Source organism: Adiantum capillus-veneris, chromosome 4 (assembly GCF_014529385.1).
Source record: "Adiantum capillus-veneris isolate H3 chromosome 4, ASM1452938v2, whole genome shotgun sequence".
NCBI classification, from domain to species: domain Eukaryota; kingdom Viridiplantae; phylum Streptophyta; class Polypodiopsida; order Polypodiales; family Pteridaceae; genus Adiantum; species Adiantum capillus-veneris.
The window spans coordinates 138,098,067-138,170,155 of record NC_140934.1 but is presented as its reverse complement, the minus strand read 5'-3'; the positions used below and the strand labels follow the sequence as shown (position 1 = coordinate 138,170,155).

General features: G+C 44.4%; 2 protein-coding genes across 3 annotated transcripts; both read right to left on the bottom strand.

Annotated features, from left to right (window-relative positions):
• Nucleotides 1-12,218: 12,218 nt before the first annotated feature.
• On the bottom strand, nt 12,219-59,596 carry LOC147460044 (uncharacterized). Of its 2 annotated transcripts, XM_086511203.1 has the most exons (5): nt 58,095-59,596; nt 19,536-19,650; nt 18,897-18,949; nt 14,003-14,689; nt 12,219-13,069 (listed from the first exon to the last, which is right to left on the bottom strand). In XM_086511203.1, the coding sequence occupies exons 1-5, from the start codon at nt 59,472-59,474 to the stop codon at nt 12,587-12,589; spliced, it is 2,718 nt and encodes a 905-aa protein (XP_086367329.1). In that variant the 5' UTR covers nt 59,475-59,596; the 3' UTR covers nt 12,219-12,586. The 2 variants fall into 2 exon arrangements, with proteins under 2 accessions (XP_086367329.1, XP_086367330.1); XM_086511204.1 differs by lacking the exons at nt 18,897-18,949; nt 19,536-19,650 and having other exon boundaries at nt 58,095-59,595.
• Nucleotides 19,657-21,389, bottom strand: LOC147460045 (uncharacterized; the record flags this gene model as incomplete). The annotated part of the gene is made up of 1 exon (XM_086510030.1): nt 19,657-21,389. A coding segment is annotated over exon 1 (417 nt), but the record flags the coding sequence as incomplete, so codon positions are not given.
• Nucleotides 59,597-72,089: the final 12,493 nt, after the last annotated feature.

Genomic DNA, 72,089 nt, shown 5'->3' with positions numbered 1-72,089 from the left:
CTTCGCTCAGTCACTAGCAAAGCATGTATGTCTGACTCTGTCACCTCTCTGTGTGACTGCTCAAGTCGTGCCCCAACTGTGTGCACAACGAGCTCACTACTCTGCACTCCATGCAAAGTACCCTGCAACCCATGAGCAAAAGAGACTCGCCTGCTCTCTCGCTCTCTACTTGGCTGCATGATCACAGAGACAACACCGTCTCTCACATGATCCACATGCAATGGGTAACCTGTACCACTCATGGCACCTCTCGCAATCACTAGCGAACCCAAATGCATCACAAAATCTCGCTCTCGTAGCGAAATCTGACATCCACAATCTCTAAGCTGACCAATCGAGATCAAACTCACTGTCAAATCTCGTACATAGCGCACATGTCGTAACAAGTAAGATGCACCACTCGGTAATGACAGTCTCACATCTCTTGCACCTGCTATCGCATGCACCGATCTATCGGTCAAACGTACACTGCCAAGCATCCCGCTAGAATAGCTACAAAACCATGCACGATGCGGCGTGACATGAAACATAGCATCTGCGTCTAGCAACCACTGCGAGGGGAGTGCACTATCCACATGTATAGCATTTCGTGCATAGCTCGAGATAAAAGTGACATCCCCGTCACTAGTATACTCCGACACTACATGTGCCTCAACTGTCAAAGCAACTGAGTCCATGGCATCACTACATACATCTCTCAGACTGCCATGTCTCCTACGATGTCGCATACGACGAAAACAGCGCCGTCTAACGTGTCCAAAATGACCACAATACCAACATGTCACCTGTCGGCGTGCTCGTGAATGTACATGTCTCACACGAGTCCATGATGACTCAGATCTATCATACATTTCATGTAATCTGCGCCAAAGTGCTCTCGAAGTAGTCTCATACATAACAAGAGCATATACAGATTCCGCAAGGTGCAAAGAGAGTGTAGATAGTGCCATCTCCTCTAGCTCCTCCCACTGATCGTTAGACATGTTTGAAGGTCTACCTACATCACCACTCAATGGTCGATGCAACCCTCGCTGTGTCAATGCATCAAGCATACACTCTCTCCATGCCGCAAAGTCTGACCCATCAAACACGCGCATCTGTGAGAGGTCACAATCTGATCGATCACCTGTCTTTGCCATGAGAACAATGTAGCAAACTGGAAAGCAAAACCACCTCACCAACAACACCTGGAAACTGTCTACCAATATGGCCAGAAACACAATGTAAAACCTATGAGACACACTCCAAATAGAGCTCCCACAATGTCAATACAAGTCAGCCCTAAACTGGTTCGAATCGCATCAACAAAAGTCTGCAAATATGGCTGTAAAATCTGATGCAAAGTTGCACCAATAACCGTGCAAAGCCTTACACAAAATCACAAGTCAATATGACTCAATCGCGCATAAATATCTGACAAAATTTTGGCAGAGTCTCCTTTGTAATTGGAGCAAAATCTCAACAGTAATTCTCAAAGAGACAATAATATATGCCACAATGGCCAATCCGGGAATAAACTCGACCGGAATCACCTCACAAAGTCATACATATGAGCATACCCGCTCTTGCCGGAGTACCACTCAACGGCACCTCAAATGACATACATGTGAGTGATGATTGCTGCCAAAATACCTTTCAATCGATGACCAAATGTCTGCCAGATAACTATAGCAACATTTCGCAAAACCTTGCAAGATCTGTCGCTATGCGCAATACGAAATACGGCACACAAGGGCATACACAAGTGACTCCAAACTCCAACCAAATGATGACTGAAAATCACCTGTCAAAGTGGGAGTAAACTTAACCACTAAACTGTCAAAGAGCAACCTACGGATATGTAGAAGCTATGGCGAGAACCTGGATAAAATCCAACAGAGTTTCTTCTATAAATTGAGCCAAATCTCAAATAATCTCAGCCATAAACAAATACACAAATCCATATATGGCATACATAAACTGCCAAGACCATGGCAACATAGCTCACTCTCGCATGAGTGGCTCTCTGGACAAATGCATATCCAAAAACCTGTGTACACCTATGAATTTGTTGGTTGCTACAGAAAATACTCCGTGTGTGTGAGATATACCAAAAACAGTGTTTTTGGGACCCGAAAGTGCACAAATAAACCTGCTGCTGTACCTACTGTAATTCAAAGCATAATTTCAGCAAATAGACATCACCATCGCGTCCGAAGCGTGCCAAAACCCTGACCTAGACTCCTGGATCATGTAGATTTGACTCTGTATAACGGAGCTACGCAAAAAACTGCGTTTTAGAGCCCGAAAATGGCAAAAACGAGTTGCACACAGTCTTGAACCTGCTCCTGCTCCACTCTGCGTGATGCAATGTCCTCTCAATGCAAGCTCCAACGCAAGAGCTCTGCCACAACAGCATCCAAGCACTCGAATGTCAAGCTCTCCTCCGCCGAGCACTTCTCTAACGAGCTCCACTGAGCTCAAAAGCTCCTCTCACCAAGGAAGCCGCAACCACCTCCTCGACCAAGCTTGACCACACCAAGCTCCTAAGCTCCAAAGACAATGCTCCTCAAGCTAAAATCGCTCTCCGTGAAACTCCGCGATCGAACTCCACCGTCGAGAGCGAGCGAGCTATCGCCTCGAAGCTCTCAAAGCCGTCGTGCTCTCCGCGGTCACCATAGCTCTGATACCAATTGAAGGGGATCGGGGAGCACCACAGATGGAGAGTGAGAGAGAGAGAAGGAGACACACACACGATGTGGGTGGGGAGACTCCAAAGAGTGAGCAGCCCCCTATACACTTATGCTATGTATAAGGTATACAAGTCAGTGGGCGCCCAGACTCTGGGCGGCCGGGCAAGGCACAGACACCTATACCCCAACACGGAACGTTGTCTTCACTATATCTATATCTTCATTTACTATCCTTATTTGATGCTAGCCACTTTTAAGGTCAATCCTACTGAAGTAGGTCGAACCTTGTAGCTTATCAAACAGATCTTCTACCTGCAATACGGGAAATCTGATTTTGATATTAATATGGTTTAACGTTCGATAGTCCACACACATGCGATATGTACCATCTTTCATTTTCACTAAAAGGATTGTAGAGAAAAAGGGAGAGGAGCTAGGCCTCACCATCCCTTTGTCTACTAATTCTTGTACTTGCGTCATGATCTCCTCTTGTTGAGCTTGGGAAACTTGATAAGGAGGCTTGTTAGGCGGTGAGCTTCCTGGTAGGAGCTCAATTTCATGGTCATCATCCCCTTGTTTTGGAGGTAAGTCCAAAGGGATATCATCGATCAAAACATCTTGGAATCCATTTAGAAAATTAGACAAGTTTAACTCTTCTTGATTCCTACCATATTCATTTGATAAAACATTAGGACTTTTTATGAATTGCTTGACAAAAATCATGTATGCAGAAACTGACTTTTTCATTGATTTGTCAAAAGCAGGATAATTTACAAGGGGTATGGTACAACCAGGTTCATTGGAATCTTACATGTTATTTTCTCTATACTTGAAGTACAACCTTCTTTTAGGGAACTTTACATTAACAACCATACGATCAAACCATGGTGCCCCTAGGATGACATCTTCATGCTTGAGAGGAGAGAAGAAAAAAAATCTTCTTTGTCAACATAGCCTTGGACCTAAAGCCTCAATTTCCCAATCAACGGGACTTCTTGTCCCTTGAAGGTTCCATCGGCTACTATAATATCTCCCATCTCATGAGCTTGAATGCCTAATTTGGTTGCCCACTCCGTGGATAGAAAATTGTGAATAGATCTAGGGTCAAACAAGATGAATGCATCATGCTCCCTTACCTTCCCCAAAGCATCGCATAGAGGTGATCCTTCGCAATGAGCATCCTCTTTTGGAGCTTCAATTGTTGAAGATCTAGGCGTCTCATGCGAGCATTTCTTTTGGGGCAAGAACGATAGCCATGTCCTTGATCCCCGCACTTGAAGCATTTGTGGTCCTTACGAAAAGCTTCTAGCTCTTCAGGAGAGAGTTTATTTTTACCTTTGTAAACTCCCTTCTCCTTGGACCGATTGTTGTTGTTGTTGTTGGAATTCCCTTGCGAAGAATTTTGGACATTGTTTTTCCCCTTTGCATCATTTTTGTCTATGCTTTCCATAGGCTTGGCATTCCTTTTAGCCCCTTGTTGGAAATTGATGCACGAAGCAACCATAGTGTGGTGGATTACTTCGGTGATAGAACCAGGCCGTTGAGAGTTCACATACTCGGCTATTTCTTCAGGTAATCCCGCACAAAATTGTTGCTTTTTCTCGATGAAGTCTATCTTTTGAAAGATGGTAGCCTTGAGATATAAATCCCAAAACTTGTCCTCATATTTGTGGGATAGACTCGTTGGAAAACAGCTTCAAACTCTGTCATTCGGTAAGCACTTTGTCCTTTGCATTGCTTGCAAGGAATTTCTTCATGATGGAACTTGTAGAGTTTTCCATGTCTTTGGGGCTTCGTCGTTGTCACAAAGGCTAGCCCACCATTGAGATGAACAGATTTCTGAAAGTGCATAGCTACATGACATAGCTTGGAGGACTCTATGAAGCCCTCGTCTCCAAAGGCCACATCAAATTGCTGGATGAAGGCCAATACTTTGTCAGTGGTACCAAAGATACCATCATAGGTGAGAAAAGAGATATTCTTTCCTCCCTCTTTGAATTTCTTGAGCTTTTGGGACCTTCTCCATGCAGGGTAGGATTTGCAATGTCCTCTCCTCTTGTATTCTCTACGAGAATAGTTGTAGCTTTCGTCAGAAGAGGAGAAAGGTGAAGAAGAAGGAGAAGAGGATGACCTCTTTCTTGCCTTTTCTTCCTTTTTTTTCTCTCTTCCCTTTTGGAGTGAAGAGGAGAAGGACTATGGGTTGACCATTTCCTCTTGGGAGGAGTTGGCGACCGTCTAGACCGCCGTCTTCGTGGAGCCACATCTTCATAGGAACTTAGGGATTCTCTTCTTTCTCGTTCTTTGGATTCCTTCTCTCTTATAGGAGAGAGTCTTGTTTTGGGAGTCTCATCAAGAGGCCTCATAATCTCTCTCTCCTCTTGGAGAGGAAGGAAATCCAATAAGCACGAAGTTGTTGAGTAACTTGGGCTTGCAAAGCAAGGTTGCCCATAGCTTGTTGCAACCTAGTAACAAGATAATTAACAAACATGGAGGCATCATCATTAGCACCTTCATGTGCAAAATCAAAGGTATCAATGTTCATTCTACTCTCTTGATTATGTCAGCCATGCTAATTAAACTTATGTATAGATTACTGGTACCCTCAAAAACCATATTCGCTACTCTTCTTTACCTTTGAAAACTAGTTCTCAAGCAGCCATACGTATGGTTTAGAGTCTGTTGATTGCAAAGACTAGTGGAGAGGGCCTAACATTTCTCGATTGATTATGGTTTCTGTTGAGCTTGCAAGTAGCTCAATAATGGTTAAAAGCCAAAGGCAAGCCCCGAGATGTTACCATATACATGTGGTAGTGATGTGTGTGAACACACTAGGACCGCTGGGGCATTTTTTGCCTCTTTAGGAGGTTTTTTTCCCCGAGCATTGTATATACGCCCATCACTCTAGGGCTATCTATCTTTTCCATTGTACACTAAGAAACACACTCTCTATTGTGTGCCTTGAGCTTCCTTCGTCTTCTCCAAGTTGTGTGCGTTTCTCTGCAACCCTAATTCCAACAATTGGTATCAGAGCAGGTTGCATCCTCCCTTGCTTAGTCGCCAGCTGCTCCGATACACGTCTGCTCACTTTCTCCGATTTCAGTGAGCTTTGACGAGCGTTCGCAGGTCGTCAGCTCAGATTTTTTATTTGGGCTCATTTCGGGCTCCGTTTCCACTACAGGTAGTACTGCATAGGCTATTTTGTCATCTCGTGCAGAATTTCTGTTAGTGTCGTTTTCTGCATAACAGGTGCCTTATAGTCTTCTACGGTTTGTGTTATATAGCACGTGTTGTTCCCGCTCCGTTTTTCCTATTTTCGAGCAGTTTTCAGATCAGGTGCAGCATTTACCATGGCTGACAACAACACAGATGTGTTCAAGATGTTTGCTGCTGAGGACAGGTTGGATGGGGACAATGACCCTATGTGGGCTTATATGATGCAACATGTGCTTGTGTCAAAGGGCGTCTAGAATATTGTGCAGGGCATTGATGTACGTCCTAGTTCTGAGGATATAGGCGATGTTGAGGATGTTGTAGGTCTTGCTGCAAGGATTGCTGTTGTTAGAGTTGTTTTGCCTACAGCAGAACAAGCTCATTGGTATGTAAAGAATGCACAGGCTCATGCATTGATTGCGTTGTCTGTGAAGCGCACCATTGTTTCTCACATCCGTTCAGCAAAATCTGCAAAACAGGCTTGGGATATATTGGATGGTCTTTATGCAAGCCGCAATGAGGCTAAAGTTGCTTTGATGCGTAAAGAGCTGGAGTCGAAGATTATGCATGAGGAAGATGGTATGGACACTTTCCTTGCTAGTGTCAAGGATATCAATGAGCAAATTATTTCTGCAAGTGAAGTCATTTCAGACAGTTCCCTTGTGCAGACTGTTCTTGATGCCTTACCAGATTCCTACCAGACTTTTGCTAGTACTTGGAGACTGATGACCCAAGGAAATCCTGAAGTTTTCAAGTTTGATGCATTACGCACATTGCTGTTGCAAGAGGCACTTTCCAAAAAAAACAGGACTAGACAGCGTGCAGTTGGACAACCTTTTATTGCTTCTCAAAGAAAGGGTGGTAACAGCAATGCAGCCACTTCTTATGTTTCTGCTACGAGTGGCAAACTTATGTTCCCAATGCTTCTGCTGGCAGCACTTTGTCTGGCAATTCTGGTGATAAGGGCAAAAACAAGATGCGTTGCCATTATTGTAAAGCTAATGATCACTTGATCAATTCGTGTCCTAAGTTGAAGGCCAAAGAGGCTAAGAAGAAAGAGGGTGGTTCCACTGCAAATGTTGGTTCCACTACAAATGCAGCCATTGTTGAGTCTTCTGTGAAAGGAGACTGTGTTGCTGATGTTGATGCAGAATGGTCTTTTAGCGCAGAGTGCACTTACAATCCTGCTCTCCATGATGCATGCTTGTCAGTTGCTGCAGATTCACATGTGTGGTATTTCGACAGTGATGCTACAAAGCACATTACCTCACATCGTGAGTTGTTTACCTCTCTCGAGTCTGTCCCTCATGGGAATTCAGCCACTTGTGCCAACAATGCCTCTTATCCGGTTCATGGAGTTGGAAAGATTGTGCTTACTACTACTGATGGCAGTTCTTTCACACTTGTTGATGCACTTTATGTACCTGGGATCAAGAAGAATCTCTTATTTATATCCGCACTTGCTAGACTTGGACTTGTAGTCAAACTTGTGGATGACAGATGTACAGTTCATGATCTCAATTTTGGTGATGAAATTGTTGCATATGGCCTTTTGTGCCGTGGGCTGTATAAGCTCACTTTGTATGACAAGTGTGGACAAAATTTTGCAAATGTTGTTGCAGATTCAAGGGCTATTTCAGATGCAAACCTTTGGCATGCACGTTTTGGTCATCTGAATTTTGTCACTTTGCTGCGTTTGCAGAAATCTGATATGGTTGCTTCTTTGCCGCCTCTGGAAGCACCTGTGAAACATGTTTGTGAAAGCTGTATTTTGGGTAAGATGCAGCGTTCTAAGTTTCCAAAGGATGGTTCAGGTCGGACCACATGCAGGTTGCAACTTGTGCATAGTGATGTTTGTGGGCCCATGCAAACTCCGTCCTTGGGCAATTACCTGTACTTCGTGACTTTCATTGATGATTACTCCAGGCATGCATGGGTATTTCCGCTTAAGCGAAGTCCGAAGTTTTTATGTGCTTCAAACAATTTCTGGCTATGGCTGAAAATGTCTAGAAATGTACTATGGGCACCCTTCGTTCCGATCGAGGGGGGGAGAATATGTCTCATAAATTTAATGCATTTCTGGCTAGTCGTGGGATAAAACACCAATGTACAGTGCCTTATACACCTCAACAAAATGGTGTTGCTGAGAGGAAAAACAGGTCACTTACGGAAATGGCACGATGTATGGTCAAAGGTCAAGCTTTGCCGCATTCTTTTTGGCTTGAGGCCATCATGTGTGTCACTTATGTACTTAACAGGTGTCCTACAAAATCTTTGCAGTCTATTACTCCATATGAAGCATGGCATAATAGAAAGCCTTCTATTGAGCACGTGCGTGTTTTTGGCTATTTGCCATATGCTTGGTGCCACAAACACAACGCAGAAAATTGGATGATAAGGCTGTCAAATGTTTTTTTTTTTTGTTATAGTGCTGAAAGCAAAGGTTACAGGCTGTATCATCCGCAAACAAAACGTATTCTGGTTTCACGGGATGTAGTGTTTGTGGAAGATTCTGTTTAGCCCTTGCTGTCATGTACTAGAGAGAGAGTAATGTAAGCTCACAGAACATTTATGACACTTTGTTGCCTCTTTTCAGTGGTGGAAATATGAATGTAATTTCCAATGAGGCAAATGTACAGCCTATGGGGGTTTCTGAAAATGTTACAGATCAGCCTCTTACTGATGCAGATGTACTTGATGAGGAAAGGGCTGAAAATGAGCAGGCAAGAGGTATGCCAAAATGGTTGGTGCACACTTTTCGTGACCGTAAATTGGATGCACCTTTGTCTAGTCATACTCATTCAGGCTCTCGCCATGCATCTTATGCATCAGATTGTTACGCTTTGGCTGTGTCTAGTTTACATGATGTTGAGGAGCCTCTGTCTTTTGATGAAGCACAGAATTCAGAAAATTGGATGGCTGCCATGCAATCAAAATATGATGCACTTATGGAAAATGACACATGGACTTTGTGTGATTTGCCTCCTGGCAAAAAGGCCATTAGTACGACGTGGGTTTACAAGTTGAAACGCAAGCCGAATGGTGAGATCGATCGCCATAAGGCTCGACTTGTTGCAAAGGGTTATGCAGAGCAAAAAGGCATAGATTATGAAGAGACTTTTGCTCCCATTTGTCGTATGACTACTGTGCGTTTCCTATGTGCATTGGCAGCTCATTTTGGTTGGGATGTACATCAATCAGACATTGTTACTGCTTTCTTGAATGGTGACATATTTGAGAAAGTTTATCTAACGCAGCCTCGCGGTTTTGTCATAAAAGGACAAGAGGACAAAGTGTGCAAATGTAAAAAGGCTTTGTATGGGTTGAAGCAATCTCCTCGTGCTTGGTATAAGAAAGCTGACACTCATTTGGTTAAACAAGGCTTTCGTAACAGTCCAACAGAAAGCACATTGTATGTAAAGCGTGAGGGTGATGTACTTCTCATTGTGGTTCTTTATGTTGATGATTTGCTGATCTCACTGGACCAAATGAGAGACATATTGCTGAATTTAAGGCTGATTTGAATGCTACTTTCAAGATGAAAGATTTGGGGTTGTTGCATCATTACTTGGGTATACAGTTTAAGCAGTGTGATGGTGGTATTGCCTTGTGTAAGAAAAGTTACATAGAGACATTGCTATGTAAGTTTGGACTTGAGGATTGCAAACCTATTGCCACTCCCATGGAAACAGGTTTGAAGTTGAGTCTACATGATGCTGGCGATCCTGCTGATGTCACTCTTTACCAAACTGTTGTTGGGTGCCTCATTTATGTATGCAACACGAGGCCAGATATTCAGTTTGCAGTCTCACAGGTCAGCAGATTTATGCATAGCCCAGGGTTTAAGCATTGGTAGGCTATCAAGAGTATTTTTCGCTACCTTAGTGGCACTTGTTTTATCCCAAGTGGGAATCATTGCCGCCAGACTTACATGCTTTTTCGGACTCAGATTAGGATGGTTGTTTTGACACGCGAGTGTCCACCACTGGTTTTTGTTTCATGCTTGGCAGTTCATGTATATCATGGTTGAGGAAGGAGCAACCTACTGTGGCCACTTCGAGTTGTGAGGCTGAGTACAGGGCACTCTTCACAGCTACGGTTGAGTGTGTATGGCTCAGACGCCTTATGGATGATTTGGGCGTTGGACAGGACACTACCAACACTATCTACACTGACAGTCAGAGCGCATTGGCAGTTGCGAGGAACCTAGTTTTTCATGCTCGCACAAAGCGCATTAAGGTGCATTACCACTATGTCAGGGAGAGGCTCTCAGCAGGAGAGATCAGCTTGGCTTATGTGCCAACATAGGACAACTTGCAGATCTTTTCACAAAGGCATTGTCTCGTGAGAAGCTTGAAGCTTTCCGCAAAGCTTTGAGCTTACTCCCCTTTGTGGACTAATCATGTCCTGAGGGCATGGCACTTCCCTTTACGCATGTGCCAGCTCTCGTTCACCGCATCACTCCAGGGGGGATTTGTTACTATATACATGTGGTAGTGATGTGTGTGAACACACTAGGACCGCCGGGGAATTTTTTTTCCTCTTTAGGAGGTTTTCTCCCCCGAGCATTTTATATACGTCCATCACTCTAGGGCTATCTGTCTTTTCCATTGCACACTAAGAAACACACTTTCTATTGTGTGCCTTGAGCTTCCTTCGTCTTCTCCAAGTTGTGTGCGTTTCTCTGCAACCCTAATTCCAAGTTACCATATACATGTGGTAGTGATGTGTGTGAACACACTAGGACCGTCGGGGCATTTTTCCCCTCTTTAGGAGGTTTTTTCCCCCGAGCATTGTATATACGCCCATCGCTCTAGGGCTATCTATCTTTTCCATTGCACACTAAGAAACACACTCTCTATTGTGTGCCTTGAGCTTCCTTCGTCTTCTCCAAGTTGTGTACGCTTCTCTGCAACCCTAATTCCAACACGAGAGACTCCATTATTAAGACTATAGTTTCCAATGGTGTACCTCGAACTAAGTCCTTCTCAACCAAGATAAAAGATCTATGTCCGACTTACCCTATTGCAATGAACAGGTCCAACCTTTCATGGACAACTTAAGGACCTCTCTTCTTAAGCAAGAAAAAAGAAACCAATAGCTTTGATAGCAATGTAATGAAAATGGCCTATGAACTTTGAGAATAGTGGAATTAAGAGAATTAGAGTGAGCATTTTCATAAGACTACTTTGAGACATAGAGGGTGAACTTAATTAGCAGTAGCAACATAACCATTAGACTTAATTAACTTGGCATAACAATACTTTTGCAAGAGAGAAAATTAGAGAACATGACAACAGTTGAGGACCAAATTTATGTGGAGGTGGTTCCCCCTCCAATAGGCGCAATGAAGATGGAAAGCTTAATGCATCACGAGCATCCCCGGCCTCAGTCCCAAGGCCTCAAACACCTTCGAAGGTTGGCTACATACAATCTCCAAAGTTACAATTCATGTATGAAAACCAAGTAGAATTGGGATCGAAATAGTTAAACAATGCATTCCTTAGTTAGGGTAGAAAATGTCAAATGGAGGAGGCTAATGCGAGCCATCTCTGGATTCTAATACATACATATCCACCATGTTGCATCTATTCTCTCAGACACACACCCACCTTTTGTATGTGCGTCTCTCAAGCTCTTGATACCCACCTTTTACAGCTCTAGTGTTGCTTCTGCTTGGTTAGTATTTATCCAAACCTTGTATTAGATTCATCGTGATGTAACTCTTTGGTCTCATAGGTCATTTTGGCCATCAGAACATGTTAAAATAACATTTCAATTCATCATCTCCATCTCTCTCTCTCTCTCTCTCTCTCTCTCTCTCTCACACACACACACACACACACACACACATACGAGAAAAGAACACTAAAATTTGAGTTAAGAACATGGTGACCTATGTTTGAGCACATTAGAAGAAACAAGTACAAGGTTTGTCAACGATGAAATAAACTCCAACAAAAATTCATTTTCCTTTTTCCGTGTTTGGTGGTACAAAAAAAGACCATTTTTGTTTCTACATGGTTGGTGCTTCCACTATTTGTTATTTTGAATTTTGTAGGGAATTCGTTAAAATTTGACAACGTAAAAGATATTCTCCTCCTTTTACTTTTAGTAGACAAATGTTCCTATTCCTAAGTAGCAAAATCTTCTGAAGTCTTGGAATACTTATTTTCTTTAAGTAAAGCCAAAAAGATTTCTTTCAGATCAACCATTGGCATCCATGATGAAGTGAAAACCTTCTTTTTTTTTTGGGCAAGAGAAGTACAGCTTGGTATTACATAATCAAAATTACAGGTCCGAAGGCATTACATCAGACCATAGCAGGAGTACATGAAGTGGAAATCTATTTGCCATTAGCACAAAAGATTACAGAGAAAAAACACTGAAGATCTTGTTACACCTGCAGCTGAAGTGATGCAGCAAGCTTGCAAAATGCCTGCACATCGTATTTCTTGCTTCATATTATTGACTGGCTCTTACAGAAAATGGAATTCAACATCATACAGAGCTTGTTTGGACCCCTACTAATTACCATGAATCTCATAGCTCCAATTTCAAGTCAAGGTGGAATACATGCATCTTGAGACAAATATATAACAAGGCCTTTGGGATAGTACAAGGAGGACGCATTGAGCAAGTGGGGGGCTTTTAAATCTCTGAACTCAGCTTTGCTCCGGCCCGTAATAGCACGCTGTAGTTACTCAATACTGTACATCAAAACCAAACTCATTCTGAATATCATCAGCTTCCTTGTCTGCAGCTGCAGCCTCCACATCCAAGCTCTTTGCTTCCTCGAAATCCTCTAATTCAGATGCTGCATCTCTTTCATCTCTCGTTGCAGCAGCAAGCAACCTTAACCTCTCATATCTAGCCTTCGCCGCCGTCTTCTCTTTCGTTCGTAACTGGCTCTCCAAATCTGTTAAGTCTTTTGTACGAATCTCCAGCTCCTGCTCTAGCACTTGAAGGTCTTTTGTGACCCTTCTGGATTCAGCAACTTTCCTTTCCTTATTAGAAAGTAATGCCTTGGCTTCCGCTGCTAACCGCCCTGCTTCCTTGAAATTTCGAGATCCAGCTGCCAGCTTTTTCTCAGCCTCTACTTCAGGCAGACGCTTCTCAATTGAGCTGATCTGCTGGGTGGCGGAAAGTGACTCTTGCTGCAGCTTCACCTTTTCGGAAGCAAGTTCCTGATAAAAATGAGTCAGCACAAAGAAAGCATATGAGACACTATACAGCAGCATACTCATGTTCACAGTACAAGCTACACATGAAAGGAGACCCCGCACACTGAACATAGAGCCTACACCCTTTTCAATAGGGATGTGATCACCATACACACCACTCCTAGAGCATTAGGATGTGAGCAGGGTAAAAATAACACCCTTTCAAGAATTTTCAAGCGTAGATGGGTTGACAAATATATCTTACCATAGACCTATGTGTATAGAATTTGGGGCGAATCTTGTGAAAATCTGCCAAAAATGGCACTTAATTGAAAAATTTGAATACTTCGGTTAATCTTTTGACAAAAGATTTTTGTAAAATTGCCAAAAGATCCAAAAACCCTTGAAAAGTAGCCATTGGGCTATAAATAGCACCTAATGTTTCCCTTAGCACCATACACACCACTCCAGTCTGTAACTACTTTCTACTTACTCTACTCTAGAAAAATTCATCCATAAGCTAGATTCCTATAGATAAAGGTCTAATGAGGCTATAGGAAAGTATAAAGAATAGGATGAAAGGAATGAAAATGAAAACGCGGCTCATAGACACCTTTTGAAGCTAATGTATTACTTTTGATCTTCCAATTGTCTCGCTTTTTCATCTACCTTCTTATAAAGTTCTTTCAACCTTCAATTCAAACTTCATCCAATTTGAACTGATTTTTTCATTTTAGATGAATTCCTACACTCCCAATTCTACAAATGCCCAGGCCTCCCTCCCTCCCTCTCTACGACATGTCCCTAGTTGGAAGGAATTGTGTGTCTCTTTTCTGTTCTCCTTGCTCTCTCCCTGCTCTTATGCTTGTTGAAAGCAAGGAAAAATCTACCCATCAAAGCATAAAGTCTTTTCTCGCCAATTCATTCCTTGGCACTTCCAAAAATATCACAAGTTACCTGAAGTGATGTTCTCAACGAGGAGGTTTGATCTCGAAAACAGTTGGCATCTTCTACGTGTTGCTTTTCTTGAGTTGCTAAACTCAGCCTCTTTTCTTTGGAGCTAAGGGCAACCTTAGCTGCAGCCTTCCTCACTAAAATAGCATCTTGTAGCTTCTCTGCTTCTGCCTTGACAATACTTGAGAGCTCCAAAAGCTTCTGTGCTGCTTCTTGGGCACATATCCCTTCAGCTTCCACCTGTTTTCTCCTCTCATCAAGACTCTTGGACTCTCTGTCTAGATGGTCCAAATCAGATGCGAGTTCATAAAGAACTGCTTCCATCTTGACCTTTTCTTGTTCAAGCCCTGTAACACTGTTGTTAATTTTCTTCTCAAGGTCTCCTATCTTCTTGTCATGTTCTGCTATTTGAGTCTCTTTAAGCCGAACTGCTGCAAGTAGGGCATCAAGCTCTTGCAACAGCACATGCCGCTCCTCCTCAAGCCTCTGTTTCTCCTTGGACTCCCCGTGTACTGAGCTTTTGATTCTACAACTTAGTTCCATCTTTGCATCTTCAACCTTCTGTATTTCCAGCATCAGTTTTTCCTTCTCCACCTTTATATTAACTTCATTCGCCAGCAATTCTTCAGTCCTAATTTTCACGACATCTTCAGAATCTTTTCTCCTGTCTTTTGCTGTGTCAGCTGCGTCCTGGCATAAACAGATAAAGAACAGCATGTGAGACATGAAAGATGCATGCAAAAATTCAAAAAATGCCGGAAAAAAATTTGACGCAAAACATGTAAGGAAATGAAAGGTTGAATAACAGAAGTCTGAATCCTAGAAACAGCTGTGACAATTACAAACATAATGGTCTTTATGTATTTCCTTTTCTATTGACGCTCTGTTCATCCCTTGTTTACTTTTCTATTGATGCCCTGGAAGATAGTATTGCATGAATGATAGAAGGAAAATTAATTCACACTCAGGAGATCATCAAACTTCTTGTAGCTCAACTCTAAACTATTATACCTGCCTTGTTTTAGCTAGCTGGCACAATTGAGTTTCTCACCCTCTCCTTAGTATGCTGATTTGATCTATCAAACATGATTTTCTCCCTTAGTCAATTTTCCCATTCTAGCTCTGTAGTGCCGGTGAGCAGGCTCCATTGATGTGATGTGATAGCTTTTGGAATGAGAATGCCCACAATGCTCTCTCATCTTACTTCTCATTGTATGATATCCATTCTACTTTTTATTTATGAAAGTATTATTGCTTATGTTACAGAATGATTAAGAGGCTAAATCTGTTGGTCCTAAGCTTTTCACTTTAGAGCCTACAAATAAGGCTTTAACCCTTTGCACATTAGCTTGGTCATAGGGTGAGGGGCTGTTACAAGCTTGGACACTCCAAGCGAGAAATCAATAGCAACACACGAACAAAATCTGCAAAATAACTGAACTTGACTTAGAGGGCGAGAGAAGAGGAGATTCGACACGGTACAGCGGAGTTTGACTTTTACCGTGACCTGTTGTCAGCAGAGCCTCAGTCAGAGTATTCGGATGCATGCAAAGAGCAAGTTTGGACACAAATGCCTTGTCTTGTGACTGAGGAGATGCGCCAGAGGCTTGAGCAACCTCTTCAGCTAGAGAAGCTCCACGCGGCCCTCAGAGCACTTCCCCGTGGTAGCTGTCCAGTGACGATGGTTTGACTTCCACCTTTTTCTTAGAGTATTGGGACTTTCTTGGCTTAGATCTCTGCAGCGCTTTTTAGTACATTCTACACACAGGAGAGATGCCTGACAGCATGAGTGAGGGCTTGATCTACCTCATTCCCAAGGAGGGTGGCTCCTTGGATGATATTCGGCAGTGGCAGCCCATCACCATCCTCAACTCAGCCTACAAAATTCTTGTCAAGGCTCTGAGTTTGAGCATTCAACCACTTCTAAAGAGCATTATACATGGGACCCAGACAGGTTTTGTCAAGGAACGCAATATCCTTGACAACACCTTTACTTTCTAGGAGGCATCTGCCCTCGCGCACCTCTGTAGTGAGGATCTGGTGATACTTCTTCTCGATTTTGAGAAGGCCTACGATAGAGTTGACTAGGGGCACTCTTTGCAAGATGAGCTTCTCAGATGCTTGTATCAGAGGTGTGTCAGCTCTTTACAGACGTGCACACACTCGGTTGCTTTTGGCAGGTGGTAGAGGAGATCGTTTCATGCTCACACGTTCGGTCACACAGGGCTGCCCTCTTGCCCCCTTCATCTTTCTGTTCTATTCTGAGACGATGAGCAGATTTTTGGTTTCACAGCAAATTGGTTTACAGTGGCTTAGCGCTCCCTATTTGGGGCGACGAGCTACTGGATGCTGAGTTTGCAGACGAGTCAGCTTTGTACTAGGAGGGCCAGGAGGCCAACCTGTTGGGTTCAAGCCCAATCAACCATGGAGACACTCCCTTATAGCATGCAGAGGAAAGTCCAATCTATATGTGGAGTGTGCATGGAAGGTCTCTTTTATATATTGTAAGGTTTTTTTTTTGTTAATACAATCAATAGCAAAGCATGCTTTTTATTGTATCGGTTCTTTTCTGCTCTCTCTCTCTCTCGTTCTGCTCGCCATTTTGTCGACAGGTTCCTTTGTGATTGTGACATTTTGGTTACCTTTGGAATTAGTTTTTAGCACAGTTCCATGAACCATCAATGATGCAGATTCGTATTAACAAATCCCTGTGTAGAGGAGGTATATGCAATCCGAGCTGCCTCAATGGGGCCACCTGCTACAACGTGAGATTCCCTTCAACGTGAATGCTTGATCTCCCTTTCTCTGACAGCATGCCCACCACCTGAGCTCTATACCTCTTGGCCTTTGATACTCTTCTTTCGGTGACTGCCCCCTGCGTACTACCCAATTATAATTGAAGAGACCAACCCCAACCCTCCCCTATCTCCTTGGAGTAGCGCTCGCTGATCCTCTTATTCATGGAGCATGGCCAACCGTCACGCTAATGGCCTGATAGTGCTTTCAACTTCTTGCTCTCAGCTTGTGAACTGCGGCTCTCCTGTGGCCTTGATCTGAGAGCTATGCTTTTCTTAACTCCTCCCCCGTTCCCTTTGCACCGACGGCCCGTGATGAGCTTTCCTTCTCTGAGCCCATCTCCAATGCTGTCCGGCCTCTGTTGTTGCCGGTCACCCCTCTCTAACTCTTGTGCTAGTAGAGCTCCTAAGCTCTCCACCCCTGCAGTGCTATATTGTGGAAGGCATCAGCCTCCTGATCTTGCTAGGCATAGCCCGCCCTCAAACCAAGCTCTCTCATAACCCAGCTTCTTTGAGCCTCCTTGCGACACAGTGAGCTTGCCCTTTTGTATGTGCAGCTGAGTTCCACTGGATTGAGGCTTGCCCCCTTCTCAAACAGCGATGGTCCTTCTCCTAGCTTCTCTGAGTACACCCTCTTCTCCTGCACCGAGTCTCCTTGACGTAGCCTGTCCACCCTTTTTGCTTCCCGAGTGGCCTCGAGAGCGCTCTCTCTACCTGCTCACACTATGGCGGCTCCCCCTTCCTGCAAGCTTCTGCAGTGTCCCCCCTTCTGCAACTGGGTGTGGCTCCCTTCCTCTGCTCTCCACTCGACTCGCCCTTTGTAGTCCAGCGGCTTCTGCAACCTGTCTCTTTCTAGGTTGCTTCTTGGCGAGCCCTGGCTGCGCCCCTTTTATGTGCTTTCCGGACTTGGCTTAGAGAACCCTCTCTCTACTTTTGTATCAGTTTGGTCTCATAGGTCATCCTGGCCTTTTGAAGACGTTAATATAACATTTCATTTCATTTCTACCTCCTCGCCCACGCTCTGTACGTTCCCCCCTTCTCCAAGGCGGCTCTTCACGTGCAGGCCCATGCTCCCTATCATTGCAGACAGACCTTTTCGTTTTGATCCATAATCACTTTTAAAAAAATCAGTCAAGGGTGGGCTCTCACTAACCTCCCCCTTTCGAGGTCTCGAGCTTCAAGGCCTTTCCCTCTTCACCACTACAGAGCATCCGACCTTAGCCATGGCAACTGCAACCTCATGACATCACAATAGCTTTGCAGGCGCACCATCATGGGTGGAACTCGGCGCCAATGTGACAGGTTGAAACCAAAGATGTCCAAATTATACGGTGCACTAGAAGAGATGCCATTATAATTGACTATCCTTGCAAGTTGTGCACACAGGAAGAAACTTACATGAAGCCATCTCGTTTGATCACAATTACTCACAAGATGCTAGGATTGAACCATAGCCAAGAGCACACATTAAAAATTGGCATTGCCCAGCACTGCGCAAGCAACCGTAGCACACTCAAAAGTGGAGAAAGCGAGCGCACCAGATATACATGAGCCGGCAAACTTCAAACCAAAAAACTCCTATCATAGTTTGCCAATCCCCCTAGCCTGCTGGAGCATTCATGCTCAGCAGCAACACTAATAGATGCTCACTCCACCTGGATCCCACACAAAAAAACTTGGCCTTCCATGCATTAAATAAGTAACCAAACCTCCACCTCGCTCCCAAGAAAAATTCAAAAGCTTGCCATGCATGAACATCACACCAAAAAACATATCATAAACTCTGTCATCCTCATGCATATGAATCATAAGACTTCCCTCCTCGTAATCTCTTGCACAGAAACCTGTAGTTGGACAAGCATAAGTCACATTGCATTCCAAGGCCTGGGAAGCACTTGTAGCAATATCATGAGAAAACGTTGTGGCCTTCAAGAGGCATTGAAAAGCATACATGCCTGCAAAGAGGCATACAAATCCCTTAAACACATTCACAGCAGCTGCACAAGTATTACCATTCTTCAGAGCATCTATGACCGTCTCAACAGGCACTTTTTCATCAAGCAAACGATCAAAAAACTCATAAGTAACATCTTCCAACATACCAGTACCAAAGGCAAAAGAAAGGGATACATCAACACCTGCTTCTGATAAGAGGCTGTCAAAAAAACCAATATCATCAATTACATCATCACACAAACTGTCCATCTGCACCACTTCTTCACACATACTCTGATCATCACAAAAACTCATAACCTCTTCAAATGAAGCATCCTCACTCTTCTCTGCTACTGGTTGCACACACTCTTCACAAGAGACAAGTCCTTGCTCTTCCTCTCCTATGCTTACATCTTCACTCCCCCTAGGGGATTCCAAAGTCTACTTTTCTCTCTCGCCATTTTCAAATCCCACCAGCCATCTTTCTTTTAGTGACCTGATTTCCCTTATGAATGGAGCCAAGTCAAACACCATTGAGTTATTGCAGGAAGACTCTTCATCAACAGATGCATCATCGAGCGAGGCATTATCACATAAATCATCTTCACACAAAAAGCTAGCTGTATAAGACTCAAATTCGCTACAATATCCATCTTCAAAAACCTCATCATCATAACGCATAGACTTTGTGATAGATGAATTTTCCACTATGTCAACCACCGGCCTCTCCATAAGGGGCAAGCGATACAGATCCGACTCCCAAGTGTCTCCCTCAAACAAACTCCACAACATATGCCAAAACTCACCTTGTAGTGATTCAAAAGTAGTAACAAGGGAGTCCTCTATTGAATCTTGAAGCTTTGGCAACCTCCAATAGCGCATTAGCAACGAGACCTTCAAGGATGACCAGTTGTGACACCACTAATCCGGAAGCATATGCAAAAACACAAAAGCATCATGAGACAAGCCTTGTGAAGCATATGCAGCTTTCGCTACATCCTTGTCAATTGCAAGTTGCATCATCTCATACTCAACTTGTGTTATCCAAGACAGTATGCATTCACTTGCAGTGCCACAAAAATATACATGACCTCTTGCTGGCAGCTTTGAACATGCATAATATTTCAACAAAGCATACTTCATGAGTTTCCAACTATATTGCACCTGCTCAGGGAGACATTCATAAAACTGCCAAGCATCCTCGTACAACCTCTCATACATGAAATCAGCCCTCTCTACATCATCAAAGATATCAAGCTCTAAAAGCAACATATCTGCTTCAACAACCCATGTCTGTACATCCTCGTCCCTCCTTCCCCAGAAGCATACATCCATTGCTGCCATGTTTACAGAAGCTTGTGATGCCTGTGTCGAATTCTCTAAACCAAAACACTTGCTCCTGTTTACTGAAGGTACTCGACGACACGCTCCTCAATGGCGGCCACCAAAACGATGACAGGAAAGAAAGTAGAGCAAGATACTGCCTCTCAATTAGCTCACCCACATCGTTAAGCATACAAGTAGATAGTAGAGCTCAAGCCTTTCTATCACTCTAAGGCCTTTGTCGGCATCACCTGGCCGTAAGTGGAAGCATTGGAGACTAGCTCTCTGAGATGTTTACTTCATGAACCATCAATGATGCAGATTCGTATTAATAATTCCTTGTGTAGAGGAGGTATATGCAATCCGAGCTGCCTCAATGGGGCCACCTGCTACAGCATGAGATCCCCTTCAACGTGAATGCTTGATCTCCCTTTCTCTGACATCACGCCCACCACCTGAGCTCTATATCTCTTGGCCTTTGACACTCTTCTTTCGGTGACTGCCCCCTGCGCACTACCCAATTATAATTGAAGAAACCAACCCCAACCCTCCCCTATCTCCTTGGAGTAGCGCTCTCTGATCCTCTTATTCATGGAGCAAGGCCAACCGTCATGCTAATGGCCTGATAGTGCTTTCAACTTCTTGCTCTCAGCTTGTGAACTGCGGCTCTCCTGTGGCCTTGATCTGAGAGCTATGCTTTTCTTAACTCCTCCCCCGTTCCCTTTGCACCGACGGCCCGTGATGAGCTTTCCTTCTCTGAGCCCATCTCCAATGCTGTCCAGCCTCTGTTGTTGCCGGTCACCCCTCTCTAACTCTTGTGCTAGTAGAGCTCCTAAGCTCTCCACCCCTGCAACGCTATATTGTGGAAGGCATCGGCCTCCTGATCTTGGTAGGCATAGCCCGCCCTCAAACCAAGCTCTCTCATAACCCAGCTTATTTGAACCTCCTTGCGACACAGTGAGCTTGCCCTTTTGTATGTGCAGTTGAGTTCCACTGGATTGAGGCTTGCCCCCTTCTCAAACAGCGATGGTCCTTCTGCCCCCTTCTCAAACAGCGAAGGTCCTTCTCCTAGCTTCTCTGAGTACACCCTCTTCTCCTACACCGAGTCTCCTTGACGTAGCCTGTCCACCCTTTTTGCTTCCGAGTGGCCTCGAGAGCTCTCTCTCCACCTGCTCACGCTATGGCAGCTCCCCCTTCCTGCAAGCTTCTGCAGCGTCCCCCCTTCTGCAACTGGGTGTGGCTCCCTTCCTCTGCTCTCCACTCGACTCCCCCTTTGTAGTCCAGCAGCTTCTGCAACCTGTCCCTTTCTAGGTTGCTTCTTGGCGAGCCCTGGCTGCGCCCCTTTATGTGCTTTCCGGACCTGGCTTAGAGAACCCTCTCTCTACCTGGTGGAAATAAAGGCCTAAAGTCAAGGGCTCGCTACTGCTGCTCGCCCCCCCCTTGCTGCGCCATCGCTACCCTCCCCCCCCCCCCCCCCCCCCCCCCCCCCCCCCCCCCTGCCCCTACACTGTCCCCCCACCCCCTTCAGCCCCTGCGCGTTGCCCCTCAGCCCACCCGCTGCCCCCCCCATGTGCGCGCTGCCCCAAAGGCTGCCCGCAGCCCGCTGCCCTCCTCTCGCTTTGCCTTCCCCCTCCTTCCCCCCGCTCGCTGCTGCTTGTGCACCCGCACATTGCACGGCTGCCCTCTTCATCCTCGCCGTCCCCCCATCCCCCCCCCCTCCCCCCCCCCTATCCTCTTCGCTCCCGAAGGCCCTCTGCACCTGACTCAGCAGCACTTTCTCTTCGGAAAAAGTGCCTGGCTGACTTGTTTGCAGGTTTTTTCTTCACCGCCCGCTTCTTTGACTCAGCAGTAGACACAGATGGAGGCTCCAGCTTCACCACAGAGGGACTCGCCTGAAGCCCCCTCGCCCGACCCTGCTGAGCCCACCATTCGACTTGCTCTTTCGCCGACAGAGCAAGCGAGCCTTGTCGCAGAGGTAGAACGCTTGCAGGCGACTTCTGTCATCTGCAAGGTTCTCGGCACTCGTCCTAGCAGAGGAGAGCTGCGAGACCTTCTCCAAGCCCGCCTCCTCGCAGAGGTGGGCAAGATCTTGGATGTCCGGATTCTCGGACGGGGGTACTAAAAGATTGAGTTCGAGACTTCCGAGATGGCCTCCAAGGTCATAGCTATGAGTCCATTGGCCATCCGAGCATCACGCGCCCACTTTCGACAGTGGCGACATGGTTTTGACCCGACTTCGGATGTGCTAGTAGAGGAGGCGGACATCCCCATCTCAATCTGCTTTCCGGGTTTACGGAGGGAGTACCTTCCACTTCTCTCCAGGATTGGCTCCGCCATCGGGACTGTCCTGGAGACACCTCGTACGGCAGCATCAGTAGCTGCCAAGGCGGCTGGCATCCCTTCAGTTCGAGTTTTGGTCAGAGATACTCACACACTCCCGAAGGTCATCCTTCTGCCTCGGGTGAGTGGGGGTTGGTTTAGACAGAGTGTGGAGTACTCCGGTCTCCCGAACCAGTGCTTCATTTGCAGACAGATGGGCCACCTAGCGAAGGCCTATCCACGGAGGAGACCACGACCCGCACCTTAGCCTCAGCCTCAGCCCCAGCCTGCCAAGGCTGGGCCGCAGCCACAGCCAACGACACAGCGCACAGATTCAGCGCCACCCTCCGAGCCTGGGGCTCCAACAGGGGAGGGGTGGCAGCAGGCCCGTGGCCGTCGACGCCAGGGGCCACAGCGACAGCCTGGCACTCAGAGTGGCCCTCAGGTGCCTACTCAGCAGCAGTGGGTTCCCACGGGGAACCACTTTGGTCCTCTTGAGCAGGAGGAGCCCCCTACGCCAGCCTCCACCTCCGCTTCACCCTCGCCAGCCGCTTCGCCTTCCGATCTCCCCTCCTCCTCCTCATCCCCTCCCCCGCCCTCTGCTCCCATCTACTCCCCACCTCGCCCCCCCCATGTCTTTGTCGCCCCACCCCGTTTCTCTTCTCCCCCACCCCCCCCCCCCCCCCCCCCCCCCCCACAGCCCCTTCTCCCCCTCCTCCTGCTTCAATACCACAGTCGGCTCAAGAGACTGGTCCCTCGCCGGCGGCTAGGAGATCTCTTGGCAGCGCCTTTGCCACGAGTCGCCTAGCGAGAGAGGGTCAGCCCTTCATGCGGCCCCCTCTGCAGATTCAGACATCTTCTCTTGCAGCTATCCCTCGTGGTTTGACGAGCATTGACCTCCGACGCCGCTGGGATTTCTTCGATTACGGGTTCACTCGCTTTCTCGGCGATTCCGCAGCAGACCACGAGGCAGCCTGCTTCAGAGTCCACGCTTTGTTCCTCGCCGCTAGGGGGACAAAGGCCTTGGACTCAGCAGTTGGTTTCTCCTTCCCCCTCTGTGGTAGGACTGAGACAGAGTGGTCCCTCGACTCAGTGGTGGGATGGTTGCATACACAGGTTCTTGAGTTCTCTCACCACATGGGAGAACTTGGCGTTACAGACTTGTTGCAGACTTTGTGGCCACTGGCCAAGTTTGTGGTGACACCCCCAGACTCAGCAGGATGTAGACACATTGTGGTGTACTTTTTTGCTGATACGCAGTGTTTGCCTTGCTATGTATACATCCATGAGGACTCCTGGACAGAGGAGGTTGCTTTACGCATGGCTCGCTCTGCTTGGGCTTGGACCAGGCACTCACTGCAGTCTCGCCTATCTAGAGGACACTCGAATGCGGATTACTCCCCATCCAAGCCAGCCTCGAAGATAGCTCGTCTTGCTGCTACGGCAGCATCTGTTCTCTCTCGCTCCCCATGAAGATCGTCTCGTGGAACGTGCAGGGACTAGGTGGGCCCCAGTTTCAGCGACAGCGGGGCCGATTGCGTCAGGAGCTTCAGCGTTGCCTTGTGGGAGGAGAGATTGATCTCCTTATGCTTCAGGAGCACCATTTGTCTGAGAGCCGCATTCGGCGATGTGGTCAGATTTTGCGTGGATGCTATGATATCTTTTGGTCAGCATGATATCTTTTGGTCAGCTGCTTTTGGACCTGGAGGCATCCAGGGAGGGGTATGTATGACTATTGCGGACTCATTGCAGCAGGCCATTGTGGGCAGAGGGATTATTGTGCCTGGCAGGGCTCAATGGATTACTATGCAGGTTCAGGGTGGCCATGTGGGTTTCCTAAACATCTATGCGCCCAATGTGGCGAGTGCTCGTGCAGAGTTTTGGTCACAGATTGTTGAGTCTTTGCCACAGGCTGACCAGTGGTGTGTAGGAGGGGACTTCAACATGTTGGAGGACCCTTCTGACAGGATCGGAGGCAGCCATGCTACTGTGCATGGAGTCGAGTTAGCAGCTTGGGAGAGGTTGTGTATGACTTTGAAGGTCTCGGATACATGGCAGCATTCTGGCTTTGTGAGGCCTCCAGAGAGTCTTGCCTTCTCTAGATCGGACCGCAGAGTGGGAGGAGTGAATCTATCGCGCATAGATCGCTTCTACACTAGTGACCGCTTCAGTGACTTGGGGGGATCAGTGGGCATCCTGGTAGGGACATCCTTCTCGGACCATGCACCAGTGATCCTCACAGTGGCAGACAGGCAGAGCAGTGGGAGCACGATGCTTCGCATCCCAGAGCGGGTCTTGTTGGACTCAGCACTCAGAGAGAGGGTCGAGGCTCTATGGACAGAGGGCATGGACAGTCAGGCTCCACCTGCAGACAGAGTGGCCTCAAGCCTAGCTCGGCTTAGCCACTTCTTTCTCCAGGAGTCTCTGGCTCGACGGGCTACAGCGAGAGAGGAGGAGCAGCGTCTCAAACGAGGCATTGCTTCACTACAGAGGATGCAGGAGCAGCATCCAGACGGTCCATGGTTGGAGGAGCAGTTACAGCAGGCTCAACAGGAGCTTGCTTGCACAGAGGAGAGGCGCCATGAGTTTGCCTTTCACCGACAGGCATCTCAGTGGACTCAGGTGGGTGACAGAGTGACAGGTGCTTTTTTTGAGACAGTGGGACCTCGGCACTCGCATGCCAAGGTCAATCAGTTGAGGAGACCAGATGGGTCAGTTGTTTGTGAGCCAGAGGATATGCGTGCAGTTGCTACTGACTTTTACCATGAGCTACTGTCGGCTGAGCCCGAGTCAGAGAGACAGGATGCATGCAGGGAGCAGGTTTGGGCACAGATGCCTTGTCTTGTGACTGAGGAGATGCGCCAGAGGCTAGAGATACCTCTTCAGCTTGAGGAGCTGCACACGGCTCTTAGGGCCCTCCCTCGTGGTAGCTGTCCAGGTGAGGATGGGCTGACTCCCAGCTTCTTCTTAGAGTACTAGGACCTGCTTGGCCCAGATCTTTGTAGTGCCTTTCAGTACATTTTGCACACAGGAGTGATGCCGGATAGCATGAGTGAGGGCCTGATTTACCTCATTCCAAAGGAGGGTGGCTCCTTGGATGAGATTCGACAGGGGCGCCCCATCACCATTCTCAACTCAGCCTACAAAATTCTTGCCAAGGCTCTGAGTTTGAGGATTCAGCCACTTTTGGAGAGCCTTATACATGGGACTCAAACAGGTTTTGTCAAGGAACGCAGTATCCTTGACAACATCTTCACCTTTTGGGAGGCTTCTACCCTTGCACAGCTCCATGGGGAGGACCTTGTGATTCTTCTTCTCGATTTTGAGAAGGCATACGACAGAGTTGACTGGGACTTTCTAGAGGGCACGCTACGCAGGATGGGCTTCTCAGATGCTTGGATCAGAGGGGTGTCAGCTTTGTACAGACAGGCTCACAGTCAGGTGCTGTTGGCAGGAGGTAGAGGTGAGCGCTTCATGCTCACACATTCGGTCAGACAGGGCTAATCCTCTTGCCCCTTTTCTCTTTCTGTTCTATGCGGAGGCGATGAGCAGATTTTTGGTGTCACAGCAGGTTGGTTTGAGAGGCTTAGCACTCCCTATACGGGGAGATGAGCTTCTGGACGCTGAGTTTGCCGACGACTCAGCCTTGTACTTACAGGGCTAGGAGGCCAATCTACACAGATGTGAGCAGGCTTTGGAGACCTTCTGCTGTGCATCGAGCGCATTGATCAACTGGAGAAAGACAGTGGCTTTCTCGGTTGGCAGTGCTCCTGTGCCAGATTGGATGCCAGGAGAGGGTTTCAGGTGGATTCCTCCAGGGACTGCAGTTCGATACTTGGGTTGTCAGGTTGGTCTGGACTTGTCCCCCGAGCAGCAGATTGCTCCTCTTCTCCTGTCCATCAGGAGAAAGCTGTTACATTGGAGCTCAGCACGACTTTCGCTGGTTGGTAGAGTAGTAGTTGCCAACCAGGTGTTGTTGGCGACTATGTGGTACATCACTTCTTGCTGGATCTTCTCGAGTTCTTGTATCAGCCAGGTAGAGAGGCTGATCAGGAACTTCCTTTGGTCAGGTCGCGATACTCAGATTGCCCGAGCCAAGGTGGCTTGGTCGGTCGTTACACTTCCTTGTTCTCAGGGAGGGCTTGGGATCATTGATCCTGCACAGCAGAGCAGAGCCCTTCTTGGGAAGTTTGTCGTCAGAGGACTTCTTCCAAGCGAAGAGCCCTGGAAGGAATTCTTGTTGCAGAGGCTTCGTGCCAGGGTGCCTCAGTCAGGAGGTCCTTGGCAACCTTTGACCAGATGGATCTTTTCAGAGTTGCGTCGAGTTGGTTTGAGCAGGAGACTGGAGGACAGATTCGCTGTGAGTTTGCTTCGATCTTGGGAGCTCTTACGGCGTGGCCTAGAGCAGAGACAGCCGACGTGCACGGAGGAGCGCCTACGGCAGCCCCTCGTCCGGAACCCCATGGTTAGCACTCAGAGAGGCCACTTGGTTGGGAGTCGGCCTCATGTTTCTTGGGGTACCATGGCGGCAGGTCCAGCACGTTCTCTAGGTGACTGGCTAGAGTTCACAGGTTTGTCAGAGGAGGTGCAGGCTGTCCACCTGCAGGGCATGAGAGGGGTGCAGAGCATGTGTCAGGCAATCTCAGAGTCAGTTCCAGCTGAGTGGCTCACGCCTCTCGAGCCAGTAGCACCCCAGTGGATGGGAGCCTTCACACGACTAGAGGTTCTCATTTCAGTCAAGGCTTGCTCAGAGACTGTCCCAGCCCTGTTCTTTGAGCTTCAGGGTAGGGGACGATTACAGCGAGTTGCAGTAGAGGCCCCGCAGGTAGCAGAGTGCTGTTTCCAGAGGATCCAAGTTGTGGGCATCTGTGGGAGGACTTGCGTCATAGACCCTGACCCAGCAACTCTTGAGACTGGACACTGGAGGCTATGGGCTTGGGAGTGTTGTCCACTGACACAAGTACAGTGGGATCCTGGTGAGTGGCTATGGAGGGACCCCTTCTCTTCTACCGACCGCCCAGGAGTCCCCTTCTTTCAGTACACTGTTCAGCTTGGACGTCATATACTTGCAACACAGAGAGAGGCCCACCCCGCTGCAGCACGTCATTGGCAGGAGGAGGGCCTCACAGTCGAGTTCTTGGCAGCTTTTTGGCAGAGGCTGTGGGACTCCAGACAGCCGAGGCGAGTCACCTTGTTCCAGTGGCTGGTTGCACACAGAGCCACAGCAGTAGGGAGCTGGCTGGTGCATAGTGGTCTCTCGGCCGCATGTGCAGCCTGTGACAAGTTGGTGGAGAGTCAACGTCACTGTCTTTGGGACTGTCCCTCAGCCCAGCAGGTGTGGCTACGTGTTCTTCGGCTGATGCCTGCCCTCTCCACGGCTCGACAGTACACTTGGGGGGCAGCGGCTTGGTCCACCCTCACGGGCCCAGCACTTCAGTTTGAGCTATCTTCCACCAGCAGGATGATAGTGATTAAGGGGGGGCGACCTACACTCCAGCCTGCTACAGAGATTACTCCACAGGAGTGGTGCAGTGAGAGAGAGGAGTGTTGGGAGCTCATCAGCGGCCTAGCTCTCTTGTTCATCTGGCGGGCCCGCTGTTTCCGCATCTTTGAGGCTCGTTCTGTGCCACCAGCAGAGACTGTTCGTGACTTTTGGCTAGAGCTGATCCATACTCTCAGAGGACAGCTTGAGGGACTACAGGGCAGCTCCGACCACATGCAAGAGCGCCGCGAGGCTTTTCTTCGACTTTGGCACCCTGGGCCTTTCTACACCATAGTCCAGGGGGTGCTCAGATGGCACTACTGTCCACCTGTTTGGCTCTTCCCTCCTCCCATCTCTTGATTTAGCCTCATTGTATATATGCTGTTTTTTCATTGGGAGAGTCTCCCCATCATGCTTGTTGTAGCCCTCTCTCGCAGAGGTGGATGTAGCCCTATGGGCAGTTTTCATTAACTAACAGAAGGATCTTTTTCTCGAAAAAAAAAAAAACCCTCTCTCTACCTCCTCGCCCACGCTCTATATGTTCCCCCCTTCTCCAAGGCGGCTCTTCACGTGCAGGCCCATGCTCCCTATCATTGCAGACAGACCTTTTCGTTTTGATCCATAATCACTCTAAAAAAATTCAGTCAAGGGTGGGTTCTCACTAACCTCCTCCTTTCGAGGTCTCGAGCTTTAAGGCCTTTCCCTCTTCACCACTACAGAGCATCCGACCTTAGCCATGGCAACTGCAACCGCATGGCATCACACTAGCTTCAATTTGCAGGCGCACCATCATGGGTGGAGCCCGGCGCCGATGCGACAAGTCAAAACCAAAGATGTCCAAAATCATACGGTGCACTAGAAGAGACGGCATTATAATTGGCTGAAGCCATCTCGTTTGATCACAAATACTCAGAAGATGCTAGCACCGAACCATAGCCAAGAGCACACATTAAAAATTGGCATTGCCCAGCACTGTGCAAGCAACCGTGGCACACTCAAAAGTGGCGAAAGCGAGCGCACTATATATACATGAGCCGGCAAACTTCAAACCAAAAAACTCCTATCATCGGGAAACCCTTATCAACCGACGAAGCCGGCACATCCGCTGCAGTTACAAGAGCACTATCTACCGAGCAACAACGCAAGGACGAGCAAGCATTAGGTATTATTCTGACATCTCTTGAAGACGATTTTATTCATTACTTGGATGATGTGCAATCTTCTAGTACTGCCTGGATACAGCTAGAGAAGGTTTTTGGTGCTAAAGCTGTGGGGGAAGCAGGAAAGAGAGCCCACTTGCTGTTCTATGCAATGAGAGTGAAGGAGAAGGGGAGAGAGGCGCTGAAGAAGCACACGCAGAGAAGAACGTGAGAGAGAGAGAGCTCGTAGAGAGATTTGGGAAAAGTCACGCTATTTCTTTTTGGGCTTGACCTTTGAGTATATGAGTAAGTGACTAGGGGGCCATTCACACTTGGGCCCCCTCACTTATAAGTCTTTTAACTTATAAGTTAGTAAGAACAAGGCACTTAGGCCTTTATTCCCTAACAACCTCCCACCTAAAGGCAATGTACCTTGGGAGATCAAAGAATCAGCTAACTATGATACAACAGCTGATCATGCACTTACTCATCCAACACCCATCATCTGACGGCAATATGCAAACCGCTCTGCTGGAAGACTCTTGGTCAAAAGATCTGCAGGATTGTCATCTGTGTGCACCTTGACAAGTGTAATGCTCTTGTCATCAAGCACACTCCTGATGAAATGATACTTCACCTCTATGTGCTTTGTCTTGGCATGAAAAACAGGATTCCTTGCAAGCATAATAGCACTCTGACTATCACAGTGTAGCACAGGAACCGGTGACTTAATGCCAAGCTCTTCTACCAAACGCATGAGCCACAAAGCTTCTTTGCATGCCTCAGTGGCAGCCACATACTCAGCTTCAGTGGTAGACAAAGCAACACATTTTTGCAGTCTAGAAATCCAAGAACCTGCACCTCCTGTGAATGTAAACACATATCCAGAGGTAGACTTCCTGCAATCTGGATGTCCAGCAAAATCTGCATCTGTAAAGCCATGCACAGATGTCTCACTCTTCCCAAAACAAATGCACAAGTCTTTAGTGCCTTTCAAGTATCTCAAGATACACTTGACTGCTTCCCAATGCTTTTTGCCAGGATTGCTCATGTACCTGCTTACCACTCCCACCGCAAATGCAATGTCCGGACGTGTAGCAACCATAGCATACATCAAACTGCCAACGGCTGATGCATAAGGAATCTTGGCCATTTCAGCCCGCATATCATCTGTGTTTGGGCAGTCATGTGCAGTCAGTTTTACATATGGAGGCAGCGGAGTACCAAGTGCCTTTCCCCCATCCATATGAAAACGATGTAGCACCTTATTAACATAATCTCGTTGAGATAGATACAGACGCCTGTTAGTTCTATCTCGAGAGATACGCATGCCCAAAATATGATTAGCATCACCAAGATCCTTCATGTCAAAGCGATTCTTTAAGCTTTGCTGTAATGCATACAACTCCGTGACATTTTTACCCGCAATAAGCATGTCATCAACATACAAAATCAGCAATAGAAGAGATCCATCACTTGCCGTTTTGATATACAAACAGTGATCAGAATTACTTCTTTTGTATCCTTGAGACCTCATGAATGTATCAAACTTGTGATACCATGCACGGGGAGACTGTTTCAAACCATACAAGCTCTTCAAGAGTCTACATACTTTCTTCTCTTGCCCCTTTGACACAAAACCTTCTGGCTGCATCATATAGATCATCTCAAGCAAATCGCCATGCAAAAACGCTGTTTTGACATCCATTTGCTTTAACTCCATATCTTCAGAAGCAACCAGGCCTAAAACAAGACGTAATGTGGCAAGCTTTACAACAGGAGAAAAAATCTCATCAAAATCCACACCATGCTTTTGCTTGTACCCTTTAGCAACCAAACGTGCCTTGTACTTAGAAGAAGCATCAGATGTGACCTTGGTCTTGTAAACCCATTTACATGGCAGAGCCTTATGCCCTTTAGGCAAATCAACCAAGTCCCATGTATGGTTTTTCTCCAAAGACTGCATTTCCGAAACCATTGCTTTGAACCATTTCTTACTGTCTTCCCGTTGCATAGCCTCTTTATAGCAAGACGGCTCACCACAATCAGTAAGCATGACATAGTCCAAAGACGGTTCATATCTATCGGGGGGCCTTGTCACCCGAGTAGACCTACGCACCCAATGATCCATAACAGGTGGATTTTCAGCCTGTAAACCATCAAAAACAGCAGGCTGTTCAGCCGGTTGCATTTCAACAACGGGCGGTCTAGGAGCATCAACCTGTTCCCCTACCTGTGGTGCATCAATGGCAACTTATTGGGGCTGATTTTCAGCAGCTAATGGCTGATTTTCAGCACCATTTTCAGCATGTAAAGGCTGCTGAACATTGGGCCTTCTTGGCTGTCCATATGTAACATCTTCACGAAAAACAACCCGGCGCACTTCCTCGACCTTTGTGGGCTGTTTGTGCATGCAATTCTCATTGAAGATGACATCATTGCTGCGTATGATTTTCCGTAATGCGGGATCCCATAATCTGTACCCCATTTCACCATCCTCACCATATCCTAGGAAAATGCATTTATGAGACTTTGGTTCTAGTTTGGTGCGCAGTTCACTCCGGATGTGGACATAGGCCTCACAACCAAACACTCTTAAATGTGCATATGAGGGTGGCTTGCCAGACCACACCTCCTCAGGCACCTTTCCACCCAAAGCCTTGCTAGGTGAGCGATTAATCAAGTGAATAGCTGTTTGCACAGCTTCTGCCCAAAAACCATGAGGTAATGCAGCATGTGACAGCATACTCCGAACTTTCTCTTGAATAGTCCGGTTCAATCTCTCTGCAACTCCATTCTGAGAGGGATTAAAAGGAGCCGTGAGCTCTCTTTTAATACCTTTAGTAGCACAAAAGTCAATAAATGCTTTTGATACATACTCCCCCCCATTGTCTGAGCGCAAAGACCGAAGCTTCTTGTCAGTTTGATTCTCAACAAACGCAAGAAACTTCTTGAAAGTATCCAAAACATCGCTTTTAGCACGTATTGGATACACCCACACCTTACGTGTAGCATCATCGATAAACGAGACAAAATATTTCTTTCTCCCTAAGGACAACTGTGGCATTTCACATACATCGGAATGCACTAAGTCTAACCTGTCAGACTTCAAAGAAAGAGACCTTTTGTGCGGTGTTTGACTGTGCTTTCCATAAATACAGTGCTCACAATGAGAAAAATCAGCATATCTCAAACACGGCAAATAACCACAACGAGACAGAGTTTCCATTCCTCTTTTACTCATGTGTCCCAACCGGCCATGCCACAAAGAAACACTTGGCTGCTCGGTTACGGCGACAACATGGTCACGCACACTAGATACATGCAAAGGATACAAAGTGTCCGATTTACAACCCTTGGCTATCACCAAAAGTGGTGTGATAGCCTGCATCATCTAGCTGCCCTGTACTAATCAAACTCTTCTTGAGTTGTGGCACATGGCGCACTTTGTGCAAAACAAAAGTCATACCATCAGCAAAGGAAAACTGGACACTGCCAATACCTGCAATGTCACATGCATAGTTATCTCCCAAATAAACAGTGCCCTGCACCTCACCTGAGTACTGTGTAAACCAATCCCTATGAGGTGTTACATGAAAGGAGGCACCTGAATCAAGAATCCAAGCATGCATGTCCACATCAGAACCCATAGCAAGGGTATGTGCATCCACAGAAGAGGCATTGAGTACATCAGTGCTGCTGTCACTGTCACAACTACTAGCAACATTGATTTCCTCAATCAACACAGTGCTCTTCTTAGCATTTCCCTTGTCCTTTGCATCAGTTTCAGCACCCTTGTTCTTCTCTTTCTTCCACTCATAGCATTCCCGTTTATAATGCCCTTTCTTTCCACAATGATGACACACAACATCTTTCCTACGAGATTTGCTGCATGCCCTGTCCTTACTGTCAGATTTCTCTCTCTGTTGAGACCTGCCTCTCAAGTGCAATGCATTAGAAGACCCACCTGTGGTGTTCTTCCTGTTCATCTCTTCCATCAAGAGAGAACTCTCTACATCTGCATACTTAAGTGACGCACTTGAGTTACTAAGAGCTGTCCGGAATACATCCCAACTCTCGGGCAATGTGCATAGCAGAAAAGTAGCTTTGAACTCCTCATCAATCGTGAATTTCAGCTCTGTCAGTTGGCTGAAAATAGAATTGAATTCATTGAGGTGCACTAACATGTGCGTGCCCTCCTTCATGCGGAGATCCATAAGCTTCTTAAGCCAATACACTTTACTGGCAGCACTCTGCTGTGCATACAACTCGTCTAAACGCTTCCACATGCCCCATGCTGTCTGTTCATTCTCTACATTGAAGAGTAAATTGTCAGACACCGAAAGCATGATCGTGGAGCGAGCCAACTCGTCCACTTCTTCCCATTCTTCAACCTCCATATCAACCGGTTTCACTCCCTGTAACTTAATAGGTTTCGCCTGTTTCTTTTGCAACATCACATTATAACATTGCTTCTTCCATATAGCAAAGTTATGGGCACCTTCAAGCTTGCGAATGTGCAACAAATTGCCACTTTCACTGCTAGAAGCCATTCTGAGTGATTGCAAACACTGAAACCCTGTTTTGCCGACCTAAACACGCCCAAATGTGCGCAATCGGGCAAAAAACAGCTTGCTGTTACAGAAAAACAGCGAGCAAATTTCACGCGAAATCACCCCAAAACGGCGTACATTCACTGCCAAACCCTTACCAAAGGTTTCCACAAGGTGTATAAATCATTTGCTTGCTGAAATTCCCTGTTTTAGGGCAAAAATCAGACCTGTAAACACCTGTTTTGCTGAATTTTCAGAACCTCGTTGGTGGAAACACCTGTAAGATTGACCTGTGAGACTTGCCCTAATGAAATTGCATCAAATTGACCCCGAAATTGGTCAATTTCAGCAGAAATAGGCTGCTGTTCGCCAGTTTTTGAAACCCTAATTTTGGGGAAACTGTCACCGGAGGTCGATTCTACACGGTGAGAGGATCCCTTCGCGACAGAGTTGATCGAAAACGGTTGAATATTCTTCCCGCAGCGAGCAAGAACAGAATTCTGATCTGTGTTGCGAAAATGGCTCTCTTGGAAACCCTAAAGCTTTGATACCAGGTGTGGGGGAAGCAGGAAAGAGAGCCCACTTGCTGTTCTATGCAATGAGAGTGAAGGAGAAGGGGAGAGAGGCGCTGAAGAAGCACACGCAGAGAAGAACGTGAGAGAGAGAGAGCTCGTAGAGAGATTTGGGAAAAGTCACGCTATTTCTTTTTGGGCTTGACCTTTGAGTATATGAGTAAGTGACTAGGGGGCCATTCACACTTGGGCCCCCTCACTTATAAGTCTTTTAACTTATAAGTTAGTAAGAACAAGGCACTTAGGCCTTTATTCCCTAACAAAAGCTAAGTATTCAATGATGAGTCTAAAGATAGAGTTGTACTCTCTTGCTATGCGTGCTGATGAAAACATTACATCTTTAGTTAACTGACTGAAGAGTATTAGAACTATGTCGAAGCCCCAGTGCCAAAAGAAGATCTCATAGCTGTTTTGTTAAAAAGTTTGCCTGATAAATTCTAACCGATTGTTATTGTTTTAAAAGAGAGATCCGTTGACCTCCTTGGATGGTATCATCTATTCATTGCAGGAAGAAGAAAGAAGGGTATCTTGTACCAATTTTCCCATTATTCCTAGTGCATATACAGTATCCCCCATCAGCTCTTCTGATACTCCCAGTGCCTATGCAGTCACTAATTGTGCTTCTACCTCAGCTTCAACTCGACCATCCATTGGTGCCAAATCTTGTGCCATTTGTGGGCGCAACAATCACAAGACAAAGGACTGTTTCAAGCAGAATCCTTGAGTTCACTATGGTAAAACAAATCATCCTTCAAATAGATGCTTTCAAAAGGATAAAAATCAAATTCATGTGATTGAGGGAGACACCAAATCTCAAACATTTTCTGTTGACAATGATGTTATTTAGATCAACTCTTTTCATGTTTTTCCTAGTCAAAATAAACTGTGTGAGCTACAGACACTGCCACACATGAGTGGTAAGACCTCCCAAACTATCAGTTTTTGTTCAAGTCTTGTTTTGTTCTGCTTCTCATGAGGTTATTGGGTACACCTTAAACCCAAGGTTTCGCAATGAACCAAAAACTCCATTTATTGGTAGCTAATTTTTAACCTACACCCTATCTGTTCAAGGGGGGGTTCATTGTTGGGTTCAAACCCAATCGACCGTGGAAACACTCCCTTATAGCATGCAGAGGAAAGTCCAGTCTATATATGGAGTTTGCATGGAAAGTCTCTTTTATATATTGTAAGGTTTTTTTTTAGTTAATACAATCAATAGCAAAGCATGCTTTAACACAACCTATACAGGTGTGAGCAGGCTCTTGAGACCTTTTGTTGTGCATCACAGGCGCATTGATCAACTCGAGAAAGACAATGGCTTTCTCGGTTGGCAGTGCTCCTATGCATGATTGGCTACCAGGTGAGGGTTTCAGATGGATCCCCCCAGGGACTGCAGTTCCTGTCAGGTTGGCTTGGACTTGTCTCCTGAGCAGCAGATTGCTGCCCTCCTCCTGTTCATCAGGAGGAAGCTGTTACATTGGAGCTCAACACGACTTTCTCTAGCAGGCAGAGTTGTAGTGGCCAACAAGGTGTTGTTGGCTACTATGCGGTACATTACATCTTGTAGGATCTTTTCGAGTTCCTTCATCAGCCAGGTAGAGAGGCTAATCAAGAATTTCCTTTGGTCAGGACGCAACACTCAGATAGCCCGGGCCAAAGTGGCCTGGCAGGTCATCACTCTACCTTGTTCTCAGGGGGGGTTTGGGATCATAGACCCAGCACGGCAAAGCAGAGCCCTTCTTGGGAAGTTTGTTGTCAGAGGACTGCTTCCAAGGGAGGAGCCCTGAAACGATTTTTTGCTTCAACGGCTTATTAGAGTGTAAGGTGCGACGGAAATGAAAGTTGAACTTTGCTCAAGATGAGTGCTCCGAACTGTGCTCAAGGTTCCTTTTTACTTAGGGAAGGGAGAGCCTTCTGTTCTTTAATGAGAGAGTGCAATGGGCACAAACAAAGTGAATTTTCGGGCTGAAACTGTGAACTTTGCGGAATCTGACCGTGCAGCGAGAATCTGTTGCGGGAAGGTGAGATTTGCGAGGTTCGGGGGTTCTACTGCGGGTGCTAACTGCTGAAAACTGAAAACGCTGATGCTTGTGGGGATTCCGTCGCAAAGATCTGCAAAAAAGCTGAAGTGCCTTGCAGATGCAAAAACGCTAGGGCTGATCTTTGTCCTTGTGGTGGAAATCTGCTAACACTGGGGAGTCTGCTACTTCTTACTGTCGCCAGGCTGTTGTCAAAGCAAAAAGCTGGCTGATCTGGTGTTCTGTCCAAAAACGCTAGCCCATCTGCCATGGAGCAAAAACGCTAGGGTTCTTGGGGGTTCTGCTGAGAAATTGCCTGTTGAGCGAGTGCTCCTGCTGCCTCTTCTGCCAGAAAGTGCTAGCTCTGGTTTGCTTATATATTATCTTAACAAAATTGCCCTACCTAGTTTCCAACAAAAGTCACTTAATAAATAAATGAAAAATGTCAAAAATAGGGAAAATAGGTTCAATGCACTGGAAAATTTCCCTGATGGATTCTGATGGGAATGCTGATGATCATGCTGTGTGCAACCAGAGGATATGCATCTAATCTAAGTGTCTGGACATGCACGGTCTGCGAACGGACTCACAAAAGTGCCATATCACTTCCTATTCTAGACCGACTTGACTGACTGAACCCTTGTCATGTTGTAGCTTGTCCACGGACACATAGGGTTGGATGTGTCACGTGACATAGAGCTAGAGTGCCTCAGGCTAGAGGCCCTTGGAGACGTTCGATCAGATGGATTTTCACAGACATGCACAGAGTTGGCCTGAGCAGGAGACCGGAGGACCATTTTGCTGTGAGTCTGCTTCGCCCCTAAGAGCAGCTGCGGAGAGACCTAGAGCAGCACCAGCATACTTGTACGGAGGAGCTCCTGAGACAGCCCCTTGTTTGGAACCCCATGGTTAGCACTCAGAGAGGCCACTTGGTTGGTAGTAGGCCTCATATTTCTTGGGGTCCCATGGCAGAGGGTCCTGCACGCCCTTTAGGTGACTCGCTACAGTTCTCAGGTTTGTCAAAGGAGCTTCAAACCATCCAACTCTACACAGCATGAGAGGGGTGCAAAGCATGTATCAGAACATCACAGAGGCAGTACCAGTTGAGTGGCTTACACCTCTCGAGTCAACAGCGCCCAGATGGATGGCGGACTTCACGTGACTAGAGGTCCTCATCGCAGTTCGGGCTTGCTCAGAGAATGTACCCTCCATGTTTTTCGAGCTACAGGACGAGGGTCGTTTACACCGAGTTGCAGTAGAGGCCCCACACGTTGCAGAGTGTTGTTTTCAGAGGATCCGAGTTGTGGGCATCTGTGGGAGGACTTGTGTCATAGATCCTGACCCAACAGCTCTTGAGATAGGCCACTGGAGGGTGTGGGCTTGGGAGAGTTGTCCACTGACACGAGTGCAGTGGGATCCTGGAGAGTGGTTTTGGAGGAACCCTTTCTCCTTAGTCGACCATCCAGGTGTCCCTTTCTTTTCGTACACTATTCGACTGGGACGTCACATACTGGCAACACGAAGAGAGACTCGTCGTGCTACAACACCTCATTGGCACGAGGAGGGTCTCACAGCTGAGTTCTTGTTAGCTTTTTGGACGAGGTTGTAGGACGTCAAGCAGCCGCGGCGAGTCACGTTGTTCTAGTGGCTAGTTGCACATAGAGCTACAACAGTGGGGAGTTGGCTTATACACAATGGTCTCTCGGCAGCATGTGCAGCTTGTGACCATCCCTAGGAGAGTCAGTGTCACTGTCTTTGGGATTGCCCTATGGCACAACACGTTTGGCTTCGGGTCCTTCGGTTGATGCTAGTTCTTTCCACTGCACAGCAGTACACTTAGGGGACAACTGCTTGGTCCACTCTCACGTGCCCTGCATTACAGTTTTAGCTATCGTCCACCGGCAGGATGATAGTGATACAAGGGGGTCGACCTACACTCCAACCTGCGATAGAGCTTACCCCACAGAAGTGGTGGAGTGAGAGAGAGGTGTGTTGGGAGCTCGTCTATGGCCTGACACTCTAGTTCATCTGGCGAGCCCGCTACTTCCGATCTTCGAGGCTCGCCTTGTACCACCAGCGGAGACTGTTCGCGATTTTTGGTTGGAGCTGATCCATACTCTTAAGGGACAGTTTGAGAGACTTCAAGGCAGCTTCGACCGCATGCGGGAGCAAAGAGAGGAGTTCCTTCGACTCTAGTGCCCTAGGCCTTTCTTCACCATGGTCCGGGGTGAGCTCAGTTGGCACGGCTTTTTCCTCCTCCCATCTCCTGATCTAGCCTCATTGTACATATGTTGTTTTTTCATTGGGAGAGTCTTCCCTTATGAGTGTTGTAGCCCTCCCTAGTAGAGGTGGTTGTAGCCCTATGGGCAGTTTCATTAACTAATAGAAGAATCTTTTTCTCGGGAAGAAAAAAAAAAACTAGTCGTGCAAGAATCTCTATCACTGACAATAGTTTTTGGTAGTCCATGATTTTTAAAAATATGAGCTAGAAATATTCTAGCCATGTGATCAGCTTTCATCGTCTTCTCAACTAGAAGGAAATGTGCTTGCTTACTGAATCTGTCTACTATAGTCTAGATTGCATCATTTCCATTCTTGGATCTAGGAAGATCTGTAATAAAATCCATGGCAATACTTTCCCATGGCATGTTAGGCACAGGGAGTGGTTGAAGCTTGCCATAAACTTTATGTCGGTCATATTTCACTTTTTGGCATACTAAACGCTCGCTTATATATTTTTCGATGTCCGCCCTGAGTGTTGGCCAAAAGAAATATCTTTTGAGAGCACTAGTGGTACCAGCAATTCCCCGATGCCCAGCATAGGGAGAATTATGTGCTTCATCCATCACCTTTTGTCTTAAGGGTTGAGCTATGCATAATGCTTGTTGATGATCTAGTGTATCATCCCTAATGGAATATGGTGACCGTGAATGACTAGCTTGAAGATCTGTCCAGATTGTAGTGAAGTTTGGATCTTGGGGATACATCTTACTAAGAGATTCTAGTTACTCATGATAAATAGTTGTCATTGCATTGATCTTTGGACGCCTGGAGAGGGCATCTGCAACCGCATTCTTTGTTCCAAAAGTGTGTAAAATCTGAAAATGAAACAATGAAAGAAAGTTTGCCCATCTCGTTTGCTTTTCTAATAACTTTCTGTGTGAGAAAGTAGCGAAGACTCTGATGATCTGTCTTGATTATAAAATCAGCTCCTGAAAGATGATGTTTCCAAATGGAAAGAAAATGAATTACTGCCATAAGCTCTTTCTCATAAATGGGAGCATGCAACTCTGCATCTCTAAGGCGCCGACTTTCGTAGGCTATAGCGTGACCCTCTTGGTTCAAAACTGCTCCTACACAATCTCCACATGCATCGCAATACACCTCGAAAGGTTTGCGAAGATCAGGGATAGTGAGAACAGGTCCGTGGTTGAGTAGATATTTAAGCTTTTCAAAAGCTTGTTTTTGTCCAGGTCCCCAATGGAATGGAATCCACTTCCTTGTCACACATGGAGAGGACCAGCTACGGCGACAAAGGCTCGAATGAAACGTCGATAATAGGAACAGAGATCGAGAAAACTTCGTACGTCATGTACTGTAGTTGGTGTAGGCCATTCTACAACTGCTTGAATCTTATCAGGGTCCATTCTCACCTGGTTGTGAGATACTATATGGCCCAAGTAGTGAACTTCTTTTAAAAAGAACTCACTCTTCTTAGCATTCACAAATAATTTGTGTTTGCGTTGTATGATCCTCAGGTCGAGAGGCGAAAGTTCATTTGGAAGTTCATCTGTAAAACAATGTATAAAACTTTCTAACAACTTATTTCCTTTTTGCCCTGAAGAGGAAGAAAGTTGTAAAGAAGACACATCTTTCTCTCTTGCAAAAATCAAGTTCGCTGAAACACACTTTTTCATTATTTTCTTAAGTGCAATGTGGTTGGAGAATTTGCCAATCACCTACATCCGCAATTACAACATATTGCTTTCCTTTATGATCAAAGGACAGGGTTTTCTGAACATAATCAGGAATGGAATGCATCTAGTAGTGCCAAGGCATTCCCAAGATGACATCACATCCTTCAAGTGAAGCTAGTAAGAAAGATTCTTAACCTTTGTAGTTATCTACCTTTAAATTCAGCTTTTCTATGATTGAAGTAGAACTAGAGTTTTGCCCTTTGAAAGCAGATGCTACTTGAATAGAAACTCCAAATTGGTTGGGTTGTAAATTAAGATCTTCTACTAACTTCGTAGAGATGAAGTTATCCGTACTGCTTGGGTCAAACAGGATAAGTGTCCGCTGATTGTTGACGCTACCCCATGCTTTGAGAAGAGATCTTTCTTTCACATCCTTGGTTGTATTCCCTTGTACATCTGGGATTGCATTAGAAAAAGGTGGTTCTTCCTACTGTGGCGGACCGTCAAGGAACATGTCCTCTGGAGAGACTATGTCATCCAGATCCTTCATGGAAGAAAATTGAGGAGAATAAGGAGGATCCTGCTCTTGAACCTTTGGATTAAAACTTTCTGGAGGCTTCTTCTGTCTCTCGTGCATGTGAAAGGTTCCAATTAAAGGACCTTTCTTTGGTTCTTGCATCTTTGGGTTCTACAGGATTTCTCCCAACCCCATCGGCACTTTCTCCTTCCCTTTCTCAAGGGTATGGAGAATCTTCTCAACTTCTGGATGGGAGAGAGATTTTTGAAACTCTACCACGTGCTGTTGGAGGAGAGTGAAATCTATCTCACGTCCTTCCATTTCTGCAGTCTGTCACGAGTCGTCAATCCCTTAAGAAAGAGAGAGATGACCTTGCTCTGATACCACTGTCACAAACATACGGAAGCGTAAACTAACTGTTAATGCAATCCATATACTGGAGAGAATTTGGAAGAGAGAAAAGCTCGACACATCGTTAGGGACCAGAAGATGGGTTGCCGCCCCCCCCCCCCCCAATAAAGAGAATATCTTTATTACTAAGGGAGAATCTTTACAAGCACAGGAACGAGGCGAAAGCCCGTCCTCTGCTTGTGACTGAGAGAGTGAAAAAACTACTCTCTGACTACTGAGAGGATTTTCCCTCTACTGTGAGATTTTGGGAAGCTCTCGTAAGCCAAAGTCTATCTTCCACAAAACTCCTCGGAAGCTCTCAAAAATGAGAGTCTACCTTCCGCTAACTGTGTCCCTTTATGCATAATCATTCCTGCAATAAAAACAAGGGAGAAACACGCAAAATGCACGCACACATGCTTGCTGTAATTTTCTGCACATAATCTGAAAATGTTACCTGAGCACATTTCAATGCCGAAATAGAGACCTTTTTCACGATGGAATCGTACGAAACTTTGTGTACGCGTAGAATAGGTAGAGAATAACGAGATTCTATGAGTACTTTGCTGAAATTTACCCTAATAGAGGTGATTAGGGGCTGAAAACAGAGAATTTGCAATAGCTAGGCGTGAGAGAAAGAGAATCTTCCTCCACTGTAAGGTGCAGCGGAAGTGAATGTTGAACATTGCTCAAGATGAATGCTCCGAACTGTGCTCAAGGGTTCCTTTTTCTTATGGAAGGGAGAGCCTTCCGTTCCTTTAATGAGAGAGTGCAAATGATCACAAATAAAGTGAATGAGCTGTGAATGAAGGTGCTGAGACTGGAGAGAGAGAGAGAGAGAGAGAGAGAGAGAGAGAGAAGAATACGACACCAGACTGTTGTCAAACCCTCCTCCAAGGGCCCCCCTCTCTATGGAGAGAGAGGTCTATGCTATTGATTGCACAAATCTGGTACAATGGTCTAGATGCAATGGACTTGCCAACGATGTCAACGACAATGGTGACGGCGACGAGACGGGCTGAAATCTACAAATCTACTTAATTCTGACACTGTCGGCGAGGACGGCAATGGCGACGACGCGACGACGATGCATTGAAAACGTAGATGCTGAAATCTGTGAACAGCGGGCTGAAACTGAAAACGCTGGCTGATCTGACCGTGCGGCGATGATCTGCTGCGGGTAGGTGAGATCTACGAGGTTTGGGGCTGCTATTGCCCAAACCACACTTATAAAGAGTTACAAGGGATGCCAAAAGCAGAGCCCCAAAAGCTGCCCATAAAAAGCTTACAAAGAAAATAAAGCAAGTTCCTCTCACAAGCCCTCTTGGGAATTAAAGCAACTCCCAAAAAGCTCCAGCGTAGAAAATTTCCAACCCTTCCGTAGAGAAAAGCTGCTGTTCGTACGCTACTGCCACATCATCTATCCGTATTGCTTTTCCCGCAAAACGCGCCACGTTTTTTGCCACAGTTTCCGGAGGACCATACGACAGTGCCACGTCAACATTCAGCTAGCATTTCCGAGACTGTGCTTGCCAAGGGAGGGGGGGGGTGTGTGTACTCGCTGCCACGTCACAGGTTTGTGACATACCCCCTCTTGAAAGTATTGTAATCTCCCTTGATTACGCCTGCAAAACAGACAAAGGCCATAAACTGTCTTAGCAGACACTGATTGTTAGTACCAATGCACTAGAAACACACATCTAGCACATGTACCAATCGATAGTCACATCACACGACATCACAGGACATCACTTGACATCACAGGTTATCACATGACAAATCACATTCAAAATTCATTCGGATCTCAGACCATGATTAATCGGCAACGTATTTAGCAATCGCATCTAGATCCACTCGGGACCTCATAGATGCCTGATTAACTAATCCATATTTGCAATCACGTCTATTGAGATCTTTCAGACCGAAATGCTGCAATCATTTCGTGTATCAGTTCTTGCACTTAAACAAGTCAAGAACAAATCAATATCATATTATCGGGAATTCCAGTTCATAAAGTCATATAGCAGAATACTATCAACTCACAGTATCCCTGAAACTCAAAGAGACATCAAAAATCAAGGCAATCTGTTGACAAAGGAGCCGAGCGACTCCCCTCTTGTGCATACCTGCTGCACCAAATTCCGCCCAAATTGAGTTCGGGGTTCCATTTAGAATAGACTATGCTAATCTAAATGCTTCAAGGTGAAGATTCACAATCTGAGGAGTACCTGCTAGGTCCTCCCCCTCCATCCACTTCGCATCCAGTGCAAGATAGTTCTTGAATTTAACCAAGAACCGCCTTATCGCTTTACCCTTAATCTTTCGGTCTTTATGTGCCAATATCTGTTCGAGAACAGGATCTCCTCGTTCTTCTTTGAAAACTCCCTCAATAGGTATACCTTCATAAGTTCAGAATAGTCTGAACTCACGAATTATAAGAGGGAATAAAGCACTCATAAAACTATAAAAGCAAGGGACACACGAAAAGAAAAGAAAAACAAAAACAAACAAACTAACTAACTAAATCACTTTGATTGCTTCGAAACAAAACTAGATAAAACAAAACATTATTAACTTAAAAATGTTTTCAAAAAAGGTATGTGTAAAATAAGTTGACGCAACTTACTTGGCTTAAAACAAGTACTCAACTTTAAGCAAAAAAAAAAAAAAAAGGATAAGACATCTTAAAAACTTAATCCTCGAAATCAAACTTCACACAACAACCTATAACGGAACACATTCTTAAGTCCTCAGGTAAGCTAAATATGAAATCGAAAAATGAATACTACTACAAACCTACGAAGAGCAAAGAACCAAACTTGACAATATGTGATCTCAACTTCACTGCTTGTCCAAACAGGAAGAATAAGATTATCACCTTTATCATGCATAGCTTGGACAACAGCTATGACATCCCTACTCACGTCGTCAGTGCCCAAGAGTAGGTGCAGGTTTATATAGAGGTCATTCATGCTTTAAACGTACTCTACAAAACCAACGAGCTGAGTTTCTATCACCCTCCGGAGGTGATGGGCATACTCAGCCATGATAAAGGCTAGCAATTGTCAAGCTATAGTGAAAATACTAGAAACGCTAAAGATCAAAACAACAACATAAGGTGTTATTAAGTCAAACAATAAGTCGGCTTTTTAGCTCCCCACTTCTATTGAATTTACTACTGATTATCTTGAACATTCCAAAGGAAGAAACACTAAAAATAAACTTACTACGATGCAAAAATAAATGAACTTTTTTCATGATTCTTTTGAATGAGTATCCTTTTTCAACTAGTAAAGAAATAAGATGGCAAGATTGAACAACAAAAGTAGATTTACTAGAACAAAGACGAGAAAATCTAAATAGTTGAGAGCAAATGACACCGTACTTAGCTAAAAGAGAAATATTCGAAGAAATGTGAGGCATGCGGATGATTTTTAGATTGGCATATTCTGGTTCAAGGCGCTTATCATAGATATCTACTTCTAATCCCAAGGGAGTCTGAAAAATCTTAAGGTCTAAAAAGGCACAACAATCACTATTTGTGGTACAGTTAAGTTCACAAAACTCCTTGGGATAAATCCCTCCGCCTACAGAACTCGAATTCAAGTACATAAAATCTTGAAAAGAAGGAACATCAGGGACAAAAAGATCATCTACAAAGCGTCTTACATTGCATAACTTGTGCAAAAATATTGGGCAAGTGTTAGCAAGGACAAGACGCTCCATAAAATCAAACTCATAAGTAAAAAGATAGAAATTAGCAAGAAAAACAGCACAATTGGTACCCATAGGGATACCAATTGTTTGCTTGAAAAGAGAGTCCCCGATGGTTATATATAAATTGTCCAAAAGAAAATCTAACCAAGATATAATGTCAATGTTATCTACAATCCTGGTGAATCTCTTTCTTCCTTTGTCTACATCTACATTCTTATTTTTCAGCCATAAGAAGTCAAAGTTCAAGGCTTACTTTTCTACTAGCAATGCCTTGTGCCTATCCTTCTCAAGCTTGTACGCAAAAACTTTTGAAATAAGAGACTTGACTCTAAATTTAAGGTCCTCCAAGTTTGGAGACATAAAGGAGAAGATTTCTCCTTAAGGCTTCTTGAAGAGTTCAAAAACTTTAAAACAGGAATCGCACCTACTGAATCATTTAAAATCCAACTTGAATCGGTAGGTACGTCTGCTTCCTTTAGCATATTATTCCACAATTCATTTACGCTAGGTAAAATGGCTTTGAAACAATAACTAAGCCATTTGGAAACCTCGGTCAAAGAGGTGTTACAAGAAGCAGCTATAAATCTAAGCTTTATACGGTTCTTGTGGAACTTCCAAACGGTATATAAAAAAGGTAATTTAGGCTGGCACTTAAAACCAAAAGACTTACAAAAGTCTTCATGTTTCAAGATAACCTCTTGCATTGAAAGATCACAATCACTGTAAGTCTGATAATTTACTTCACCTAACAAGCATTCTAAATAGAACTTTTTGCACGTAACAACAAAGTTATTAGAGCACTTATCTACATAAGAGATTACAAAATCACGATGAAATTTCCTAAGAGCATCACGATCAGAAGAAGATAAGCTATTCCTTCCTGAAGAAACGTTCCGAGAGCAAGATGCTAATTTCAAAGAAGCTTTCTTGAGGATTACAGACTTCCAATGGGTAAAAATACCTTGAACTCCTAAAGACTCCTCAAACTTTACTACGAAACTAGAAATTCCTTTTTCTATGGCTTTGAGAAGGCAAGAGTCGTTTGAGGAAGGGAGCCTATATTTAGTACCTCTTGAGAAAAGGTCTTTCAAAGAATCCGAAGGAAGGATAGAACAATCGGCAGTAACTACATGACCCAAAGCTCCATTTACGTAAGAAGAAAAGGCAGTTTTACTACAAGGGCAATCAATACGTGAGATTGCAAGCCTCTCTTGCTTTTTAAGATTGCGTCCTATGTCACTATAGTTGAAAGCTTTTTGTCCTAAAGTTTTCACATATTTGAAAGCTACGACAGGATGGTTCCATACCTTTCTCACACAAGGAGGGAGAGCATCCAAAGCTTCTTGAGATCTCAAAATAGAGCTTAATCCAATCTTGTCTAAGTCAGGGGAGGTAAAGATAGTTATCAACAAATCTTTCTTTCCAACCAAGGGATTTTTCAGACTAGGACATTTGGACTTCAGAAATTTGCCTAACAATACTCGAAGTTGAGTACTGTGAGACTCTCTTAGCTAAAAATCTTCATAAGAGTAGTTCTCAAGGGTATACAAGAGCTTAAATAGGATCCTTATATTATACCTTTCAAATATTTTATAAAAAAAAGAACCCAATTCCATGGCGCTAGATAAGTAAATCAATCTCCGTTTGAAATCTCTATAAGCAAAAATTCTATGGTTAGAAGGGTCATCACTCTCAATTCTAGAGATTGAAGCCCTAGGGAGACCTTGTACTCTACTAGAAATAGTGTTGTGCAAAACAACTGGATTGATTTCAGGGATAAAAGGCGGATCTGAACGAGAACCTTTAGGAATCCAAATTCTTTTAAACTGACTTGAAGGGAGAACTAACTCGGGTTTGGGATGCCTTCGCCAAAGCATAGGTTTCTTATGGTAAATTGTCTTATTTTTACGTAAAGAAGACTTTCCTTCCAAGTTGAAACCTTTAGGGAAAAAAGTATGCAAAGTTCTCATCCAAAATAACTCTCGAGGCCACGCTGATTTATAGAACTCTTTAGAGTTTCTAAAATTACCTTCTATGTGCTCAATGGGAAAACAACGGAGAGACTCAAACCCATGTTTTGCTATTGCCGCATACAAGGGTTTCACACTTTCACGTACGGTGCTCTTACTTTGAACTTTTCTCGCTTCTCTTACATGTTCCTGAAAACGAACAAAAGCTGTTCGAAAGGTTTGGCCAACATACATCATAGAACTATCGTGAATATTATAAATAACATAAATAACTTGAGAGGTATGAACCGGACTTAGAGGACGATCTACCGCAAGATGTTTTTTCCTTAAACGCCTCAAACGATTGAGGGCTTTTATGGAAGAACTTGTGTAATGAGTACTAACTAAGACATTCTTAAAAGAAGCCCAACGAATAGGACCATCACCAAAAACATGCAAATTCTTCAAATTAGACTTAGCTAAAAACTTAAATCTTTCTTGATACAGACTATGACTACTTCTAGCTATTGAAAAGAAAGAAGGGTCGAAAAGACGTACCTGAGAGTCATCAACATTGCTGGTTGAAGCTGAAGAAGAAGTAAAAGTGTTTTTCATTTTTATAGTAAGGTCATTGTTTCAGATCAACGCCCGCCTCAAGGCTAAAGATCCTAAGGCTAGATTATGAGCCTATCGCACTTATATATTATGAGCCTATCGCACTTATATGTTGCTTACATAAAGACTCGCAACATTTACTGCTCGCCCAAGTTTAAGTGGTAAATACAATTTTACGCAAAAAGGCTCTTTTTTAGAAAGTAGTTTTTTTATTTTTTGCATTTTTAACTCAAATATGACTCTCAGAGTTGCTCATTAGGCTCCCCATCTTCGGGCACATCGCCTTTAAAAGGCTTCAAGAGACTCACATGAAAAGCATTGTGAATTCTCCAAGTATCGGGCAACTTCAGTCGAAAGGAGACATCATTTATCTTTTCGGAAATTTGGAAAGGTCCGTAGTATCGCATACTAAGCTTTGGAAAAAGCCTCTCCTTTCCCTTTTTCTTTCTCAGGCGTGCCTTCTAAAAACGTAAGAGCACCCAATCGTTCTCCTTCAGTTTCAAATCGCGACGATGGCAATCTGCTGCCTTTTTCTGTCTTTCTTGAGATTTCTGCAAAGCCTCGCGGAACGCTTTTCTCGCCCGATAATCGACCATGGCGTTGTTCTTATAGTACGAGGGAATTCCCAGGAGGACACCACAACCTTCCAAGGGCACTTTACATGGAATGGGTATGTTCATGTTTTTGTGCTGGAAGTGGTTTCAGAAATTTTCATCCTCGGAGGTTCTTGAAGAAGGTGGACCTACGTCCATAGACGCAGTTGAAGCATCGAAGGAGCCACAGATGACTTTGTCGCTTTCGGCGCAGCCCAAAGAAGAAGACTTTGCAACCTTTATGAAGTTCAAGTGTCGCAAGAGCCACGCATCAGAGTGGGCCGGCGAAGAGTCCTTCACAAGATTCCCGACATTGTTGGCGATCTCCCTCGACACCATACAGTTCGGTACCAGTACCTCACTTTGAAAAGGAGGGGATGTCACGTGACACATCCAACCCTATGTGTCCGTGGACAAGCTACAGCATGACCAGGGTTGGGTTCAGTTCAGTCAGTCTAGAATAGGAAGTGATCTCGCACTTTTGTGAGTCTGTTCGCAGACCGTGCATGTCCAGACACTTAGATTAGATGCATATCCTTTGGTTGCACATAGCATGACCATCAGATTCCAATCAAAACCCATCAGTAGCATTTTTACAGTGCATAGACCTATTTTCCCTATTTTTTGACATTTTTCACTTATTATTTATTTATGACTTTTGTTGGGAACTAGGTAGGTCAATTTTGCTAAGTTTGTATATATAGAAACCTAGCACTAGCACTTTCTGGCATAAGAGGCAGCAGGAACTCCAGTTCAATGGGCACCTTCTCAGCAGGAACCCCACACCTAGCGTATTTGGAGCAGCAAACCTAGCGTTTTCTGCATCAAACACCTAGCGTTTTTGGATCAGCAAGATCAGCCAGCGTTTTTGCACTTGCAGATTCTTGGCGACAGTAGAACAACAAATCAGCCAGGCGTTTTGCATTTGCAAGACAACCGGCGACAGCAGAACCAGCAAAAGCCCTAGCGTTTTTGCAAGGACACAATTTTCAGCCCTAGCGTTTTTGCATCAGCATAACACTTCAGCGTTTTGCAGATTCACCGCGACGGAATCCCAAGAAGCACCAGCGTTTTCAGTTTTCAACAGTTAGACACAACAAAACAAGTCCCAAATGTTGCCAAAATGGCTTTATCTGACAGAAAAATAATTCTAAATGAATTATTGGATTTATAAGTGAGAGGGTTTTCTCGATTGGAACACCAAGGAAAACTAATTCTAAATGAATTATTGGAATTTTAAGTGAGAGGGTTTTTCTCACTGGAGACATCCGAGTACAGAATATTCCTAGTGCGTCATTCAGAGTAATTACGGGAGCACTATGAAAGGGAATATCTGTAAGGCCACCAGGAACGGGTACTTCTGATGCGTCACATCGGATGGGTGACAGGGAGCATCGGAAAGAAGTATCCGACCATCCGGGAACGGACATCTCTGATGTGTCATAGGATGGGTGACATAGAGCATCGTGAAGGAGATTGTACCGTAAGTTCGGTAGGAAAGGACTAGGTGATGGGTATTCCTGATGCGTCACAAGGTGGGTGACGGGTGCATCGGAAAGAAAATATCCATAGTCGGGAGGAAATTCCGAACTGTGTTAGAATTGTGCACAAGGAAAAGCAAGCACTTGAATGAAGATGGGTTCAGAGGAAACTTTGAGGAAAAACAGATGCTTTCTGAGAAAGCGGGATTGCTTTTCGGGAAAGCAGATGCTTTCCCGCGAGGAAGTCTATGTCTGCATTGCAACTGTGCATGTGATTGCATCTAGGGACGCCTGGGAAGTGCTCTGAAAGCATTGTTTTTAACTTATAAGGTTTTATTGAGTTTTTGGGCAGGTTCATACTATTTTTAAAATACGCCGGCCGCCCACATAATAAGTGGGCAGCCATCTGATAAATAAGGCAACAGATCAGCCAGCGTTTTCTCTCTCTTTTTCTGGCAGAACAGGGAAAAAAAAAATTTAAAAAAAAAAAAAAAAACGGCCGCGATCTCTATGCGAGCAGCTATTCGTGCCCGTGGCTAGGAGCTATAAAAGCATCACATGCCCTCACTCAGAGAGGAGGACCAATCTTTGCAAGGAGGAGATGCTACTACAGATTTCAGTCGTAAAGAAGACGTTGCCAGTGATGCCCATGGCTGCCCCAAGTGTACCAGATGTCGCCAAGACCCAGTGCGCGAGTTCCCTCGCGAAGAAGTGCCTACGAAGCGTGTTTCCATCGCGACAAGTTGCTGTTTTTCTCTGTTTTCAGCCCATAAACGTCGTAGACGGGGCTGATTTACGAGAAGGAACCCGAGAACACACCTCTTTTGTGTGTAGGATTGGAAGAGAGGATTTTTCTATGTAAAGATCTCTTCCGCGGAATTGCTTTTCGAGAACGGAGTTGCGTTTCGAGCGTCGAGACTTTGAAGGTAACGTTTTTCATGTTATGATCTTTGAGTATTTGATTGCAGGTGTACTTCCTCTTCGTGAGGGAGTAGGAGCAGAGGAAGGCATGAGCCTCTGCAGGAGAAAAGCGCTCTGAGGAACTAGAGCCAGATCAGCCCAAGGGTTTCGTACCCGAGTTTGGGAAGAAGATCCACGGATCGGGGAGAGGTAGTCTCTCAAGTTGCGATCCGGAAGTTGGGATTCCCAAGTAAGGACTTCGTGTCCGGGAAAGCAGAGTTGTTCTGCGGGAAGAGGACTCTGGAAAGAGAGTTAGAAAGAGTTGCAGGGATGTCATGCCCTGAGTCTGGAAGGTGAGATCCAGAGGCGAGAACCTTGGTTCTCAAGGATTTGGAATAAGGAACGGAAGTTCCTTGGAATAGGGTTTTGCCCTAGGAATCGGAAGCTGAGGCTTCCGGGAACCATCAAGTCTTATTCTAGAACGAACGTGGTAATACGTTCGGTTCAAGTGCTTGTATAGACTTCTCCTCAGTAATAAAGATACTATTACGGGGGGGGGGGACCAGCCCATCTTCTGGTCCCCAGTACTGTGTCGATCTTCTCACTCTCTATCTCTATCTCTATTTATTTCTCTCTATATCCTCCGGCTTCAGTAATAAGTGATAAATCCTATTTATCCGAATGTATTTTATATTGTTATGCGCTCCCGTTTGTGACAGTGGTATCAGAGCATGGTCTCCTCTCTTTCTCTGTAAAGGAGGACGACTCTGGAAAGATACGGGAAGAAGCCATGACAAGCCAAGAGAGAAGTAAGCAGGCGGAACCCTAAGTCCTGCAAGGAAAAGCTCGCAGAGTTGGAAATTTTTTTTCGCTCTGCAAGAAGTCGACACAAGGCTTGGGATTCTCTGAGAAGGCGACAAGAGCATGATGTTCAAGAACCTAGAGAATCCAAGGAGCGGAATGCTCGAGATTCTTCAGAATCCAAAAAATATCCATGAACGTCAATCCAAAACTATAGCCATGAAATCCCGTCATTCCGGGAAGGATATGAAGAAGGTCTCTAGACCTAGGAACACTTCCAATCAAGTTTGATACTTTTGACGGAAGGGAAGATGCCCCGAAAGCTACCGCTTACAGTCGACAGTTTGAAGTTGCCTTTGCATACGGCAATTTCTGAGCAGCGTCGAAGATGAGGCATGTGATTAAACACCTCAAGGGGATTGCAAGTACTTGGTGGTATACCAAAGCTCTGCAAGGAACTTATAACAAGACTTCGATTCAATTCAAGGCTGAATTTTCCGACAAATTTTTTTTCCTCTACGCTTTGAGGAAGGCATTCAAGAAGATTGGGATTGGTTTGCCCAATAGGAACACGAGCGAGTCAAAGCAAGTAGTGGTTCACTCTTGCCAAGGTAGGTCCATTCTTGATCCTCTCTGAGGAAGGAAAGATGAACAAATTTAACGAAGGACTTTTGCCCGAATTTTGTAAACCCATCTGCAAGATACTTTGCAGTAGATGGTGGAGTCAGCAATAAAAGTTGAAAGTGTACACCTTAGTGTACATAGTAAGGGAATTCAATCTAACTCCTGAGTTCTTGAATAGAAGACCCTCGAACTTTAAGTGAGAGGGCAGTTTTTCAATCAAAGTTACATCTTTGAGGAAATCATAAAGTGCATTGTGATTGTTTGCTCTTTTGCACAAGATATGGTTATGTCTAACCTGGACTACCACTCTCGAGTGTTTATGAGAGCAGGATCAAACTGAACCATTGTTTTGTGTTCTAAAATGAATTGGTTTGCTTAACTAGCCGGAAGGTCAACTATTGATCTGGTATCCGGTAATTCTCGAACAGATTACCTGCTATTGCGGGTAGGAAATTATGAAGGAACCATTCTGAGCTTTCAAGCAAAGAAAAGCTTTCATGAAGCTTGAGTACTCTTTAAGCCCACACCCCCTACACGGTAAGGGAAGATATGGTAGTGCTTTTTGCACAAGTGAATGAACACTCTCTTTAGGAGGGAAGGAACAAGTGACGACTACGGCCTGTGCTAGAGGGATCCAAGGATTAAAATCCTAGATTATTTGATGAGCGGATTTTGCTCTAAGATCGAGCCAAGGGATCGTCAAGTTGAGCGTCTTCGCTCTAAGGATTTTACGAAGGGAAGGTAATTTCCCAGGTTCACCGAAACTCTAACACAGCTTAAGAATTATGTACACTTTTGAGTACATGGATAACACACGAAGATGCAGACCTATGCCAAGGAACTGGACGAGAGTTTGTTATACTCTCTTGAGTGCCTTTTTGCGCGCAAGAATATTCCGACACGAGAATCTCTATTTGAGATGTGTTTGGTAGAAGGAATTTGGGTTTCTCTACGGAGAAGAGGTTTTCCGATGGTCGTTGATCATTGAGTACGCTATGTGCCTTTACCATTACAGTAGCAACTTTTGGTTGCGATATATGTTTCTCCATGAGAAGGTCAAGTAGCATTTACACGCTGCTGGAATAAATTCGAACTATTATGTTCGTAAGAATATAGCTCGCCAACCGTTTCAAAATGGTAAGAATTCCATATGAGAGAACATCCCTGAGAATCAAAGAAGGTTCGCTCTATTGTGAACCGGGTTTAAACGTACGTTCAAAAAATGCTATGGCTAGAATCCTATCTGCCTGAGATTTTGCAAGTTGTCATTGATGCTCGCAAGGTGAATCATTTTTTATGATTTTGCAAGAATGAGACGCTAATGGGCGTCGGGAAAACATTGCTAGTGGTAATAACTCGCAGGAGAATAAAATTGGAAGGAAGTGCCGCCGTGCACAAGGAATCTTCGGATTGGAACCGTCCGCCTACGTTGAGCGACGGCCCGGAACAAGAACCTTCTTTAAGGTGATCGTAAATTGTGAAAGAAAGACATCGAGCTTAATGCTCTATGACTTGGGCATTCCCTATGTGGGAGGACACAAGAGGTTTAATATCCTCCGGACTAATAGCGCAAGGTTATGTGCAAGGACAAAGACCTAGATTGATTTCTAGGAGGATTATTCTTCTCGGATTGAGAAGGTGGATTTGAGTTAACAGACTCTCGAATGAGGAAACGTTCAATCTGTTGGAAAGACGCGAATGACGAGTTCTTCCACAGCTCGTAAGTTTGATGATTGGTGAAGGATGTCCTCGAGATACTAGAGGAAGGACATGAATCGGTAAGCTAAGTATTGAATTATTAAATTTTTGAATTTTTGTTTAATTTAATTTTTAAGTTCTCTTTTGAGAAGGACTAGCTCAACTCACCATTAAGCAAGATTTGGAATCTTTCCGGTTTCTCCCCGGCAGTTCAGTTGGACCTCTACAGTTGAGGACAACTGTTTATAAGTGAGAGGGATGTTGCCAAATTGGCTTTATCTGACAGAAAAATAATTCTAAATGAATTATTGGATTTATAAGTGAGAGGGTTTTCTCGCTTGGAACATCGAGGAAAAATAATTCTAAATGAATTATTGGAATTTTAAGTGAGAGGGTTTTTCTCACTGGAGACATCCGAGTACAGAATATTCCTAGTGCGTCATTCAGAGTAATGACGGGAGCACTATGAAAGGGAATATCTGTAAGGCCACCAGGAACGGGTACTTCTGATGCATCACATCAGAAGGGTGACAGGGAGCATCGGAAAGAAGTATCCGACCATCCGGGAACGAACATCTCTGATGTGTCATAGGATGGGTGACATAGAGCATCGTGAAGGAGATTGTACCGTAAGTTCGGTAGGAAAGGACTAGGTGATGGGTATTCCTGATGCGTCACAAGGTGGGTGACGGGTGCATCGGAAAGAAAATATCCATAGTCGGGAGGAAATTCCGAACTGTGTTAGAATTGTGCACAAGGAAAAGCAAGCACTTGAATGAAGATGGGTTCAGAGGAAACTTTGAGGAAAAACAGATGCTTTCTGAGAAAGCGGGATTGCTTTTCGGGAAAGCAGATGCTTTCCCGCGAGGAAGTCTATGTCTGCATTGCAACTGTGCATGTGATTGCATCTAGGGACGCCTGGGAAGTGCTCTGAAAGCATTGTTTTTAACTTATAAGGTTTTATTGAGTTTTTGGGCAGGTTCGTACTATTTTTAAAATACGCCGGCCGCCCACATAATAAGTGGGCAGCCATCTGATAAATAAGGCAATAGATCAGCCAGCGTTTTCTCTCTCTTTTTCTGGCAGAACAGGTAAAAAAAAAATTGAAAAAAAAAAAAAAAAAAAACGGCCGCGATCTCTATGAGAGCAGCTATTCGTGCCCGTGGCTAGGAGCTATAAAAGCATCACATGCCCTCACTCAGAGAGGAGGACCAATCTTTGCAAGGAGGAGATGCTACTGCAGATTTCAGCCGTAAAGAAGACGTTGCCAGTGATGCCCATGGCTGCCCCAAGTGTACCAGATGTCGCCAAGACCCAGTGCGCGAGTTCCCTCGCGAAGAAGTGCCTACGAAGCGTGTTTCCATCGCGACAAGTTGCTGTTTTTCTCTGTTTTCAGCCCATAAACGTCGTAGACGGGGCTGATTTACGAGAAGGAACCCGAGAACACACCTCTTTTGTGTGTAGGATTGGAAGAGAGGATTTTTCTATGTAAAGATCTCTTCCAGGGAATTGCTTTTCGAGAACGGAGTTGCGTTTCGAGCGTCGAGACTTTGAAGGTAACGTTTTTCATGTTATGATCTTTGAGTATTTGATTGCAGGTGTACTTCCTCTTCGTGAGGGAGTAGGAGCAGAGGAAGGCATGAGCCTCTGCAGGAGAAAAGCGCTCTGAGGAACTAGAGCCAGATCAGCCCAAGGGTTTCGTACCCGAGTTTGGGAAGAAGATCCACGGATCGGAGAGAGGTAGTCTCTCAAGTTGCGATCCGGAAGTTGGGATTCCCAAGTAAGGACTTCGTGTCCGGGAAAGCAGAGTTGTTCTGCGGGAAGAGGACTCTAGAAAGAGAGTTAGAAAGAGTTGCAGGGATGTCATGCCCTGAGTCTGGAAGGTGAGATCCAGAGGCGAGAACCTTGGTTCTCAAGGATTTGGAATAAGGAACGGAAGTTCCTTGGAATAGGGTTTTGCCCTAGGAATCGGAAGCTGAGGCTTCCGGGAACCATCAAGTCTTATTCTAGAACGAACGTGGTAATACGTTCGGTTCAAGTGCTTGTATAGACTTCTCCTCAGTAATAAAGATACTATTACGGGGGGGGGGGGGGACCAGCCCATCTTCTGGTCCCCAGTACTGTGTCGATCTTCTCACTCTCTATCTCTCTCTCTATTTATTTCTCTCTATATCCTCCGGCTTCAGTAATAAGTGATAAATCCTATTTATCCGAATGTATTTTATATTGTTATGCGCTCCCGTTTGTGACACCAAACCTCGCAGATCTCACCTTCCCGCAAAGCACCGCACGGTCAGATCCAGCGAAGTTTGCAGTTTCAGCCCGAAAAACGCAGATTTCAGCATCTGAGTTTTTAGTGCGTCGCCATCAACATGATCACCGACATAGAGTCAGAATTCAGCAGATAAAGATTTGCAGATTTCAGCCCGTGTCATCGTCGTCGACATCGTCCGTAAGTCCAAGCATTGTAGAGATTTGTACAATCATAAGTAGACCGCTCTCGCCATAGAGAGTGGGGCCTTCGGAGGAGGGTTTGACAACATTCTCGTGTCGTATTCCTCTCTCTCTATCTCTCAGTCTCAGCACCTTCATTCACAGTGTCTATTCACTTTGTTTGGGTCCATTGCACTCTCTCACTATAGGAACGGAAGGCTCTCCCTTCCGTAAGTAAAAGGAACCTTGAGCACAGTTCGGAGCACTCATCTTGAGCAAAGATCAACATTCACTTCCACTGCACCTTACACTTCCACATCCCAAAAGAAGCATCTCCCACCACAATTTGTCCTGCAAGCTTGCAATTTGCCGCATTATAAGTGATAACCTACACAACGTGATCAACACCAACTTTTTGATACCATTCTTAAGTGCATCTGCTATAAACTCCCCTGTCTTAGAGCTGCCACTAGTATCAATGGATCCCCTTGAATATTATTCCTCGGACTGGACACCACAAAATTAATCAATGGTCTTTTGGTTGTATCTGTCCACCCGTCAGAAATAAGAGAGAAACCATAGTGTTTCCAAGAACACTCTACAGGTAAGAGACTTCTCTCTAATCTTGCCTTTTCTTGCTGCAGTAGTGTTGTACGCAACTTTTCGTAGTTGGGAGGCTTATACCCTTTACCAAAAGTTGCAATTGCAGAGACCATATCTGAAAAGTATGGAGAACAAGCAAGCGAGAAAGACAATCCGCATGCATAAAAACAACTAGCCACTGCCTTGTCCACATTTTCCCTACATGAGACATTGAACATGCCTTCCAAAGATGGTTGATCCTAAGCCTGTCTCTTTGTATGCAAAGAATTGGTGCTGGAAATCTTTTCTTGTTGGCACTTTCGTGATCCTCCCGTGTCATGGGAGGCTTTTTGGGCTATGGTAACCTTCTTACAGATGCCAATACCTTGCTTCTTGATACCAAGCAAGTGGGCACGCACTCATAAGTATGACCTTGAGTACCATTCCCGGCAAATAGAGCAAGTCCATGTCTTCATACCACCTGCATTGAAGCAACATGTTTCAGTTACATACTTCCAAAGAGGTTTTGGTTCGGATGGCGCTTTCTGTGTAAATGACATAACCAAGAATGGTTTCTTGGAGCTGGATGCGGGTGTTGCAGTCAGAGAAGGCTTGGAGCTAGCGACAGCTGACACGAACATGTTGGCTTTTATCTGCGAAAGATTGATGCTCTTCGCTCTCATTTTTGTTAAGCCAAATAAGAGTCTTGCTCTTTGTATTTCGGACAGGCCCACTCCGATGACAAAACAACTTTGATACACTTGCACTTCAAGGCCCTTTTTCTGATCGCATCATCCAAACCAAAAGAAAATTTTAGCTTGAGAGGACACTTACACGGCTCAAATATGACTGCTCACGCGACGCAATTGAAACAAAAACAAGTGCTCGTGGCCGCAGGGCCTTCCTCTGTCATTAACGCGTACACCTAGAAGCTTTCTTCGCTTGCAATCATGCCGTGAGGAAACTTCTGTGAAGCTTTGGAGCTCTCTGAGTGTGGTGCAGGGAAAGAATTTCAGTCTTTGGAAAATGTTTTGTATTTCTCAAGTGATTGTGGATAAGAGGGCTCGTTTATTTTTTATAAGAGGGCTCGTTTTGGGAAGAAGGGAGCCAAGTTCGAACACGTTGAAAGAGAGAGGGAGGCAGATTAAATTTTTAACCTTACGTTTTTTTTAATAACATAACGCAACTGTTTCAACGCATTTCGAGGAAAGAGGAAACGCAAGAGGCTGCCAGAAACGGAGAAACGTGTTTCCCCCAATTCAGCAGCCGTTTCTTGCAACACAGCATAAAGGGTATTGTAGTTATGTGATACAAGATATATGTCATGATATCATCCATAGTTGCCCAGGAAACGTTCAAGATGTGGCTAGAGGACAGGACAATCCACCATGGAGCCCTCATGATGATTCCTCCAAGTATATCATATTAAGAATTTAAATAGACCACATAGATGTCTAATGATGCATACACAGGGGTGGCTTTATTTAAAGTGGCATGATTTGCTTTCAAATGCAAAGGTGAAGGTGATGCCATTAATCTAGCTGCAATCATTGACTAAAAATTTGGTTTTGAAAATTAGGAGCAAGACAGCTTCCTTTCTATGATAGATCAACTCTAGCCCCACAACCATGCTACATCTGAGAGGGTTCAAAAATGCTTGAGAGGATTAATTAACTGATAAGATAGCCCCAAATTAACAAAATGCACATTCCCAGCTCAAATTAGATTAAAAGCAATCTTACTTGTCTTAGTTGTTCCAAGAGTGAGAAACCCTCCTCCTCACTTGTAATCAGCAACTGGACTTCTTCATGCATGTTGGAAGCATACTTGTCATATTCTGCTTCAACAGCTATAAATTCTTCCATGGCAGCTTCCTTAGCTTTCTGTGCAAGCACTAAAGCCTCGTCTAACTGCTCAGCCTTCTCAAAATCCTCCCTTTCACATGCAGCCTGTATCTCCTCTTCAACTTCTTTGAACTCCAAAGTAGACCTAGTGACTATTTCTCGCACCTGCCTACGCTTCTGTGCAGCGGCTTTTCTTGACTGAGAGATAGTAGATATCCTTTTCTGAATACACTCTGCATTCATTGACAGTGCTGTCCTGATGAAAGAAAATCTTTCTTCTATTGTTAAATGAAGAGGAACCTTTATTTGCAGGTTAATAGCATCAATATGTCTTTCCTGACTTGCAAAATCAGAAGCCCTTTCTGAAGAGGGTGTTTGGATCATCACAACACCCTCTTCAATAGAGGGTGTTTGGATCGTCACAACACCCTCTTCAAAAGTTCTTTCTGAAGAGGGTGTTTGAATAGTCACAACTTCAACACTAGGATCTACATCATCCATACGCAGACATTCATCAGGTAGTGTTGGTTGCAAAGATAAGGAGGAATACTCTGGACTTTCTTTCCTCAATATAATTGCTCCTCCAGATTCAGCCTCTCTCAATAGCACAACGTCATCATCCAAACTAAGACCTAGTGATACATCCTTAGATATGGGCAATTCAGCTTCCGCAATGTCAAGCCGCTCTGTGAACACAGTAAGATTCTCAAAAGGCTCTTCATGCTTGGCATCAACACCACCAAAGGATACAACATGGAGATCTCCATTGGTAATAGAAGAAATCAATGATTTATTTCGAGAAGCTGAGATCCCATCCTGGGGTGCTGAAATTACCTCAAGGAACCCAGAGCTCTGTTCATCAACAGCACTTCCATTGCTAGCTGTCTCATCTTGTCCGCTTGCTGACCTGACCTCATCAGCATCATCAGGGTTGGAGCGGCCGTAGCCAATCTTGACACTCCGTCTCTTTCGTCGAACTCCAGGTTTCGATGCGTCTGAACCTTGCTTATGGAGAGTAGGCAAGCTTACCATGGAAGGTTGCACCTTCGTTCTTGCGCTGTCATAGGCAGCTAATATGGAATCAATGTTTGCCTTGTCCGAGGCTTCAGGCTTCGGGTCTGTGGGAAGTTCCCTGGAGAGTTGAATTTGATCTGAGAAACTGTTAAGATCAAGAGGTGCAGGGGAAGAATGTTGAGGGGATAGAGGAGATTCTGCATCCAAAGGATTCACGAATTCCATCCCTGCAAACAGAGAATCCATGTCATCTTCTCGCTCCATCGCTGCTTGACAATTTGCTTATACTTGCTCTACGTACTTGCTACAATCGTCAATATAAATGCATAGATCTAGTTAGCGGGCGTGGGAACGAGGCATACATTTGCCTCGAGTGCACATTCACTTGGAAGTCGAGAGCCTTTGGTTAGTGTATTACCTTCCCTTCTTTTTTATACTTGCTTAAATGCATAGATCTAGTTAGCGGGCGTGGGAACGAGGCATACATTTGCCTCGAGTGCACATTCACTTGGAAGTCGAGAGCCTTTGGTTAGTGTATTACCTTCCCTTCTATCTTAACCCATCACTAATTAAAGTAGCGTGCTTAGTTAGCTTCATTTGTATTGAATTGAAGTGAGTCCAAGGGTAAGAGAAAATGAGAACCTTGAAGAGAAAAAATTGGAGAGAGAGAGAGAGAGAGAGAGAGAGAGAGAGAGCAAGCTTGTGCTTTGTTTTTCACAAATCTTATTACCTTAAGGTGACATGGTTGTGTGTTTACAACACAATCTTGATGTCCCAATTTCGATATGTCTAATATGTCCTTAACTTTTAAATTTTATTAATTCTTTGATTCAATCTCGCTCTACTCTGTGCATTCTTGTCATTTGTGCAAGTGTGATTGTATCATTAGAAGATTCAACAAGTGTATATATTCTTGGAGAAGAAAATTGAGAGAGAGCAAGCACGACAAGCACCTCAATCTTGGGTCAGGTTCCCACCTCAAGCACAACCCTAGCTTGCATAAGGTCAAAGGACTTTTAACACTAACCTTTGGAGGTCTTTAATGAAGCTAACCCTAAGGTCTTTAAGCTCCATTAGCTAGCTTTGCTCTTTGATAGACCATCTCTCATTTGGACCCCTTTACCATTGGCCCCGTGTTGAGATAGATCTATAAGCACATGTCTATATTCTAGCCCTTGCTCCCGTTTATTCTCCCACATTAAATGATCAGTTTCATATGAGAAAACCATTTGGGTTGGTTTGATATTAGATTTTATGACAGTGGTGGCAAGGAAGCTCTAGGTTGTTTTGACCAAATGTGATGGTGCTTGCACCTTGTGTTGCCATGGGTGAAAGCAAGAGAGAGAGAGAGAGAGAGAGCTTGTTATTCTTTCATCAAAACAAGTTTTGTTGTTTCTTAATTGGTACCATCTCAAGTACGCTACAATCATGATGCTACAATTTTGAGCCGTGTACCTCGCAAAAGATCCATAAGAAAGGTTAGAATTTATGTAAAGTGATGATCTGAATTGTTTAAAATATGTTCGCTTTAAGATGTTGTCCTCTTTTTATGTTTGGAAAATAAAAATGCAAGTCTCCTTTGCATGGGGGAGCTTGCACAATCCTCCCCAATTTTTATAATACGAGGGAGACATTCCTACAACCACGTGAAATTTCCAGTGTGTTTGTTTCATTGTGTTCTTAGTAATGAGTAAAGAATACATAGTATTTATGTACCTTCTGTTTGACATTCATCCAGCTTGGGTATATCATGCAATGAGCGTGCTTCAAGAGACAACATCGCGGAGAGGATGCCCATGTAATGGAATTGTCCTATTAACTTGAGAGTAGCGGAAATTAATGAGAGTACTTTTGAGAAATTACTTTGTGAGCATTGCGGGTGAACATAATGGAAGATAGCAACATAAACATACCAATTAGTTAACTTGGCATGAACAATACTTTCGCAAGAGAGAGAATTTAAAGAACATGACAAGAGTTGAGGACCGGATTTATGTGGAGCCGGTCCCCCCTCCAATAGGCATTTGTATTATGATTTCTCCCATTAAGAGAGAGACTTGCTACAATACAATCTTTGTGTTCCTTGTGACCTAGGTGATGCAATGAATATGGACAGCTTCATGCATCACAAGCATAACATAAACTTTGTGGAAAGCTTTAACTATCCCAAGCGTCAGTCCCAAGACCTCAAACACCTTCGAAGGTGGAGAGACCTAGCAGGGAATGAGGGCAGGGAAGAGGAAGAAGAAACATTTCATAGGAGAAAGAATTAGTTCCTCACTTATCATCACTCTTCTTGCTAGCATACATAATAGCATAGTAATGAATATGGAGAAGATGGCAAGCTTAAGCATTAAAGCATGGCTCTTGGTTGGATTTGCACTCCATAGCCAAGAGTGTTGGTGTAGGCTCTCAACCTCTACTTGCTTGGAGAAGGAGAGGGAGCTCTTGCACTTCGCACAATGCACAATGCGGGTGTGTGTGTGTGAGAGAGAGAGAGTATGTGTGGAGAGTATACCCCCTAAGCAACCCCCTAGCTTGATATGGTCGACCCCCCCTTGTAGCTCATGCTTGAAGCTCATTGGACCCCTCCAGGCCTAGCCAACCACAAGCAGGAGGCATTACAAGCAACAAGGGTAGCCTTGGGACAAGTGTCCCTCTTTCCCCTTTGAGAGAGAGGACTTGATAAATGCAAATACAATCAATTAAATCTCCAAAATTATCATTGGGCCCCTTGGGTGGCCAACCAATACGCTTCAGGCTCACCATGAGGACAACATGAGGAGGAACTTAACAAGTGTCCCTTTTGCTTTCTTTGTACTAGGCACTTGTAGGTCACGACTATACTCATTGACAAGCTTTTTGACTTGCGGCGAAGATCTTCCCATGTACTTTGAGTAGCATGGGACTTTTGGGTCTTCCCTCAATGATCTCAAAAGGCACTTTTCTCGTAGAAGTATGTACAATATTATTGTAGGCATACTCTACAAGAGGTACGTACTTTTTCATTGTGAGTGTTGATCTACTTCGGTAACATAAGTCTTGAGTAGATCGAGTATCGTAAGATTGGCTATCTCACTTTGGCCATCTGCTTGTAGATAATAGGCCGAAGAGAAATTCAATCTTGTTCCTAGATTTCAAAGAGACCTTTCCAAAAATTATTGGTCATTCTAGGATCTCTATCTGACATGATGGATGTTAGTAATCCATGGTGTTTGAAAATCTCTAATATGGAGAGAGTTGCCATTTGGTGTGCCTCAATAGTATTTTTGACAGGAATAAAGTTTGCTTGCTTAGTAAACCTGTCGACTATTGTCCATATTCCAGTATTTCCGATGGATAGACTTGGGTAATCCAAAGATGAAATCTATGGATATACTCTCCCATGGTGAATTTGGGATAGGCAATGGCTAGAGTAATCCAAGTTGCTTCCCTCTATCATATTTGGGATACTACACATTTTGAAACATACTCTTATATGTCCACTTTCATGGTAGGCCAATAGAAATATGTCTCTACTCCTCAAAGAGTAGGTTGAATACATCTATGTCCTACATAGGGAGGAGCATGGGATTCATACATAACTTTCTCACAAAGGGAATGGATAACACACAGCCTATTGCCATGGAGACGATAACCATCCTCTAAGGTGAATGGTTCCTCTTTCTTCCCCAAAGCAAGGGCTGACATTATGTCTCTAAAGTCAGGGTCAGTAGCATACTCATCTATCATAGAGGATAGATCATTGTGAGTAGCTATAGACAGTGCCTTAACTTTTGGTTGTCGTGAAAGTGCATCGGCCACTTGATTGTGCTTACCAGCAATGTGAGCAATATGGAAATTAAATTGCGAAAGAAAATTTGCCCACCTCATTTGTTTGTCAAGCTTGGTTTGCGTCATGAAATACATGAGACTTTGGTGGTCGGTTCGTAGAATAAATGGAGTCCCCACAATAAGTAGTGCTTTCATGTGTCTAGGGCATGTAGAACAACTAAAATCTCTTTCTCATAAATGCCCAAGACGCGTTCATTGGTATTGAGCCTTTGGTTCTCATATGCTATGGCATGCCCTTCTTGAAGCAAAACTGCTCTAAGGCAATTACCACAAGCATCACATTGGACCTCAAATGGCTTTGAGAGATCCGGAAGCATGAGGACTGGTTGGGAGGTAAGTTTTTCTTTGAGCTTATCAAAAGCATATTTCTCCTTAGCAGTCCATACATACTTAACGTTCTTCTTAGTTAAGTAATTTAGTGGTCCTGCTATTTGAGAGAATTTTGCTTTGAAGCGTCTATAATATGTGCACATACCAATAAAGCTTCTTAGCTCATGTAGATTCCTTGGATTAGGCCATGCTTTTATTACCTCTAACTTCAATGGATCCATACGGATACCATCTTGAGAGATAGTATGACCTAGGTATTGAATCTCTTGAAGGAAAAATTCGCTTTTCTTTTGGTTGAGAAAAAGCTTCACTACAACACGACGAGCAAAAATTGGTGCAGATACCGACGAAATAAGGTTAGTTTTAAAACTAAAAAGCGTTGAAATAGGCCTCGAAAAAGACGACGGTTTCGTGACATCGATATAAATACCAGTATACTATGCGTCGAAATAAACTATGAAATGAGCGTCAAACTACGCAATGAAATAATCGCCGAAAATTGTAAAGGATATTCCGACGCTTGTTCCGAAGTCTATACCAGCCCATATACCGTACTCTATACCGACGACCAAACCTGTAAAATTTTACTGGGTAGAGAGGGCTGGGAACTGATGCTGCATGTACTGTAGTAAAAGAAAACAACCCTCTCTGCCCAAAGGAAGAGTGCACAAGCAACCACACTCCACCTATAAGATGACACTAAAGAGCGAGTGTATGGCAATTAGAAAAATTGTAAGAATAACATAACCACAAAATCAAAAGCTTGATCATGGCATAACGGCATCAAGATTTTATAACCATAATTAAAACATGAGTTTAAAACTGCAAAACCATAAACATAACCTGTTTGCCATACGATAACCATTACCATAACTTGTTTGTCATACCATAACCATAACAGCCATACCATCATTGCACAACCATAACCATGACCATAACCATAACCATAAACATAAACATAACCATAGCCATAAGCATAAGCATAACCATAACCATAACATGATTGCCATACCATCATATCAAAACCATAACCTTAACTTGACTGCCAAACCTTAACCATAACATCTATGCCATACCATAAACATAAACATAAGCACTACAAAACTGTACATATGCAAACAATCACTGAGTGAGAAGACCCTCATGGTAATGCCTCCTAGTCGGCCACAAGTCCATGCTTGTACCCATACTTCTCCTCTCAGCATGTCGGAGGGCGCTTCACGACAACTTCCTGCAAAATTATGGTTTAATCATTAGATACATCTTCAAATAATATATATTTTTTCAATAACGTATAATACTTACAAACTCATGTCGAAGCGTATCGTAGCCTCCACTCTCAAGATGTGAGCTCCAGCACACTCCAAACGTGCTCTAGTTGCATCTCTCTGCTTCTGAAATCTCTCAGGATTGTCTTGTGTCTCTCGTGCAATCCCCGCCCAATCCTTTGCGTCCAACCATGCCGGCTTGAGACTACCGTCATTGTACTTGTCTCTCGCCTATGATGGTGTGACATTGTGGCCTTTGCCATGCTCAAAATCTAGGGGTTCGAGACAGGATCGTACTCCTCTGCCAGCTTGTACTCTCTGTGAATGGCCTCGACAATGTAATTTTTTCTTTCAAGATTGGGGTTATCCCAAACCTCCACCACAGAGTGACCAAACTAAATCATACAGAGCTGTCGAATCCTCTATTGCATTGCCTTTCCAACCCTATCGCCACAACATCCCCATCGCTGCTCATGTACACCTTGGTAGGATCATGCTCGTGTGATCCCCAAGGTGTACGTGTGTGCCAGTTGGTGAACTATCTACTGAAGAGAGTGGTAGATGCTCTCTCGATGGTGTGGACGCATCGGTAGAAACACTTCCATAGCAACCACCACCTCCAGAACATTGCCTACCTCATCTCGAGGATGAACCACTCATCGTTGTAGGGGGCACACGAGTCCTAGGCGTAGGCGGTATACTAGACTGAGGTGTGGGGCCTCTCCGTGTAGGGACCACACTAGTCCCAGGTGTAGAACTGAGGCCTCTCCGTGTAGGGGGCACACAAGTCCTAGGCGTAGGGGGTATACTTGACTGAGGTGTGGGGCCTCTCCGTGTAGGGACCACACTAGTCCCATAACAATGCCTACCTCGTCTCGAGGATGAACCACCCGTCGGTGTAGGGGGCACACGAGTCCTAGGCGTAGGGGGTATACTAGACTGAGGTGTGGGGCCTCTCCGTGTAGGGACCACACTAGTCCCGGGTGTAGAACTGGCCTTAGTAGGTCTAGAGGGACCTGATGTCCAAAGGTGCTGTGCCATCGCGATTTTCTCTGGTGTGAACTGAGACAAAAACGAGCCCATCTGCTCGGGTGACATGCCGACCGGAGTGACAGGAAAACTAAAACTAGGAGAGTATGGCTCATCGTCATCAGCCATGGCTAATCATACACAAAAACACCCACAAAATACATGAGTTTACAGAAGAAATGCTTAATCAATACAAATAACAAATCAATGAAGCTGCAACACAAATGAATGAATCTAAAGTGTATTGTAGAGTAATAAAAGAGTTTTACAAAAGAGTTCCTAGCAAAAATCATTAGTTAATCTCTCATCCTCTATGAGATCTGATGCACCAAAGATGTCTATCTCAATCTGTACTCTTCATCATCGAACTCTACTTCTTTGTCGCTCTTCGCATCAGCTTCAGTATTTGACACCTCATCTCTAGGTTCATACAATTGCTCACTGCTAACATCCACCTCAAAATCTAAAAAAAATTTAGTCGGTCCTGCGCTTTGTTCATGAATCACCTCTTCGATCTCAATGTCCAATCCTTCACACACTTGCTTGCTACGTAGAGCAACTTGAATGACATAGAGCCATGAGAGTTTAGACAGACCATTCTCATAATTTTCTGTCCATAGTGGATCGTGTGTAAACACAACTTGTTCACAATGCTGCGGAAGTAAAAATGTATCCCGCACATCTATCCACACCCGCCTAGAGTTCACTTGAATCAATCCACTCTTGTCTTTACGCACAGTTGCATTAGGGATGCTGGTAATAACTTTGAACCACTTGAAATCAAAGATAAACATATCAAACTTTCTAAAGCTAATCTTCAAGATGTCTTGGATGTAGCCAAAGTATTAAGGTTGGCTAGTCTCTGTGTTCTCATCCTTGGCATTACTCCTACTTTCTTTGTGTTTCCCATGCGACCACAAAGCTCCATACTTGTGATACTGCAGCCACAAAATTGAAACAGACTAAAAGTTATTAAAGTAATGTGATCATGTGGAGCTCAAAAAGGAAGAAGTGAAAATATACATGCTAATTAGAACCCCTTGAAATCTCCTTTTCCTCTTCAGTAACCAACACTCCATTCCTCTTTGCCTCTGAGATTGTTGCATCTAACCACCACCCAGTTGGAAAGTCAGGCAATTTTTGAAGATGAAGTAGAAAAGGAAGGTTTCTAGTGGCACGGTTGCGCTTAAATTGAAGGTGATCTGTCAAGCGTTGTTGCTTTTCCCCTTCATACCTCTCTAACCACTTTTGCATGATGTTTGAGTTGAGAAGGAAAATCTCATAACCTTTTTTCGCATTGTGATATACATATTCCTAACGATGCCTTGTCCCTGCGGCTCATCCCCTGTCACCTCAGTAGTCCATATATTGGGGCATCTCTGGATCAATTGAGACAAAAAATTTATTGGTGAGGACAAGAGACTTTTGTACAAGCCATCCTTTAGCCATGCTACCCTCGGGGCGAGCCCTTTGATGAACAAACCCCTTTAAAGTCTTCATAAATCTCTCCAAGAAGAACATCCACCTAATATGGACCACCCCAACAACTGCAACTTCATCGACCACATGCACAAGTACATGCATTTGCATGGTAAAAATGTTTGTTGGAAAGTACTTCTCCACCATGCACATTGCTTCAATAGCATTTAAGCGTGCTGTATCAATGTTGTCTTCTCTTATCTCTTTCGAACTGATCCAGCGTATCAACTCATTGATTTTGTAGATTTTTCTTCTAATGTCATCTGTCAAACAACCCTTTATGGCAATTGGTAAGATGAACTGTAAATATTTGTGCCAATCGTGGAACTTAAGACCACTGAGATTGTCATCTCTCATAAAAGCCGTTTTCAAACATCACATGCACCCTGTGGGAGTCTTGAGTGAAGATATAGTCTTCTTCACTTGTTGCTCTTCTGCAGACTCAGAACCCATGGACCCTTTGGTATAGCAAACTTTCCATTGGGTTTAAGTCGAGGGCACATCTCTGGCATTCGACCCACAACCTGTAGGTCATCTCTTTGGGCCTTGCTCTCCCTTTTTCCAGTGATGGTTTTCCATATGATCTCCCCCACATACTTGAAGATGTGCATTGGGTCAAGCAAATGATTAATCAGCAGGTCACTCCAGTACGGGAGTTCATGGAAAATAGAAAGTCTTTTCATTCCAGGTGGCATCCAATCTCCCCTCTCCAGCCACAACTTTCAGTGGATGCATGTCATGTTTGCATATGTTTGGTCCACGTAGCTCGTGTCCTTCGGGAAAAAATCTACCATGCTCCTCGTAAACTATCTTACTCAAATGCTCAAAGAGGCGGAAGCCAAGTGGAGGACCACATTTTGGACATGCATGATTGCCCGAGTAACTCAAGCCTAAAACATCGCAAAATTAAAATATAAAAGCGTTGGCATAGCCAGGAATCACATGTGTGCGAGGGTTTCAAAGGCACTTACCTGAGCACTCACCGAAGCCTCGCCAATCATGCCAAGTCCACATGGGAATGCCTTGCATATATACATTCCGTCGTTCGATTGGTTGGGACATATCAACCACATCGATTCCTGTCCACAAGATTTGGAGCTCTTCTTTAAGTGATGCCAGATAGACGTTCATGTTCTTTGCTTTGTACTTTCTTGGGACGATCAATGACAACAACAGATGTCCCTTCTTGATAACAAGCCATGGTGGAAGATTATAATTAACCAGACAAATAGGCCATGTGCTCCATGACGAAATCCGTAATCCAAATGGGTTTAGTCCATCCATTGCCAGACCAAAGTGGATACATCAAGGCTCGTTCTTAAATGTAGGCCAACTTTCCTCTATGTGCTTCCATGCACGAGAGTCAGTAGGGCAGATACCTGCATCACATCATCTGTTGATCTAGTATTTGAGTGCCATGTCATCAAAGCGGCTATGGACTTGCACCTGAACATGCTCTTTATTCTTGGAATGATAGGAAAGTGTCGAAGGACCTTTGTAGGGATAAATTTTCCTTGTGTGTCCACCCTGTACCTGTTTGATCCACAATTGGGACACTGTTCCAAATTTGCATACTCATTGTGAAAAAGTATACAATCATTAGGACATGCATGTATTTTGTGATAATCCAAGTCCAAATTAGTAAGAAGATTTTTAGCGGCTGGATGGGTAGGGGGCATGTGATTCCCTTTTGGCAAGATTTGCTCATTGAGCAACCTGTCGTTACATGAAGAATTCAGCCCCTTGATCACATTATTGAATTGTAATTTGCACTTTATCATGCTTAGGATACAATGTATTTACTTGAAAAGCTCTGTGGACTGAGGAGTCATACCAACCGTAGATAGACTGCAAATTAAGCATTGCCAACACGGTACGGAGAACTGAGATTTTTGCACCACTGTAAAGCGGCAAGCATGCAAGACTTTGCATCATCTCACCCTCTTTATCGTTGCTATCATGCCGTCGATATGAATGGGATGACTGAGGTTGGTCCACAGTATTGCGTTCAATATTGACTGAGGTTGGTCCGTAGTATTGCGTTCAATGTTGTCATCTTCTATGTTTTCAATGGTGGGATCCATGTCAAAGAACACGTCCAATATATGCTCCATCTCTACTTCTTGAAATGCCACATCAGGTATTGGTTGGGAGGACTTAGTTGATGGTTGCTCGTTTGAAAATCGTCTTCTCTGGGATGAAGTTGGAGCAATATCTAATGCAGAGTTTGACCTTCAGTCTCTAGACCATGAGATTGATAACGTAGGTCTTGTAGTTGCTCAATCAGAAAGAGACCGTGATTGCATATGTGTTGGTCGTAGATTTTTTGTTTTTGAAAGATCTGATGCTTGCAATGTGCACAAGGACACGCCATCCTATCATCCATACTTTATCTACCAATGATGCAATAAATAATTAAAACACTCTAGTTGTTATATCTACACACTACTAAGTACATGACAATACATGACAACCTCACATTCTCTAGCTAGGCCCGATCCCCGTACACCTCGATCGAGAGGTGCATGCGGATTAGGACCACAGGGTAATAATCTCGTCTTTATTGGTCAATGACTATATATTAAGGTTCTTGAAGTCTGTATGCACTTTGAAAGTCCGATTGCATTTTTTCAACTATTTGCTGCTAGCTCTAACAACCTCACTTTCTCTAGCCAGGCCCAATCCTCACACACCTCGGTCTAGAGGTGCATGGAGATTAGGACCACATGATAATAATCTCGTTTTTTTGGGTCAATGACTATATATTAAGGTTTTTGAAGTCTCTGTGCACTTTTGAAGTCCGATTTGTTACTAGCTCAAGCTCTAACAATCTCACATTCAACTATTTGCTGCTAGCTCGACCTCTAACAATATCATGCTGATCCTCGCACACCCCGATCTAGAGGTGTACGGAGATTGGGACCACATGGTCAACGACTATATATTAGTGTTTTTGAAGTTTGTGTGCACCTAACCTAACCTATAACCTAAACTATAACCTAACCTATAACCAAATTAAACCTAACCTATAACTTCACCTATAACAAAACCTAACCGAAGTCCGTTTGTGTTTTTGAAGTAAACGAGTGATTCTTGAAGTCTGTTTGCGTTTTTTCTACTATTTGCCACTAGCTCTAACCTAACTTATAATCTAACCTAACCTATAACCTAAACCTAACCTAACCTAATGTAAACTAACCTATAATCTAACCTAACTGAAGTCGCTTTGCATGTTTAAAAGTACACGAGTTATCTTCGAAGTCCATTTGTGTTTTTGCTACTATTCATTTGCCGCTAGCTCTAACCTAGCCTATAATCTCACCTAGCCTATAAACTAAACCTAACCTAACCTAACCTAACATAACCTATAACCTAAACCTAACCTATAGGCTAAGCTAACCAAAATACACGAGTCATCTTCGAAGTCCGTTTGCATTTTTTGAAGTACACGAGTTATCTTCGAAGTCCGTTTGCTTTTTTTCTACTTTTTGTCGCTAGCTCTAACCTAGCCTATAACCTAAACCTAACCTAACCTAACCTATAACCTAAACCTAACCTAACCTAACATAACCTATAACCTAAACTTAACCTATAGGCTAACCTAACTGAAGTCCGTTTGCGTTTTTTCTACTATTTTTCGCTAGCTCTAACCTAACCTATAACCTAAACTTAATTTAACCTATAACCTAAACCTATTCTAACCGAAGTCCGTTTGCGTTTTTAGAAGTACACAAGTCATCTTCATTTGACCGCTAATAGATGGACGTTGTGTTCGGACAGGTAGAACTTATGGTATGGTGTGTAAATCCGCTTAGGTTAGGCTACTCCAAATTAGATTAGGAAAGCAATTAGCCATTTCAATCCGCTTAGGGCTAGCCACCTAGGGTTAGCGTCTTAGGACTAGTGTTGGTTTAGCCGCTAATAGATGGCCGTATTTTGGAGTGTTAGGGTGCGTTTTTTCATTTCAATCTGCTTAGGGCTAGCCGCTTAGGGTTCTACGGATTCTAGTTTGGCCGCTAATAGATGGCGTAGTGTGTTCGGATGGTGCATTAGGACACACTATGTAAAGCCGCTAAGATAAAGCACTCTAAAACATATTAGGGTATTGTTAAGCTAATTAGTCTGTTAAGGGTTATCGGCTTTAGATTAACGATTTTTGTTTTGGCCGCTAATACATTACTATATTTAGAGCGTTAGGATAGGTTATGTAAATCCGCTTAGGTTTGGCAACTTTTGATTTGGTCGCTCCAAATCCAATTAGTCTTGTAGCGCTTGGCCATTTCAGTCTGCTCATAGGGTTAGAGGTTATGGTTTAGATACTGGTAGATGGTCGTGTTTGGACGTTTCACCGATAAGTGTTTAGATTAACATAAAAGTACATAAGTTCTTATTGTCCGAACACAACGTCCATCTATAATCTAAACATGAGTTAACTTGACATATAACTTAACCTAACTTTTTACATACAACCTATAACCTAACCTATAACCTAACTTGTTGCCTAAACCTGACCTATAATCTAGCTAACCTATCCTATAACCTATAACCTATAACCTAACTTATAACTTAATTTAACCTTTAATTTAAACCTAACTGAGAACCTAACCTAACCTAACATGACTTAACATATAACCTAACTTATAACTTAACATATAACCTATATATACCCTAACCTAACATATACCATAAACTAAACCTAACTGAAACCTAAAACCTAAACCTCATCAAGCGCATAATTTCAAAAACGACATAATTAAAAATGAAATTTCTTCAAAACAAGATTTTTCATAAACCAAAACGAAATTTTTTTCTAATTTAAAACGAAATCTCACAACAAAAACCATAATTTCTTTTAGAGCATTGAAAGTTTAAAGCATGAAATTTTCTTTTATCAATATACAACTTAATTTAAATAAATTTAATATGCATTAAAAGTTCA

Coding starts and splice junctions, on each gene's coding strand:
- LOC147460044 (XM_086511203.1), bottom strand. CDS start 59,474: ATGGAGCGAGAAGATGACATGGATTCTCTGTTTGCAGGGATGGAATTC. Junction 19,651..58,094: donor TCTTGGAACAACTAAGACAA/GTAAGATTGCTT, acceptor CTTCCGGATTAG/TGGTGTCACAACTGGTCATC. Junction 13,070..14,002: donor CGTTGAGAACATCACTTCAG/GTAACTTGTGAT, acceptor CATTTTTATCAG/GAACTTGCTTCCGAAAAGGT.